Source organism: Triticum urartu, chromosome 5 (genome assembly GCF_003073215.2).
Source record: "Triticum urartu cultivar G1812 chromosome 5, Tu2.1, whole genome shotgun sequence".
Lineage (NCBI taxonomy): Eukaryota > Viridiplantae > Streptophyta > Magnoliopsida > Poales > Poaceae > Triticum > Triticum urartu.
In genome coordinates this window covers 544,128,642-544,200,730 of record NC_053026.1, presented here as the reverse complement: position 1 = coordinate 544,200,730, position 72,089 = coordinate 544,128,642, and the positions used below count along the sequence as shown (strand labels likewise).

At 42.9% G+C, this 72,089-nt stretch overlaps 1 pseudogene; it reads left to right on the top strand.

The window, feature by feature from the left end:
* Nucleotides 1–27,485: 27,485 nt before the first annotated feature.
* LOC125507346 lies at nt 27,486–52,976 on the top strand (annotated as a pseudogene).
* The last annotated feature ends 19,113 nt before the right edge of the window (nt 52,977–72,089 follow it).

Genomic DNA, 72,089 nt, shown 5'->3' with positions numbered 1-72,089 from the left:
GTATTAGTTAGTTTGAATGTGGAAGTACCTTAATTTTTAGGAACGAAATGTTGCTATGTATGACCAAGGGTTTCATACCTTAATCTTTGGATAATTAATTATGTGAACTACTGGATGTGGCGCATAACGAAACGCCTCTACCATTGATACTAGTTCATCATGTCGGTCCAATTAGAGACCAGCCACTACCATATAGAACAGTTAGCATTTCATACTACAACCTGGCACGTACAAAACATCACACAGTGGAAGCACATCCCTAAGCACCTTGCATTGTACAAGGTCTTAGAGGCAAGCCTCTACCATATATAACAGTTACCATGTCACACTACAGCCTATAAAACATCACAAAGTGGAATAATCATAGCTAGTAGAGCATTAGGTACCAGTTAATAATAGTTGCAATCCATCACAAGCAACAGTACCTAGATATGAGTAGATATAGGTACGGTAATACACGACAAGTACTCGCAAACAAAAGCTAACATAACAAGTTCATTTCAGATTGAAACAGTACCCACTGTAGTTCTAAATGAGGTGGATGGTGATCATCATCCTCAAGTCATGGCGACGGGTGTTCGCAACAGTGAGTAGGATGGCCTGTCCTACCCGAAGATTCTTGGCACGAAGGAACTTCTTCCACCCTGCCCTGCTCAAGACAGTGCGACCGTCCGTGTCCACTGCATAGGCACAGCTGGTGATGGAGCCCGTTCTGGTAAGGCGTAGTCCAGTAGCCATGCTTTCTTCGTCCGGGTCGATGCCACAGCTATCAAATAACCTCTTAGGTAATTTCTGAAAACAGTTGACATGATCATATACATTAGTGGAAATAGCAAAACAGTTGACATGATATATGATCATGTCACGTGCAATTATCAACAAAGCATACACTTCAAGACACATATATCATTGGATTCAACACTGAGCATATATATCATCACATCAGTACACTATACGCCAAGCATCAAATTACTACAGTAATTAGGCATATCATTAGATTACTGCGTACACTAAGCATATCATCGCATATTACTACACTACATGCATGTCATAAAATTCTTCACTAAATGAATTCTAAACTAGGCCTCTCATCGCAGTACTACAACATGCATATCATATGAACTACTACACTAACTAAGCATGTATATCATGTAATTACCACACTAAGTAACATACCATGATATGCCGTTTAACATTCGTCCTTGTGAGGCGGGTCATGAATGGCTTCCCTAGGTAGTCTTCACATAGCGGAAGCATGTCCCAGAGGTTGCCGATTTCCTCGTCGCCCGATCTGAGTCCTTGGGCATACAGGTATTCAACAAGTGGGTTCTCATCATCATCAGAATCGTCATCATCTGAATCAGCACCATCTTCCTCCTCATGAACTTCATCCTCACTATCCGGAATCAAATTTAGATAGATAACAGAAATCCTGGGCCTATCTTTTCTGAAGGAGAAGCTGATCAATTCACCCCCACTAAGACGCATGCGGGCGATGAAACGATCCCAATCATCTCCTCCTATCTGGGTTATCTTTCGCCCCTTCTCGACCTGCATAGTGTATGGGCCCCCAAGAGCATCGAAGGTCACGGTGTCTGCGACGAGCTCATTGAATGCCAATCTCACATTGCATGGTACGATCTATGTAAGATAAAAACAAATAACAGACACAATACATTAGTGGAAATAGCAAAAAAACAAAAAGAATGTACTGTCAGAAGGTTCATATAAATTGTTACCTCTGCAAAAACAAAAGAAGGCTGGAAGTAGATGCCGAACAGCGTGGCAGTAGAAAGGCTGGTCCGGCACCGTGAGTTGCAACGTCCACATTGTGCTTCCTCCATTCTACACAGAACGTGTTGAACTCTAAGTTGAGTTGTACATAGTACAATACAAAGATCATACATATAATAAATCATAGTGATAACCTATACTGGCAATGGCCAATCAATCTATTTTCTATCATCTACGTAATAAAGCAATGCCAATGACAATGGCAATGCCCGTCTCATATAAACCTGGGAATAGTTCGGCATCCAAACTAAAACTAGTCCAACCCACAGCACACATCAAAACCAAACAAATCCAGATATGTTCATTTAGAATCTAGACCAAACCGAACTATACATGCTCGTCATCCAACCCAGTCCAAACCGTTTTCAACTTTTGGATTGAATCCAAAGGTTCAAACCGTGGACAAAGCCATACGCGAGGGCACGTCATGAATCTAGATCAAACATGGCGTCAAAGCTCGAGAGAGGCGACGAGCTCCGGCCAGCAACAGCGGCTCTTGGATTTGAAGCAGTAGTAGGTGGTAGTGGTGGCTCAAACTAATTGATTGATTTGGTCTCAAACCATAGAAACCAAATCAAGATCCCATCCAAAAACTAAGTTTCAGTCCAAACCAATCGGCTCAAATCCGCCTCCGTAGGGAGACGCAGTTGGGGAAGGGAAGAAGAGGGGAGATCTCACGTACTTGCCGGAGTTGGCGGCGGCGGCGCACCGGCAGCGAAGAGAGGGGTCGTCGAGAGATGGCGGCGACGGCAGGGGCGCTGGTCGAGAAGGAGAGAAAGAAAGATGTGGAGTGGTCGAGACAGGGAGAAAGAAAAATGTGGTACGTGTGGTGGCTCGGTTGTGTGGATGACAAGGGGACCCACTTGTGAGACCGATAGCAATTAATGGCAAACCGCAGGAGGTGCACGATCGCGTGCACGACCGCCACGTCCCCACGTGGAATGGGGACGGCCGGGTGGGTGTGTCAAGTCAAATCGGCACCCGCGGCTTCTCGGTAACTCCAAGAGGCAGGAGCAGTGCATTTCTTCCCCAAATCGGGTAGAAAACCCTCGTCCTCTCCCCACCCTCTCTTCCTTCCTCACCACCTCACCACCCTCTCCTCCTTCCTCACCACCCTCCTCCCTTCCTACGCCTCCCTCCTCCTGTCTTCGACCGACGATGAAGCGCGGGCGTGAAGATGCGGCAGACGAGCTGGAGGCAACCATCGGAGCACAACAGTTTGCTGCCATGGCTGTAGCCATGGGTGCAGCGGTTGAGTCCGCCGTAGCGGCGGAAGCTGGCGGTGCAGCGACCGTTGTGCTTGCTCCCGCTGCCATCCCAGCCGTCGAGGCACCCGTCGGCGAGCACAAGGTCGGGGAAGATCTGGAGGAGGAGGAGATGAGAAGGCGTAAGCGCAAGGTGCATGACGAAATCGAAGAGCTCATGGAGGAGAACACCATAAAGGAGTTCGACCTAGATAGCAGGAAGGGCAGCGACTTCGACGAGGATGCCATCGACGAGCTATCTTAGGTAGTACTCTGTTTTTTGCTCTGTTTTTTTCATGACATTGGGGTTTTTCTTGTAAACTAGATGAGCATCAATTTCACTTGGGCATGCTAGTTCTACGTATGTAGGATTGTAGGGATCTAGCATAGATCTTCATGTTGGATGTGGATTTTTAAATCTGATTCACATTCTGATTCCATCAGATACTCTGGGTTTTTTTCATGGCATTGGGGTTTGTCTTGTTAACTAGATGAGCATAAGTTTCACAAGAGATACATTAATGAAATAAGTGGGGTAATGAACCCAAATACAAGAAAATGTTCATGGTAGGGATACATTAATGAAAAAGTGGGTTAAACAATGGATATATGGCAGGATTCTCCATTGGCTTCCCAAGGACAGTGACAAAATGCTGCAGTTCCTGATTCATTTTAGTTTATGTAGATGAATTAATTTGCACACATGTTCATATATGATTAGTTTGCACACATGTTCATAGATGATCCATTTGAAAATTCTACACAGATTTCCATTTTGCAAAGGAAGTGATCGCTCCCTTAATAATTATGGGCTGATAGTACATATCCACTGGATACCAAAAAATCAAAACATTTCATCTAGCCAATTTTCCACAGTAATAGATTAGCTGAGTTCTTCTATGTGTACTAATTCACTAATTCACAGGAGGATGACGACGACGTGGACTACAGCATGGACAGCAGGCACAGCAAGAGCCGGTACACCCTAAGGCATCTGATTGCTGGGAAGATCAAGTACCGTTTCTTTGGCAAGATTGGGTGCCCTTTCTGTTGCAAGGTGATCGGTGGCGGCATAGATGGCATGATCCAGCATGCCTTCAGCACTGGCAATGGACATGGTAAGAAGCATAAAGCCACTACTCTGGCTAAACATGCTGCCTACGCACGCTTCCTCGAGATTGTCAAAGTCAATGAGCCCTACAACATGCATTGAAGAAGGGAGAGAAGTGATGTGCTGCTAGAGTGCTGCTGCTGCCCCAGGACCACCATGTCCTGTTATGTTATGTATGTTTGTTTGTTGTTGGAGTCTAAAACTGATGACCTATGGTGTGTCTGAACCTATGTTGAGCGGTGGTTGATCTGCCGTTTATGTTAAGAGTTTGCTGCTACTCTGGTTTAGTGTTCCTAGTTGTTAATACTATTTTGGTGATGCACGTTTAAGCCTTGTACAATGCTAGATGCTTAGGGTGGTGCTTAGAAAAATAAACAGGGTATTTCTGAAGCACCAGTGCCTATTTCTACAGGAGAGACGCCTAGTTATGCGTCTACCCTGTACAAATAAGCACATGTGCTTAAGAAAAGCCTGGTTTATTTCTATAAGCAACTCCACTAAGCACCTTGCATTGTACAAGGCCTTAGCAACTCAAGTATCATACGGTGGTCTATGTTATGGTTGCTGTGTTATTCTGCCGTATGGTGATGCATGCTAGGAACTCTCATAATATGACTATGGTAGTTATAGCTTGGCATGACTATGTTTAGTGTATAACTCAGCATGTTCATGCCATATCTATGAGCAATTACAACTGAACTATGCATTAATTTTTGACAAAATTAAAGCATGCAAATGATTGCCGATTCCACCTATTGCCAAATCAAGCTTTGTACTGATGATGCATTAGATATTGCAATAAGTCGAGGATGCTCATGATTGCCAAAAGTACCTATTTCCACTTTCTGATAAGAACTAAACGTGTATCAAATGATGCTAAAAGTAGAGCATGAGCATGAGAATGTATCAATGCATTAGATATTGCAATAAGTAGAGGATGCTCATGATTGCCAAAAGTACCTATTTCCACTTTCTGATAAGAACAAAACGTGTATCAAATGATGCTAGAAGTAGAGCATGAGCATGTATGAATTGATGATCAATTGATGCTACCTATTTGTGTTTGAATGGGCTCAATAAAGCTGGTGCTGGTTTATGCTCTCTGCGTGACCGTGATGGTAACGAAGACACTTGGTTGGCTATGGTCTTGCTGTCAAATTTAAGTTTCAGTTCTTTAAGACTCTTTGTTTTTGTTGCTTGCTCAGGATCGACTAGCTTTCTTGGGCGTCCACGTGCTCTCTTCCTTTTGGGGGTGTTGGGTGCACCATTATTGGGGGAGTTGGCTGCACCGGTATCCTTCTGGGAGTTGGATGTGTCAGGTTCGTTGGAACCATCGGGATTGTTGACTAATTGTACGTCCTCTTCTGAAGCATCAGGTAGAACTGCTTGCTGGGCATCGTACACCTCCTTCTGTATAAGAGAGAGTGCTGCGTTAGTTCTAATCACGAGACTTATGAAATAAATGATATATTCTTCATGTAGCGCTAACCGTTATGGGGAACTTATATGATTCGAGACGAAGCGCATTGCAATTTGAATGCAGTAAGGCTGTACATATTTTCCACCTGAAAATATCTATCCTTGCCTATATTGGATAACCGACACTGACGTCAGCATAGCTTTCAAGCTAAACAAAGTACAAATTTAAATTAGGCATTCAATTACCTGGTTCAAAATATCGGTCATTTCATCCCCGTTCCATGACAACATGTACTGCAGTGTCCAAACCGCACAGGAAGTCCTGCGATGTTTAGTTAAAGATCAGTAATCTTATTCGTGTACGCACACAATAATTTATGAGGCCATGCGTACCCATCGGTCTGTTGTGCTATGTTCTCATAGCGTTTTTTGGTCCATTTGGCAAAATTGATGTTATTAGCTGCTGATATCAACCCTTTCTTGACAGCTTCGTCAATGCAGAACTGAATCGAGTCCACCTAGGGTACGACGAGTTATACATAGGGTTACGGTACTTTGCGAGCTCATGTTCCATGCGGATCAAAAGAGGCAGCAAGAGAACACTTACAAGAGAATCTTCCTTGGTCTTGTCGCAATGATAATTCATGGAGTTCAGAGTCTGAATTTATTTTTTGTCAAAATTAAACATCATTAGCATCCAATGGTTTTGGTGTACATTGAGTGCGACATGCACCTGCAGTAAAATTTGGGTTGGGTTGAGAACCGAAATTTTTCGTGTATAGTGTGTACGTAAACTATGAAAGTCTGGAAATGTGTACCTTTCGGCGCCCTACAAATTTTCCTGCTACACGAGCTAACCATGAGGCTGCACGTCCAACAGAAACCACCCCCTTCATTTGTAACAGCTTTTTGGTTTCTTGAGGGGATATGATTGAGGTAGTATCATTCTCAATTTGGCTAATGCGAGCATACGCCATAATAACCTGCCAAATTTTCAATCATACAATAATAAGATAGTTGTTGCAGTAATGATGTAGAATAGAGTATAATGGGCTTACATCACCATAAATGTATTTGTCGTCCAAATTTCGCTTCAGATTTTCTGCTGTGAGGGAAATGTCTCCGATTCTAGCTATTTCAACAGGGTCATATGTTCCGCGGATGTAAACGGCTGTCTCTATGTCCTCATCCGTGAACTTGTAATCATTACCAAAGACAGGCTTCATCGGAGTTAATTGTGGTTCCTCATTGTTTTCCGTCACATGTCTTGCACTTGGTGTACTCGAAGTCCCTGCCGTGAATTGGCTAGCCCTAGGAGTTCCTGTCAGGGATGAATTGCACACATTGACTTGATCCTACAATGAACAAAGGTAGTTCATCATTAGTTTGTTAATTTTAGATATTAACGTGTTGGGCCAATTTTGATCACCTGCATGCCTCCTTTCTGTGACACTGATTGTAGGTTCCTTGTAAATTCGTATTTTAAGTCCTGTAACAATGCAAACAATAATGAACATGAAGGAATATATTCATAAAAAATACAAAATGCACAGTATGACATACATGGAGTTCCCTCCTTAAGTCTTTAATTTCGTCCTCGGCCTTCGACAACCTAGGATTAGTGCCAGTTTTAGTCTTCATGTCGATCAAGTCTTCACCTAGAGTCTGGTATTTGACATCAAATCTGTGCTCAATTTCCATTAACTTCCTGCATACCTTCTTTTCATGATCAGCAATGCGTGCATTCATGACTTCAACTACCATTTCAATCTGTGTAAACAAAATAAAACCCCGTTGATAACAATAGCTAAATGAATGAGGTTCCATGACACCTATTTGTGATATTGCAAAAACAAATAGTCTTTGGAGTACATACTTGCTGGCTACTAAATTGCTGTCCTTGTGATGGTGCTCGATACGAATCATGTTGATGCACATGTTCATCTTTTTTTCTTGGAAAATTAATAGAATTCTCGGACGGTCGTTGAGGAGCACAAATTTCCATGACAGCCTATTTTTTCAAAATATAATGAACCATTAGTAGCAAATAAAAAATTGGATATAGAAAGTTCAATTGTAGATAGGTACCAGCCCGTTATGAAGACCTCCTTTCTCATAAGCATCGCTTCTTAAAGTAGCCATCATTTCGTCCCATCGTGCGATCAATGGAGGGGGTCTAGAAGCATACATTAATCGGCCACTACGCACGTGTTCCCAGTACCAATACTACACAATAAATTAGTTCATCACCATACAGATATGCAACAGAACAATAATTAAAGGACATTAAGTAGTGATCTATCACTAACCTGGAGCAGAATTAGATTTCCTTGTAGATTTACGTGATCTCGATTTCTAAACTTGTGAACGGACTTGAAGAAGTGATTAAGTGTGAAACATCCCCAGTTAAATTTCCGAAGGTTTTCAAGATCTGTAACAAGGTTGAGAAATTTTGAGTCCACATAATGTTGTGTTGTTGGTGCTAGAACAGTACCAATTGCATACAGAACGAACCGCCTCAGGAAATCGCCGTCTGGGGCTTTGGAAGCTCGGATCGCCGTTTCAAGGTCAGAAATCAAAATTTGCCCATTGTTTGCATAGGCGGTAAACAATTCTGTGTCGGTTTGCATTTCCAGATGTACCTTGCACGTCCCCTTCTATCGGAATGCCAAATATACCTTGCACGTCCTCTTTTGTTATAGGAATTGGCGTTTTACCGATGGTAATGGATTGCGTGTCCATATCTATGCTCTTGGCTAGTTTAACCAACATTATGCTCCGTGGAGTTACTTCATGCATCTGGGTTAGACCGCCAAGACTGGTTTCTGATATGATGTACTTTTTGTGGTCTTGTGACAACAGTTTCATGGTTTTTCCGAACCTTGTCTGTGAGCATACTAACTACATATGACCATGCTTTTCGGTGAGTTCCTGTTACATGCCATTAAATATTACTGAGTACACATGAATTATGTGTACGAAACGATTGTACACAAACAGTAAATTACTTACCGCATCGGTAATTTCGGAGATGGGCTTTTCTCCATTATTAAGGTTCGTATCTGAAACTGACATTGCTGCCTCGTATGCAATGATAAAATCAGGCTCAATTAATCTGAACAAAATTGGAAAATGTATAACAAAATTAGCAGAGAATTAATTTTAACAAAATTAACTGGGTCATTTAACATATGATCCACTTATGGGTTTAAGCACAGAACCTATTTGGGTGCAAAACCTATGAGGGTTCAACAACTAAAGCATCGGCGGACAACGATTATAAAGAGTTACGATCAACTAATACCTTATCTCGGAGATGGTGCCACCGAGTAGCTGGCGGCGGTTAGTGCGTCGGAAACTATAAGTGCCGGTATAGCGTGGTCGACGGTGCAAAGGAAAAACGGCGGGTTCACGCGAGGAGGAGGCGGCGAGAAGAACACTGACGTCTGAGCCCTCAGATCACGTTGGCGGTGGGCGGCGAGTGCTGGCCGCCGACTCCTGTATTCTGTGGGCGACCGGCGTCTCCGATCTGATCTTCCAGCGGTCATGGGAGGTGCGGACGGCCCGGGTGGTTAGAATGCGGAGCTGTAATCGCGGGATTTAAGGAGGGGTGGGCCGTGTGAGTTATGTGAGATTTGGATAAATGATATAAAGAAATAAGAAAATCTTGTGAACTCGGTGTGGGGTTTACGGGGTTTAGGGTTTAGGGGTTTAGGGTTATTAGGGTTTAGGGGTTTAGGGGTTTAGGGTTATCAGGGGTTAGGGTTATCAGGGTTTAGGGTTGAGTGTTTACATGCAAGCCCGGAAATGCGCGTGTCAGAGAACGTACTTGCATGTATATGTACTAATGATCCCAAACTTTCTTAATGGCATCCATGTTGGGCAAAAATTTGAATGTTTTTACGGTTTAGTGGGGGGGTTTAGGGTTATCAGGGTTTAGGGTTTAAGGGTTTTAGGGTTGACGGAACTATGTTTGTCTTACGGTGGACGTAGCACACACACCGGACATTGGTGGAGCGTTGGTCTACAATGGATTCCCTCCGGTAGCATCGATCCGATCCGTTGAATGGCTCGGCCGACAAACTTCGTGCCACATAGAGCATGCATCCATCCACTGGACCGGATCAATGTTGGGTTGGTTTCATACAGGTGAGGAAAGCAGCTAGTGCTTTCGGGGTGTTGACATGCTAGGCCGGAAATGCGCGTGTCAGAGATCGTACTTGCATATATAATCCCAAACTTTTTTCATGGCATCCCATGACCCCATAGAGAATGCATGCATAATGGTTTCCATGTGGGGCAAAAATTTGAATGTTTTTATGGTTTAGTGGGGGGGTTACGGTTATCAGGGTTTAGGGTTTAAGGGTTTTAGGGTTGACAGAACTATGTTTGTCTTACGGTGGACGTATCACACACACCGGACATTGATGGAGCGTTGGTCTACAATGAATTCCCCCCGGTACCATCGATCCGGTCAGTTGACTGGCTCGGCCGACAAACTTCGTGCCACATAGAGCATGCATCCTTCCACTGGACCGGATCGATGTTTGGTAGGTTTTCATACAGGTGAGGAACCCAGCTAGTGCTTTCGGGGTGTTGACATGCTAGGCCGGAAATACGGGTGTCAGAGATCGTACTTGCGTGTATAATCCCAAAAATCTTTCATGGCATCCCATGACCACATAGAGAATGCATGCATAATGGTTTCCATGTGGGGCAAAAATTTGAATGTTTTTACGGTTTAGTGGGAGGGGGGGTTTAGGGTTATCAGGGTTTAGGGTTTAGGGTTTAAGGGTTTTAGGGTTGACGGAACTATGTTTGTCTTACGGTGGACGTAGCACACACACCGGACATTGATGGAACGTTGGTCTACAATGGAGTCCCTCCTGTAGCATCGATCTGGTCCGTCGACTGGCTCGGCCGATATACTTCGTGCCACGTAGAGCATGCATGCATCCACTGAACCGGATCAATGTTGGGATGGTTTACATGTACATGTACAGGGACCCGAAATGCGCGTGTCAGAGATCGTACTTGCGTGTACATGTACCATCCGTTCCATCCAGTGGCTGGGCCGACAACCTTCGTGCCACATTGTTCACATTGTCCAATTAACACTTTGTATAGATTTTTTTGGTAAAAAATAAACGCAATAATGCAACTAATCTGAACGTAACGTTTGGCATGTATCAAACCAAGTTGCCACTATTCCTCAAAAAAAAAGAACCTAGTTAGCCACTAATTGCACCAAACATATCCTGTAATTACGAACGAAAATGGGTTAACAATTATATCTGGAAATTCTTGGACTGAATTTATGGCTCTTCCTTTTTTAGAGAACAATAAGTTAGAATGGTGGGCGGCGGGTTGGCACGGGCACGGCGATGGCTCGGGCTTGTGTGATATGTGGTTCGACCCGCGGTCAGTGCACATGTTTTCAAAGCCCGGAAAGATCGCGCTCATTAAAAAAAACTTGCATCGAAGCGCATTACTTCAAAATAACTAATTAACCCTACAATCACGGATATATACCTTCCCATCCTACCGCATATCTACCCTATCCTAACCACCCCCATCTACCTTGTTTCTCCTCACATAGCCATCGCCGGGATCGCGCCATCGCTTCTCAAGCAACCACGCCGACGCCGGATTAAAAAGGTCTCCTCCACGGCTTCTCTCATCTTCGATTGCAGTGCTCATTATTTTTTCCATTGATTCGACCAACAAGTAATTTCCAAAGAGATTAGAAAATCCAGCTTTTGCCATAGTTGAGTAGTTCTGGTGTGATTCGAGTACAGGATGTCATGCAAGAGCTTTTTGATTGATAGTTTGTACTAGTTGATCGTACGAACTGATTATGAATATTTTTTCACGGTCATATTGTTTCGAATTAGTTGGATGAGGGTGTAGTTTTCATTCTATGGGTATATGTGTTGCTGTAGGGACCATGGTCTCAGAGGCGCATAACATCCGTGCGGAGTACGACAAGTCTTTGCATGAAGCGCGTCGGGAGATCGACTTGAAGGTGCAAAAGGATCGCGATGAGGTAGATAAGAAACTGAAAAAAGAACGTTCATACGTGGACAGGATGATAAAGGAGGAGCGTGACGAGTTTTCCCATAAGATGGCGAAGATGCGTCTTGAGATTGAAGAAAAGTATAAGAGGGACTGTGAGTACATGGAAAAATTTTTTGTCTTAGGCTACAAGGAAATGCATCAAACGTTGTAGAAGGACCGGAAGCTTGTGGACAGTATTATACAGACAGAGCGAGTCAGGATGGATGCCTATGTGTTGCAGGCACGTGCGGATATGGACAGTAAGCTGCTACAGGAGCGGTCGGACATGGATTATAAGGCCATGCTGGAGAAGGTCCGCTTGGAAGGACATATGTTGGAAGAGCGTGCGATCTCACGGCCACCCCGACAACATGCCTTCAATTATTCTCCCCCTGTAAGTATCTCGCACCGATTCTATATATTAAGGACCTACGTATTCTATGATACAAACATCTTCAATTTGTGGCAACCTTATGTCAGCGATTGTATGTAGGCTAAGCATCATGAGACAGCACAGGCGCCATTCACTCGAGACATTGCAATAGAGTCACCCGTTCAATGCCACATCAGTCCACCCCAACAACATATTGTCAATTCTCCCCTTGTAAGTACCTCGCAATGATGCATACCCAAGATATGGTATGACCTTTCAAAACTTGTGTGTAAACCCACTATCGACGTTTCATATGCAGGATAAGAAACCTGTGATAGCAGAGTCCCCAGTCACACCACATGAAGGATACATTCCACATAACAAGGTGAGAAGGTTTGAGATGGCACAATCCCCAGTCACTCCACATGAAGGATACATTCCACAAAAGCAGGTAACAACGCCGCAATGTTGCTATGCACATAAAAATTATGTTTGCCCCTTTACTCATTGAATGTAATAACTCTGATGTGAGATACTAGGTGCTGGTCATGGAATTTTTTGTTAGTAGGGATGATGAGATGTCACATGTCCTGAGAGCATACTTTGATGAACACCCGGCAGAAGTCAGAATTTTTGAACCCGCCAAAGTGACCTATGATCTCATTATGAGTGAAATGAGAGATACTTTTGGTTGCAAACTGGGAGCAGAACTGTACTACTTCTTACCCGGGTCTGCGTGGAAGCTGCCAGAAGGAATGTTCTTGATTGCAGGACCAGATGATGTACAAAAAATGCTTTCTGATCTGAATGGCAGCAAGACATGTCACCTGTACATTGTATACAATAGAACTACGGGTTATTTTCCCGAGGATGACATTGATTCCGAGGTTCAAATTTTACATGTTACATGCATCTAGTTTATGGCTACGTCTTTTTTGAGTTCTTCCTAATACAATTCCTATGGTTTTCTACAGGAAGTGAGAATCCAAGAAATGGAGGGTCTTGCAAGAGAGTTGGCAGAGAAAGACCAAGAACAACTTAAGTTGTATGGTTACATTGATGTTAAAGAGAAAAATATTGAAGCACATGGGTCGTCGCCAATGACGCAACGCAAGAGGTCACTGGATTTTGGCAGTGCAGAAGACAATATGGAGTAGGCTCAATTGTTTTTCAACCAGTTTAAGCTTCAAACCAGGATTATTTAGTTGCAAACAAACATTTTGTTTTCTGTTTCACACTATGTTCGCAATTATGGTACAATTTATTCATGAGACGGTTCTTTGAACAACAATGCATGTGTTTTATGATCAATCATACAGTTGTTTCTGAGTTGTTTTTGAGATGGCATTGTGTCTAAAGAAGTTTCCATCTATAAAACTTGGCACGTAGTCGCATCAGAATCGCGTATCACGCGAGAGGCGTGCGTCGCACGGGAGCGCGTCGCACGCGAGCTTGTTTTCGGGTAGAAATCATAACATATTTCAGATAGATAAAGTTCACGTCCGCCACCCGCGCATGCAAACCCACGTCGCCGCCATTCCCATGCATGCATGCCTCAGGCGCAGACAACGAGACGGCCCATCCGAATTAGGCCCATCCGAATTAGGCCCATCCGAAGTAGGCCATTAGAACCCTCCCTGCACTCCACCTATTCCCCTCGCACTGTGGCCTCCCTCCCTCCATCGCTAGATCCCCCACTCATCCCCCTCTATCCGCCGCCCCTGGACGCCGTCGGCGACTCCAGCCCCGCCGCCCCCACGCCCCTCGAACGGGATCGGCTGGATCCATCTCCTCAACCACCGCAGGACAGCGCAGGTACCCCAGTTTCTGTTCACGTCTCAATGGTACCCATGCTGATAATGCTAGGTAGATCGACTGAGTGTAGCAATTTTGTGCCACCAATCCACTTTTCTGGAAAATACTTGCTAGAAAACCATCTGAAACTTGTGATGCTTGCTACTGTATAATATAGGACTTTTCAAAGTTCTGTTATGATGGCACTATTGGACACATACAGTAGAGCTGCGTTTTTAGTTGTTATACTTTCAGTTACCATCACTGCTTGGGAAAGGCCGAATTGGATGCATTCAGGTCTGTAGTTGATTGTGTATCATCATAATGTAGGTGCTGTGTTGTGTGATTCTTCATGCTGACAACTTCAGCTTTTTCAGTTATAGTGAAAGGCTTCTGTATAAAAAAAACTACTAAATGATCACAAAAACTTCTAGGCAACATTCTGTATGATCTGACCAAAACTTGAACTAAATAATCACCAAAAGTTGAAGGATTTTGCATCACATCACAACCATAAGTGTTCTGCACCAGCATCATAACAATCACATAACTACATAACAAAAGCAAACTTGTTCATCATTACAAAAGCAAACTTGTTCAACATAACAAAAGCTAACTTGTTCAGCCTTACAAAAGCAAACTTGTTCAACCACATAACTGCAAACTGAGACACATAATACCACAAACAACTCAATATCCCCAGTAGTAGGGGTCATCCCAATGATCCTCCGCCTCTTGCCAGTACTCCAAACCTTCTTTGACGATTTCAATTTTCTTCCATGCCTCGTAGGTGACGTACGCATCTTTCGCTGCGTACTCGATGAGGTTGTTTGGCAGTGGGCTGTCCCCCCATAGTTTGTGGTCCAATTCCTTGTTGATCTTCTGCTTCATTTCCTTGTACGATGGGTGGATGAGGCTGGCTGCAAACTCAGCCAAAGCCTGCCACTTCTTTCCATTGTTTGGAACTCTCCATTTGCGCTGCATGTCGACGTACTTGTCGGGGTTGATCTCCAAACCAGACAATTTCAGCTTCTCCTTGTCACCTCCAATGGAGAAGCCAACAAAGGTGTACAGCTTCTTCTCCTGCAGGAGTGGGCGGAGTTCCTTGGGCCTGCATCAAATTAATCTGGTGCATCACATTCATCTACTTCAAAAACTTCAGAAACTACTAATTAGACATAAAATTCAGAACTAGTATTGCATCTACTCCAGAACGTCAGAACTAGTATTGCATCTACTTCAGAACTTCAGAACTATTGCATCTACTTGAGAAACTTCGGAAACTTCAGAACTATTGCATCTACTTGAGAAACTTCAGAAACTACTAATTAGACAGAAACTTCAGACCTTCAGAACTAGTATTGCATCTACTTCAGAACTTCAGAACTATTACATCTACTTCAGAAACTACTAATTAGACAGAAACTTCAGAACTTCAGAACTAGTATTGCATCTACTTCAGAACTACAGAACTATTGCGTCTACTTCAGAAACTTCAGAAACTTCAGAACTGGATTATTTTACCATTTGGTTACCGCGGTGATGTGGTATACCAGGACGAGATCCTCCCCGCGTAACTGTAGAAGTGCAGCCTTTTGCGGAGGTTCGTCTTCCCTCGTATACTCGACATCAACGCCGATCGACCGAGAAAGCATGCCGCCGAGCCTCCTCCTTATCTCGCGGATCCTCTTGTCGGCTTTGTCTGGATTGCTGGTGCATACGACATCCAGCTTCTCCTTCTTCAGGTGGATATCAACCATGAGCGGCACGGTGTAGTCCTGCTTCTGCCCGGGGACCGGAACATCGTCGTCGACCACCAGCGGCTCCTTGCCAGACGCCTCACCTTGGTGGTGCTTGGCAGACGGAGGGGAGTTGCTCCATGATGCCTCCGCCATTCTCTTGGCAGACGGAGGGGAGTTGCTCCACGATTCCTCCGCCATTGCCCTCCTGGCCAGCAATGGTGGAGACAAAGGGGAGTTGCTTGATGGTGGAGGCAGAGGGAGGAAGATGGAGCGGCAATGGAATGAGGAGGGAGGTAGAGGGAGGCAGATTGAGCGGCAATGGAATAGGAGGGGACTTCCCTACGTCGTGGGGAGTTGCCAGTGGAGGGGAGTCGTGGGGAGTTGCCAGTGGAGGGGAGTCGTGGGGAGTTGCCAGTGGAGGGGAGACGTGGGGAGTTGCCTCGAAAACTGAAAACGTCCTGCCCTTTGGCCCTCGAAAAATCTAGAGGGGAGACGTGGGCCCTTTGGTTTGTCCTGTTTCTGAAGCAAACAAAAAATAACAGCCATATTTTGCTCTCACTGCAACCATATTAAAAGATAAAAAATGGCACCAAAAAGTCACTGCAGCCATCCTAAATGGCACGAAAACAGCACCAAAACAACATCACCAAAACAGCAAAAAATGCATCCATCGATCGTTCTTTATTTTTTCTAACATTCCGTGTTCTGTGCAGTGAGATAGACACAATGCTACAAATGCAGGCTGACAACGCCCATGATTTCATGACCATCAGGACAGACGGCGGCTTCATCCACGCTCCGGTCTCATGAGTCGAGTCAAAAGTAGTGATGCTATGTGTAGTTCTGATACGTTGATTGGCTCATGTTGTAATTAAACTTTAATGAATTGTATGTCTCTTTGGTTTGGACAGTCGTTCAACTTAGATGTAATCGATGCTATTTATTACTAGGACCATGAATTGTGCTATTAATTTCTTGCTTTTCTCTTCCGATCCTTTTGTTGCATACTTATTTATTGCTTATGTATTGTCTGTTGTTTGGCTTGTGCATAGAGATGCCGCCGTATGTCGTGTACAAGGGTAAGGTTCCTGGAGTCTACGACGACTGGGAGGAGTGTCGAAAACAGGTTCACCGTTTCAGCGGTAACAGTTACAAAGGGTACACCACTAGGGCGGAGGCGGAATCTAGATACGCCCGCTATCTAGCGGGAGAGAGGAGGGAGCGTTGGAGGAACCAGATGAAGACCAGTTTCATCGCGATGATGCTCATCGTGATGACCGCTACTCTCTTCTATGTGATGGTAGTTTAGCTGATCAATATCGACTTGTAATGTGAAGACAAACTCGCTACTCGCTGTCTCGAGACTTGTAATGTTCTATCTTTGTTTGGTCTTTTGAATTCGGAGACTAATATGATGAATTCTATTCGAAGAGCTATCTTCTATTGTATTCGAGGAATGTGTTGTTGCTGTGTGGTGCTGTCTATATTCTGTCCAATAATATATTTTGTAACCTGTGAAAATATCAGAAATGTGCATTTTTTCGACCACCTCCAAATCACCTTAGTTTTGGCACACATGATCTCTTCCACAAACAAAACTAGGTTTCCAAGTTTTTGTATTTTTTTTAATTTATAATGCCCTCTAGACTGACTGCTGAAAACATCGGTCTATGCCTCAAGGGGGCATTGTAAAATAATTTTTTTCAAAATTTTCTTGTATACACATGTTTTGCACATGTGGGTGACCATGTACAAGAAAATTTGGGTGATTTGGAGGTGGTGGAAAAATTCACGTTTTTTCAAAAACTCGCTTAAGTTGACCAAATGGTCCCTCCGGGATTGCGGACATTTTTTCGACCACCTCCAAATCACCTCAGTTTTGGCACACATGATCTCTTCCGCAAACAAAACTAGGTTTCCAAGTTTTTGTATTTTTTTGAATTTTTTTTGAATTTATAATGCCCTCTAGACTGACTGCTGAAAACATCGGTCTATGCCTCAAGGGGGCATTGTAAAATAATTTTTTTCAAAATTTTCTTGCATACACATGTTTTGCACATGTGGGTGACCATGTACAAGAAAATTTGGGTGATTTGGAGGTGGTGGAAAAATTCACATTTTTTCAAAAACTGGGTTAAGTTAGACCAAATGGTCCCTCCGGGAATGCGGGCATTTTTTCGACCACCTCCAAATCACCTCATCTTTGGCACACATGATCTCTTCCATAAACAAAACTAGGTTTCCAAGTTTTTGTATTTTTTTGAATTTTTTTGAATTTATAATGCCCTCTAGACTGACTGCTGAAAACATCGGTCTATGCCTCAAGGGGACCTGCATGCAAGAGTCAGGGACATGCACGCAAGAGTCGGGGACCTGCATGTGAATACTGATTCATCAAGGCCTTGACAGCTACTGGCACAGCGGCTGCCGCCCGATTTGCATGCAACGAAGATGAACGTGCATGGAGGTTTTTCAAAGATTTCCAAGCACACCCCAGTGGGCCCCGCTTATTTAAAAAATACGTCAGTCATTATTGCTCTGTAAATGAAGAATATGCATGATGATTATGAATATGCATGACAACCATAGTAAGGGTGAACAATCATAGTGCCCAATTTGTCGAAATACATCATCATTCTTGAAGTTGGACATCAAATGATACGCACAGAAAATGGAAACGAAAGATGTCGAACTAATACAGTAACATGGCAGTACAACCGCACTTCACTAAATTACTGTCACGATGAAATAGAATGTAAAGACCATGTCACACAAAGCTGAATGGCACACGACTTTCTCTGGCTCATCGTCGGTTCATGTTGTATGTAGATATCACAGTTCAGCCTCGAGATCCTACACAAAAGAATACAATAAATCACATGGACATCAATTATGAGTAAAACACATGCAAAGAAAATATGAACATATTTCATACCTCTAGCAATTTAGCGCATTTACGTCGATTGTGACCTAGTTTCTTCCAATAGCCACAGATATTCTGTGATCTTGACTTCTTTGTCTTTGCCTGCAGCCTTTTCTTCGGTGCACCTCGTCCTGGCACATGCACGGGATCCAGAACCTTATCAACTTTCTGCGAGTGTGGCATCAACGGGCCAAACCTAATGCTGTTATGCTGAGCATTAGTTGATTCCTTGCTGTCAGCTTGCTCAAAATTTGATTGCTTGCCATGATGTTGTGCTTGCAAAAGCATCTTTAGACGGTGATAGTCCTCATCAGAGTGGCATGCTTGGAAACTTGCGGCGTGACTACAATTCCGCAACTCGCGGTACCTCTGCAGGCTTACCGAATAGTCATACATCTGGTTTTTTCTGGTAGGTGCGTATGCACATTTTGCATTCATAGTCCACCTAGTGGGAACGCAACAACCGGGCAGAATTGTTTGTTTTAAAATCCCCAATATGTAAAAAATGTGGGAACATGGTGTGCCTGCGCATTCCAGCTTACGGCAAGAACAACTCACCCTGTGCAAAAGACCTCCTTGTTCTTCAATGCGTACTCCAAACTTTTTATCCATTCTTTCCTGCTTGGAAACAACATAAGTGGAATCTTCTGATCCATCTAGTATCTCTCTAATCTGACATTTGCTGACACCATCTATGCTCCATAAGACCATCTTAAAGACACTAGGTGTGAAAACTGTTGCGGCGTGTTTCTCAAGCGGCGAAGCATTTTCCTCTGTAAATGGAACGGACTGCAAGGCTTCGACGTCATGGAGAGCTTCGTTAATCCGTCGCGACGCAAGGCAATGCTCATAGTGCTCTAGCATTTCAAACAACGACATCTTACCCTCAAGATGCGTATGTAGCACAGAGTTCAAGCTCTCACTCCTCTGATTGCTGCTCAATCCTAGGAAACAACGCCCCTCAAGATATGGAGCACACCACAACTTTCTCATCTGATACATCTGATGCAGCCAAGGCTCCTCACTGGTTACTTTATTCCGTTGTAAGAATTGTATCCATTTTATCTCTTGCTCTTCAATGGAAGAAGTATCATAAATGAAAGATCTGAATTCCTCCTTTACGTCGTCATCATGCAGATGGCGTACAATGTTCTGCTGAATGTGCCATATACATAGTCTATGGTTTGAGTCTGGCCAGACCACCCTTATTGCTCTCTGCATTGCAAGGTCCCCATCTGTGATCACAAATATCGGATGCTTCTGTGCCATGCAATCAGAAAAGGTCCGCAACATCCACTCGTATGCCTGGCTTGTTTCATGAGAAATTATACCACAGCCAAATATAACAGTGCTGCGGTGGTGATTCAACCTGACAAAAGGCACGAATGGCAGATTGTATTTGTTGGTTCTGTATGTGCTATCGAAAACAATGACGTCTCCGAAAGCCTCGTAGTCAAGTCGCGATTGACTATCAGCCCAGAACAGTCCCTTCAGATGGCCATGCTCGTCTACCATGTACTTGAAGAAAAAATCCACATCTCGCTCTCGCCTCGCCATCATGTGCATGATCACCGTTTTAGCATCACCGGCACTGATTGCCTCCTGCTTATTAGCATGGCCGAAATTATAAACGTCCCTCTTTATGCATCCAACCTTATCAAATCCACCGTATTGAAAGCACAAAATATCCATAATATGGTATTTGCGGATCCCACATTTTTCCATGTCCGCAATGTCCGCTTTCTGCTCATCGCTAATTCGTCTGTGCGAACGCAGTAGACAAGAAAGATCCCGTGGGGCTAGAGGATGGCTATGCTCATCGATGAAATCCTTGACAAACCACCGACCGGTTTCCTCCTGTCTCGTAATGACCAATTTAGCATTACACCCAACATGAGTTAAACTTTGTGGCCTCCTTTTTCTATCTTCCATCTTTCTTTTCATGTCCTTATCTTCGCGAAACCCTTGACGACTATGCACAATTTTCCTTAAATTATGTATTTGTTGGATCCATCCCACTCAACGTAGCTTTTCCTCACACTAAAACCTTTTTCAAGAGCATATTTGTTGTAGAATTCATAACCTTCAGCCTCACTATCAAACATCTTGCTGACAACATTTACATACTCGAACATACTCTCATCACTTGCATACGCCGTGTCTTCCTGCATGTGATATGTGAGGGAAACCAATCATCAACATCTTTCTGTTTATCAATGTTGCAGGTGTAAAATAGCTCATAGGCAAAGACAAGTGCATGGAAAAGACTTTGCTGGTTTGACATGTGAGGGAAACCAATCATCAACGTCCAACAAGTAGTATCTCATCTTCCTTTAAACAATATTTCATGCGCTATGCAAACCTAAAGTGATGATGACTTTAATAAACTAAATTAAGTGAACTATGGAACCAGTGTCTCATCTTCCTTTAGTATATCTCATCTCAAACGTCAACATCTTACTTAAACAAACCTGATGCGATTAGCTCAAGAGAAACTATGCCACGATGAAGCTTTCCATTCGTTGTTCTAGTCCGTACCCGGATCTTGTGGGGTTGAGGTTGTACTGCATGCACGGTGGAGGGGCGCAACGGCCAAGAGAACGAGCAAAACGCCAAGCCGAATTCATACCTTAAGGATGGTACGCGCGAAGAGATGGGATCGCCCGCCGCGGTCGCCGCCGATTCAGCCGGCGTAGATCCGGCCTTCTTCTTCTTCGGTGACGGCGTGGGGGGCTGGGGTTGGTTGGGTGGAGGACGAGGACGATGAATTTATTCCTCTCGCCGGGCAGGTCGAGGACGGAGAAGGTCAGGAGCGGCGAGCGGCGACGAATAGATCGGAGGAGGATTCTGAACTGGATCGAGTAGACATGGATCGGTCCTCAGGTGATCGGTTCAAGAAAAGATATTTCCCCCTGGACCATTATGCCCTTATCGCAATTAAGATATTAAATTTAATCAATTAAAATTCCCCGCAAGATCTGACGGCTAATAAAAGTCAGACGTGATCAGACATGTAAGTACTGCTAAGTACTCCGAGTACTAACCCAATCACCGTAAAACAGGTCTCCCTTTTATTATCTATCTTGTTTATCGAATCCAAACGCATTAGCAACAACAGCTTGGCTCCAAGAAGAAAAATGCAGAGCATAGGGGCAGCAGCGTGCAACTGAGGGTATGGTCACCATTTTTTTGTAGGGATGCATGTACATGCTGCAGCCAAAGAAATACCATGGAGCTTTTGCAAAAACAAACTATGAACTTTTCTGGAGCTTTTTGTTGGACTGAAGCATTTAAGAAAACACTTGATGGCATCAAGAAAACAAGTGACTACAACATCTAGCAATAAAAGCGATGGTATAGAAAAAATGAACTGATGTTTCCTGTCATTCCAACAAACCTCCAGCATATATATTTTTAACTGAATAGTTACATTATATATTTATATATATATAAATAGAGAGAGAGAGAGAGATTAGTATAAAGTCACATTGATGTTACTGATTTAAACGTGTTTGGATCTATATTTGGCATTCATTCATTACAATTGACTGATAGTATCTCATAGCTACACTGGAGTCTGGCCTGACTGATCCCCACGTTTTCTCAGCATACTTCACGTACACACGCTTCATACGCACAATGGTCTTGCCTGAACTTACTTCCCTCTTTTCTGCCTAATTCGCTACTTACTCATGCATAATAAGGTAATGGGTTGTCATGTGCTGTCACATAATGTAATTGCTTTAAAAAGTTGGAACTACTTTTGGTAACTCATTAAGTGCAATAAACAGCATGGTGTCTCCATGATTTTGCACTTCTCGCGCCTGTCAAAAAAATAAACCAAAGTATTCACATACAAAACGGTTTCACCTGAGTCGGTTCCTCTCTTTTTCCCGCATATTTTACACATGCGATTGTCTCGCAGAACTCACTTCTCTCTTTCCCGCGTAATTCTCATGCATAACGGTATCATCCAGCTTGCTCCCCCATTTCCCATGTACTTCACTCACACACGCTTTCTATGCACAGTGGTCTTGCCCGAACTTACTTCTCTCTTTTCTGCCTAATTCGCTACTTACTCGTGCATAATATGGTATTCAAAAATGATAAATTACCCACACAAGCAAATATTCATCATCATTATCATAAAGTATTTATTAGTGAAATGGGTTGTCATGAGCTGTCACATGATGTAATTTCTTTAAACAGTTGGAATTGTTTTGGTAACTCATTAAGAGCAATAAATAGTATGGTGTCTCCAAGTTTTTGCATTTCTCGCGCCTGTCAAAAAAATAAACCAAAGTATTCACATACAAAAAGGTTTCATCTGGGTCGGTTGCTCTCTTTTCCCGTGTATTTCAAACGCACAATGGTTTCGCAGAACTCACTTCTCTCTTACCCGCGTAATTCCCACGCATAAGGGTATCATCCAGCTTGCTCCCCCATTTCCCATGTACTTCACCTACACAAGGGTTCTCTTCCAAACTCACTTCTCGGTTTCCGGCATACTTCACGTACACAACGGTCTCAGTCCCATCTGTACTCGCTTCTCTTTTTACCGTCTCTTGCTTAGTAAGAATTTGATATTTATCCGCACAAAAGATGAATCTTTACCAATGATATGGAAGCAATGAAAACTGGAATGGCCAGGTTTTGAGCAGCAAAAATATTACTTTTTGACAAAATAGGAAGACTGTTCCAAAAATACAAATCGCACCAAGACCGTCGTAGGAAAATTACCCTAGACCTAGAAATTCTGCTGGGTCCCTCCCATCTCACAGCCTTCTAATTCTATCGCGTCCCTCCCACAGCCGATCGAGCAGTCTTCTATATATTTCTGTTGAGTATCGTGATTATTAGGAAAGACGAGATAGATTAGGATTTGTTCTTGCTTGTCTTGTACTCCAAGTAGATCATTGTACTCCTATATATATGCCCACGAGGCTCAAGCAATACAACGAACGAAACAACTATTCCATCAAATCCCTCTCTCCCTTCTAACATCGGCGCCTCCTTGCGCCCGCGACTCCACGGCGACATCCTCGACACCGGCTCCCCGACTCGACATCGACCATGACATTCTTCGCGCGGCTACCTCGACCATGGCTCCACCACCCACACTCTCAGCTACATTGACAAACGGCACAAAGGGCTACCACCTTGCTTGAGCAACCTCATCGGTTGTCACTCCAGCCACGACTCCGTGATGCGTCGACCGTTACGACTGTGGGGGGGTGTCCCTCGGCTTGCCTTCGGATTCTTCTCCAGTCTCACCGTCTGCGTCGCTACCATAGTGACTGTGGGGGGATGTTGAGTATCATGATTATTAGGAAAGACGAGATAGACTAGGATTTGTTCTGGCTTGTCTTGTACTCCAAGTATTTCATTGTACTCCTATATATATACTCACGAGGCTCAAGCAATACAACAAACGAAACAACTATTCCATCAAATCCCTCTCTCCCTTCTAACAATTTCTATACATCCACCAAAAAATACAGCAGAATAGGAAAACACTAAACTTCGCGACTCGCCGGAGCTCCGCCGCCGCTACTCCCTTCTCCGGACCGACCAACGCCCTCGATTCCATTGCCCTGAGCCGTTTATTGCTGGTTCTCCACCTCCCAGTCCCAGAGTTCTGACGAGGAGGTCGTCGAGGAGGAAGGTGCACTACTAGAGAAAAGCTTACTACTGGCGCTGGTTTTTTACATACCAGTGGCGCGGGCACCCACGCTACTGCTAGGGCGCTACAGCTATTATTTAATAGTAGCGCGTTTCTAAGCAAGCGCTGTAGCTAAAATACTCATTAGTAGCGGCGACTTCTCCACCAACGCTACTACTATCATCACATAGTAGTAGCACCTTATTTTCTCCCCACGCTACAACTAGGCAAATAGAAATAAAAAAATAAAAAAGCAGTCAGGTGCAATATTCAAGGAAATCAAGACAAGTCCAGTGCAAATAAACTAAGTTCACAGAACCATCTCACAAACCTTAACGACAGTACCACATTTAATATAACCACACAATCTCACAAACTCATATAGTAGTCAACAATGCATGGATAGATCATAGTTGATAAGTCTACTAGGTAGTCATACTAGCATATATATGGTTCAACAGCCACACGCATGCATATGAAGTTCTAGATGATGTCGATGACGACCATCATCCTCAAGCCTGGGCGGTGGGTGTTCCTGATAGTAATTAGGATTGCCTGTCCAACATGAAGATTCTTGCCGACGAGGAAGTTCTTCCACCAAACCGAGTTGAGGTGTGTGCGACCGTCCGTGTCCACGCCGTACGCACAAGTGGTGACGGAGCCCCTTGCGTTAAGGCGTATTCCAGCAGAGCCTTCTTCATCAGGCTTGATACCACAACTCTTAGATAGGCTCTTTGGCAATTTCTGAATAAGAAAAACATATCAATTAATAAGTAGCCTCACACATTCTACACTAAGTATAACAATAAAGCATATAATATTCACTAAGCACATAAGATTCACTAAGCACATAAGATTCACTAAGCATATATATCATCGGACTCTACACTAAGTATAACAATAAAGCATATAAGATTCAGTAAGCATATAAGATTCACTAAGCATATAAGATTGACTAAGCATATATATCATCGGACTCTACACTAAGTATAACAATAAAGCATATAAGATTCACTAAGCACATATATCATCGGACTCTACACTAAGTATAACAATAAAGCATATAAGATTCACTAAGAATATAAGATTCACTAAGCATATAAGATTGACTAAGCATATATATCATCAGACTCTACACTAAGTATAACAATAAAGCATATAAGATTCACTAAGCATATGTATCATCGGACTCTAAACTAAGTATAACAATAAAGCATATCATCAAATTACTCTAAAAACTACAGTAAATGCAACATACCATGATATGCCGATCAACCATGATACTTGTCAGGCAGGTCACGAATGGCACCCCGACGAAGTCAGCACGTGGCGGAATGATGTCCCATAGGTTGCACACCTCCTCCTCGCTCAACTTCATTCTTTGAGATACGATGGCATCACCGAGTGGGTCGTCATCATCCTCATCATCCTCATAATCTTCTACTTTGTTGACATAAATCACGGCCAGCTTGGGTCTTTCAGCTCTAAAGGAGAAGCTGATCAACTCACCACCGGTGATAGCATGTGGTCGATGAAACGGACTCATCCATCTCCTCCCACCCGCGTCATCTTTCGTCCTTTCTCGATCCCCATAGTGTAGGGACCCCTAGAAGCCTCAAAGGTCACAGAGTCTTCAGTCAGATTGTTGAATTCTGACCTCACATTGCATGGGATGATCTGTGTACAAAAAGCAAAATGATATATACACGATGCTTTAATGCCAATAACACTAAAAACAAATTAGTAGTTACTAGTTTCATATAATTTATTACCGCCGCATGAAGAAAACTAGACTCGAACTAGATGCCAAACAGCGTGCCAGTTGCAAGGCTACTGGCGCACCTTGACTTGCAAGTCGACATGGTGGTGGTGGTGGCGCCATTTACCTAAAGCAATATGATTAAAGGATTAACGATCCAAAAAGTAAACATAAAGTTTTCATAGCTAGAGTTCACATGGAAAGCAAAATAACAACTAAAAAGTAAACATAAAGTTCAGTCCAGGGGAACACTTTATCTATTCCCACATCCAAAAGCTGAACCATCTTAGAGTCTTCCAGAACACAATAAGTAAACATCCATTCCAGCTTTGGCATCAGATGCACAATAATTAAAACTATAAAAGGCAAACACCCCCCTTTTCGATCAGATACAACTCTCTATCTATCTGTGTTTTCTTTTTCTGAAATTTACCAAAAATGGGCTCACTAACAGCATCATAAGAACTTAGCAATTTGAGCATCACCACATACAGATACTATCTTCAACCTGAAAGAGAGTATCGAATCAAGCATTGATTTTTCCATGAAACCACATAACAGTGAGGGCTTCTTGGTCATATCTTTATGTGCATCAACAAAGAAGCTAGTGGCAGTAGCCAAGAATTGAAACCCTCAACTGTTGCTGTCATATCAGAGCTAAAAAAATGCTCACGATTCTACGGTCGAGCACTATGGTTGTTCTAGCAAAGGAATGACAAGTAGTTACAAGTACTACATCAATGATCCTAAATGTCGGAAACAATAGTCACGACATGGACGCCCCCTCTCTAAACCCCAGAACACTAGGCACCGGCGCCGCCACCACTCCTCCAGGGGTAGCGGCCAAGAATTGAAACCCAAGTTTCAATTATATGTGCTAAAAGCCTCTACTTCTCTACCTACTTCTCTCTACTCTATCCTAAGTTTCGGTGAGCAACAAAAAGCCTATACTTCTCTCACCTAAACCCTCTCTCTATTCTCTCCCCAATCACGCGAGGAGCATGTCGCATCGAAGTGTGGAGCCACCGTCCAATCCCTAAATCCCAAAACATGGCGAGCCACCGCGGCAAATCAATTGGAGCCTAGCTAGTGTGGTGCGTGCAGGGAGGAGGAGATCGAGGGGGACTTATGGGGTTGGAGCGTCGGAGTAGGCGAGAGGCCACCGCGTGTGGTGGCGGCACACGGCACCGTCGACGGGGGTGAGGCGGCCGAGGACGAACCCTAACCGCGGCGGCGTCGTCGGGCGGAGGGGATCGATTGTGAGAGTGTGAGGGGGTGCGGGGGCGCTCGGGCCGGTTTTCTTTTGCTCTAGTAGTAGCGCTATTTAGAGGCCGGCGCTACTGCTAAGCCCACCAGCTGTAGCGCCCGTTCAAAACAAATGCTACAGCTAAGTGGGCTACTGCTTTTGCCCTGCAGCCCATGTAACAGTAGCGCGGCCAAAGCAAATAAATGCTGCTGTTATATATTAGTAGTAGTGTGTTTTCCGCCCAGCGCTACTGCTAAATACTAGTAGCGTGGGGTCATAAACAGGCGCTACTGGTAAACTTCTATCTATAAGCATTTTCCTAGTAGTCCTGGTGGCGGAGGTGGTTGCGGGCGGCGGAGAGATGGGGGGCGAGCCGGGGGTATCTCGCGTGCCGCGGGCAGCGCTCGCTGCGTTCTTGACGTGCTCGCTCTGTAAGGGATACTTCCGCGACGCTAACGCCTTCGCCGAGTACGGGCACACATGTGAGTTCTCTCTTCTACCCCGCTCCGTCGGTCGCCTCAACGGGTTCATTTCATCCTCCCCCCATTCGTGTCTGCACTGCGCGTGCTGTCTCCCCGCGGCCTTCCTACGCCGCCGCCCCGTCTTCTTTGCGACCTCGCGTCACGCTGCCGTCCCGTCTGCCGTCACCGTCGCGTCGCGCTACGTTTGCTTTCTCTCCCTGTCACGTCTGTCTGTCTCTCGGTCGGTGCTTGCCTGGTTGGCGTTTGATGCGACCTCGTGATCTGATCCAGAAGAGCGCCGGAGGCGATGCTGTCATTGCTGAGCCTTATGATTGATTGCCTGGGCTGTGATCTCGCCGTGGCGGCCAAGCCTTTTGATTGCGTGCGCCACCGCTGCGGTCTGGCCGTTGCGGCCGAGACGTTTCCTCTCCGGTAGGGCGCGCCGGAGCTACTCCGGAGAAACCCCGTGCCGCAGCCACCGAGCGAGGCCGTGGTTCCAGGTGAACGTTCGCTAACAGGTAGGGGCAGGCGGCCGAGGCGAAATCGCGATCGTTGAAATCAGTCGATCTTTCTCCACTAAGCAGATAGACGGGACGGGACGCGGCCATCCTCCTCCGCCTCCACCAAGCGAATGTCCTTGGCGATGGGCTCGCGCAAGCACACGATGATGCACGACGCACCGCTGTCGCCGATGTCATCGTACGTAGTCATAGACCAGCTCCACTGCCAGCTCGTAGTTGGCCACATACAACACGGCGCTGGGCCAGAGTTGGACACGCACGTCGCCGTCTGCGGAGATGGGGTTTAGAGTTACAGGAGAGGGGAAACAAGTACGCGAGCAAACATCAGTCTAACCTGGCCCGTTGGCTATGCTCTCGGTCTGCGGCAGTTTCTTCGCTCGTGCTCTCACGGAGAAGCCCATCCGGAGCCGATGCCATGCTCTCGTGCTCTCGGTCTAACGTCGCCACCTCTCTTCTTTGGAAGTTTAGAGTGGACAACGCATCCGACCTTTGACGTTTCCAGGCGTCTTCCATGTCCCGACAACACGGTGGCCAAGAATTTGGTTACCGAGGAGGTCATTTTTCTCGTGGGTGACTGGGAAATGCGGTTACCATGGTTACCGCAAAATTCCGAGTAAATTTCGGACGAAATTTTATTTCAAATTTAATTCAAATTTGTGGGACCAAAAATAAAAAAAATGATTTTTTGATAGCATGCCTGCTATATATATAACATATCAAGCAAGTTTACACAGCACATATAGCAACAAACTATACTCCAGAGACCAACAACACATCTAGGAACATAATGACCAACATAAACATAGTTCAGACTTTAGAAACTAGACTTAATATTAAAAGTTCACATGAAGCTACACATAGCAGTCCCACAACAAAAAAAATTCAGTCCATAGTCCATATTTCAGTCCCACAACAAAATAAATTCAGTCCATAGTCCATATTACAGTCCCACAACAAAATAAATTCAGTCCACAGTCCATATTGCAGCCCCACAACATCAATTCAGTGCATTACATAGCATCGACCAACAAAACTGGTCATTCGATTCCTTTTAGACTTGCAAGTCTCCTTCCTCAACCCTTACAGAGAATCAAGCTGCAAGTGAACAAATTAAATGCCAAGTTGTTAGCAAGAAGATTTGTCTATAGTATTTGTTCTCAAAATAGAATAAATTGAAGCATGTCATTAGATGGCAGCAAGTGAACAAAATTTTGGGTGGCAGCAATCCAACGAACAAAGTCAGCACTTCATTATTACCGTCTTCTTCCTCCTCTTCCTAGTAGACTTCTGCAAAGGTTCATTGTTGTTGGGAAGCATCACATCATTATTAGCTACAAAAATTACTAGTTAGCACTTGAACCACATAAATAAATTCATATAGTGTTGATATAAACTAAAGGGCAATCACCTTCTTCCTCATCTTCCTCCTCTTCCTCTTTCACCCATTCCTCCTCTTCTTCCTCTTCCTCCTCTTCCTCCTCTTCCATCCTACTTGCCCTAGATCTCTTTCTTTGTCCCATCCCACCTCTATGACAACCGGATTGAAGGCATCACCATCATAGTCATTGTTCTGATCCATTGAAGGCATGGAGTCATCCGTTGTCCCCAACCAACCCATGATTTCATTACCACAGTCATAGAGTGAGGTATTCATCAACAGTGCGCAAGGAACAACCTCGTTCTCTTTAGGCTCACCAAGAATCAAGCGGATTCGAAGCCCAAGGTTGTAGTGGCAAAAAACCATCTTGTGCAGCCGTTCCAAACCAAGACGGTTCCTCACTAGTGTATGCACCAAAGCATATTTGCTGCAATTTCATTCACAACCGCTTGAAGAGGTGCATTGAGAGACAATCTGAATAGCAGACTTCTGAAGCAATGGTGTACTATCTCCAAATGTTTCCCACCACTGAATTGGGGACACTTGGCTGGTTGCATTACAAGGGTACATGCCTTCAAAAGCCCCCCTTGTATTGGTATACATGTCAATTTCAGGAATCATTTTAATGAATTCCGAAGGACTAGCCAACTTCCTAAGTGCTGCATTGAGTGACCTATTGTGTGATAGACTTGTTCCAAAGTTTTACTTGTAGTGTCCTTCTGGGTCAAGAACACCGGCTTTAGAATGGAAAGATAGCACGGCAGCAAGAATTAGACGGTGACAATACTATGACAGCTACAATACTAGCAAGAACTATTACCATGGTAGCAAGGAAAGATAGCAGGGCACAAAAACTTCATGGCAGCGACAATATAAGTATGATAGCAATAAGAATAATTAGCATGTTATGTAGAACTATATGGCAGCAACAATACTATGGCAGCAGGAATAACAAAACTATGGAGCAAGAACTATTACCGCGGCAGCAAGCAAAAATAGCAGGGCATCAAGAACTTTGTGGCAGCGACAATATAAGTACGATAGAAATAAGAATAATTAGCATGTTGTATAGCACTATATGGCAGCGAGAATACTACGATAGCAGGAATAGCAGTACTATGGCAGCAAGAATAACATCAGTATGGCAGCAAGAACTATTACCTGCCCGGTCCTGCTAGATGCCGCTTGATTCGGGTTGCACCCCCACCAAGTTTAACAGCCCCACAATGAGAACAAGACCATGCATTTCCTTCCAACGATTTTGCATGACACCATATATTTGTTACATCATTTGCATTACCTTAAATAAAAATACAGAAGCAATGTAATGATTTTGCATGTAATTTGGATAACATTTGATTCAAAGCAAAATGAGTACACACTGGACAGGAAATTAGAGATAAAATATACCAAATATAACTGGTCAACTGAAGAACATCTCGAAATCTGAAGAAATAACCTTTCTTTGGTGTTGGAATTGGCAATGGAACCTCCGGGCCTCTGCTTATGCCACCATAACGAGCCCCGCCGGTGGCATATCCGCTCCGATTGATGTCATCTGTGAATCATGTGGATTGTCCTCTTCCTGACGAACGGTCGGCGGGGATGGTCGCACTGCCATTGCCATGACCTCTGCCTCTGGATCTGCTCAGTTGGCCATGAAGGAACACATCCCCTCTTCCCTGACCGACGGTGATAGACGCACGACCCGTGCCACGAACACCGGCCATGATGGGGAGCGCCCCAGGAGGCCGTGGAGGGGGGAAAAGCACGGCCGCGGTGGAGCTGGACGGGAGCCAAGGGGTGGATTGGGTGCCGCCGCCGCCGCCAAGTTTTTGTGGGAAACGATTTGGGGAAAAAGATATGAGAGAGACTGGCGTTTTCGGCTTCTAGGGTTCGCGTTTGGGTGTGTGAGTAGCGAGACGCATCGTGGCAGCCGTGGCTTCTCGGGCTCTAGCTGGGCCGGACAAAAAATTCAATAAAGGCCGAATTTATTTGCACGGGAGGCCCATTTACCGGAGGGCAGCGAGAAACGCGGTTACCGCTCGATAACCGGTTTTCTCAAGCGGTACCCAAAACCGTGATGGTGGCCGCACATTGGACATCCCCGTGGTGGCCGCCAGGGCCATCCTCTTGGAAGGACTTTATTCGGTCCCATTTTCTTTTTGGTGCTAGGAGAAAAAGTTGTAAAGCATTGGCACCTATTGCAGGGTGAATGGAACTGTATGGTGTCGATGCACTCTAGTAGCTTCATAGGTAATGGTTGGGGAGGTTGTAGATGGTGGCATGAAATGTTATGTCTGTTTGAACAGGCATTCTGCACTGCGCTGGCCGTGGTCATCTTTTTACGAAATCAACGGCATTGCATTTCATTTCATGTATGAAGAAGAAGACACATTACAAAGACCAGACTGAGAGCAGACAAACCCAGAGCAGCACACAAAAACATCACACCAGCACCACAACAACACAACACTCTACAAGAGATGGAACCAAGCTCCAAATCATGAAGACTCACCCGGGAATCTGTGTCAGTTGTTGGTACTCCTTGTTGGACTAGTTGGTTTTACTTTATTCATAAAGCGGCGCGAAAGCCTATTTCGAGAAGACTCGATCGGGGGGTCCATCATTATCTACTGGATTCCTTGAGCATTCGCCATCTGGTTGCCACCCAACCACACCCGTCAAAGAAAGGGAGGGGTGTCGTAGGGGAATGAGGTAATTCGAGAAGGATCACACTCACTAACCCAGCTTCAAAGCAAACATCAAACTGCCCACCAAAATATCGAGAACTCGGATCGCATCTGGCAAACACCAACAACATCGGCTATGGCCTACCAATGGTCACTCGAACCAGTGGTCACTCCTAAGATGATGCCCCAAGAGGAGCATCGCATCGACGTCGTCATCTTCTAGGATCAAAGTTTCCCCCAAAGTTGTTGTCCCGAACGAAGAAGCAAGCACGCTGCCTTGATGCCGCCTTTAATGAGAGAATGCTCCACGGGCATCGCAATTGTCTACCCCGGCCACAACCGAAAGCAAGACCTTAGCCTAGCATAGTGCCACTGCCTCCGGCCCGAGCCAATACCGGTCAGACCACCACCAACACCCCCTGCCCAAGCCCAACAGTCGTCGGCCCCTCGCGCCCGACGACCGCCACCGCCACCATCAAATCTAGGTGTCGGGGCTCAAATCCATCGCACCTCCGCTTACCATTGCCGACCAGAGCGGAGCCCGAGTGGTGTGCTCTTATAGTTATTTGTATTAGGTAAGTATTCCAGTTCTATGTTTTTGCTATAGCCGCGCTTCACATTCTTAAATAAAATGTGGCTGCCCCACTTTTTTCTTTCACAAAGTGACTGCACCACATGCTGTAGAGGCCAAGAGGATGATTATTGTTAAATAAAATGTGGTTGCACCACTTGATTGATAAGAATCAATCTAGATGCTACTGCTGCACCACTACTTGCCCTCTCAATCTGGATGCAAGCCAAAGATCTAGTCATGTTGCATTGTTGCTAGTAGCTAATTTACTCCTAATATTGTTTTCATTTGCCAAGCACGTCAAATTCGGTTCTTTAAAATCTTTGCATGAAACTTGCATGCCTGCCTGTGGAGTTCCTTGATACGTCCATTTTGCATCATGCTTTTATATAGATATTTATTGCATTATGGGTTGTTATTACACATTATGTCACAATACTTATGCCTATTCTCTCTTATTTTACAAGGTTTACATAAAGAGGGAGGATGCCGGAAGCTGGGATTCTGGGCTAGAAAAGGAGCAAATATTAGAGACCTATTTTGCACAGCTCCAAAAGTCATGAAAGTCCATGGAAGATGTTTTCCAAATATATAAAAAATACTGAGAGTAAGAACTTCACCAGGGGGGCCACACCCTGCCCACAAGGGTGGGGGGCACGCCCTACCCCCCTGGGCGCGCCCCCTACCTCATGGGCCCCCTGGTGGCCGTCCGGTGACCATCTTCTGATATATGAAGTCTTTTGATGGGAAAAAATAAGAAGCCATCTTCTCGGACGAAACTCAGCCGCCACGAGGTGGAACCTTGGCGGAACCAATCTAGGGCTCTGGCGGAGCTATTCTGCCGGCGAAACTTCCCTCCCGAAGGGGGAAATCATCACCATCGTCATCACCAACGCTCCTCTCATTGGGAGAGAGCAATCTCCATCAACATATTCATCGGCACCATCTCCTCTCAAAACCCTAGTTCATCTCTTGTATACAATTCTTATCTCCAAGTCCGGGATTGGTGCTAGTAGGTTGCTAGTAGTGTTAATTACTCCTTGTAGTTGATGCTAGTTGGTTTAATTGGTGGAAGATCATATGTTTAGATCCTATATGCATATTAATACCCCTCTGATTATGAACATGTTTATGCTTTGTGAGTAGTTACGTTTGTTCCTGAGGACATGGGAGAAGTCTTGCTATTGGTAGTCATGTGAATTTGGTATTTGTTCGATATTTTGATGAGATGTATGTTGTCTCTCCTCTAGTGGTGTTATGTGAACGTTGACTACATGACACTTCACCATTATTTGGGCCTAGAGGAAGGCATTGGGAAGTAATAAGTAGATGATGGGTTGCTAGAGTGACAGAAGCTTAAACCCTAGTTTATGCGTTGTTTCGTAAGGGGCTGATTTGGATCCATATGTTTCATGCTATGGTTAGGTTTACCTTAATACTTTTTTTGTAGTTGCGGATGCTTGCAATAGAGGTTAATCATAAGTGGGATGCTTGTCCAAGTAAGGGCAGTACCCAAGCACCGGTCCACCCACATACTAGATTATCAAAGTACCGAACGCGAATCATATGAGCGTGATGAAAACTAGCTTGACGATATTCCCATGTGTCCTCGGGAGCGATTTTCTCTATATAAGAGTTTGTCCAGGCTTATCCTTTGCTACAAAAATGATTGCTCCACCTTTCTGCACTTTATTTACTTTTGTTACTTGTTGCTTGTTACAAATTATCCTATCACAAAACTATCTGTTACCACTTATTTCAGTACTTGCAGAGAATACCTTGCTAGAAACCGCTTATCATTTCCTTCTGCTCCTTGTTGGGTTCGACACTCTTACTTATCGAAAGGACTACGATAGATCCCCTATACTTGTGGGTCATCAAGACTCTTTTCTGGCGCCGTTGCCAAGGAGTGAAGCGCCTTTGGTAGGTGGAATTTGGTAAGGAAAATTTTATATAGTGTGCTGAAATTTACTGTCACTTGATATGATGGAAAGTAATCCTCTGAGGGGCTTGTTCGGGGTATCTTCACCCCGAACAGTAGAGCAAAGAGTTGCTCCTCGACCTACTGAAAATGAAAATGACTGCTTTGAAATTCCGTCGGGTATGATAGAAAAACTGCTAGCTAATCCTTTTTTAGGAGATGGAACAAAACATCCTAATGAGCATCTGATATATGTGGATGAAGTTTGTGGATTATTTAAGCTTGCAGGTGTACCCGGAGATGTTGGTAAGAAGAAGGTCTTCCCTTTATCTTTGAAGGGAGATGCATCGACATGGTATAGGCTATGTGATGATATTGAAATTGGAATTTCATCAAAAGTATTACCCTATGCATCTTGTTCATCGTGATCGCAATTATATATATAATTTCTGGCCTCGCAAAGGAGAAAGCATCGCTCAAGCTTGGGGGAGGCTTAATTCAATGTTATATTCATGCCCCAATCATGAGCTCTCAAGAGAAATGATTATTCAAAATTGTTATGCTCGGCTTTCTAATAACAATCGCACCATGCTTGATACTTCTTGTGCTGTCTCTTTTATGATGAAGACTATTGAATTCAAATGGGATTTATTGGAAAGAATTAAACACAACTCTAAAGATTGGGACCTCGACAATGGTATGGAGTCAGGTATGACACCTAGTTTTGATTGTGTTAAATCTTTTATGGATACCGATATTTGCCGTAAATTTAGCACTAAATATGGACTTGACTCTGAGATAGTAGCTTCTTTCTATGAATCTTTTGCTATTTATGTTGATCTCCCCAAGGAGAAGTGGTTTAAATATCATCCTCCCATAGAAGTGAAAGTAGCTGCACCTATTAAAGTTGGAGAAAAGATTGTCACTTAGAATGATCCTATTGTTTCTACTGCATATGTTGAGAAACCACCTTTCCTTGTTAGGATAAAGGTTCATGCTAAAGCTTCAACTGTAGTTCGTAAAAGCAATATTAAAACATATACACCTCCTGAGCAAGTTAAAGTTGAACCTAATATTGCTATTGTTAAAGATCTCTTGTCCGATATTATTGATGGGCATGTTATTTATTTCTGTGATGAAACTGTTAGAATTGCTAAACCCTGTGCTAAAGATAAACCTAGACCTATGGTAGGCATGCCTGTTATTTCTGTTAAAATAGGAGATCATTGTTATCATGGCTTATGTGATATGGGTGCTAGTGCTAGTGCAATACCTCATTCCTTATACAAAGAAATTATGCATGAGATTGCACCTGCTGAAATAGAAGATATTGATGTCACAATTAAACTTGCCAATAGAGATACTATTTCACCAGTGGGAATTGTTAGAGATGTTGAAGTCTTGTGTGGGAAAACTAAATATCCTGCTAATTTTCTTGTTCTTGGTTCCCCACAAGATAGTTTTTTTCCCATTATATTTGGTAGAACCTTCTTGAACACTGTTAATGCTACCATAGATTGCAAAAGGGATGTTGTTACTATCGGTTTAGTTGATATGACTCATGAATTTAATTTCTCTAAATTTAGTAGACAACACCGTGAAGAACAATTACCTAGTAAGGATGAAATTATTGGTCTTGCTTCTATTGCTGTAGCTCCTAGTGATCCCTTAGAACATTATTTGCTAGACCATGAAAATGACATGTTTATGAACGAAAGAAGGGAAATAGATGAAGTATTCTTTAAACTGGAACCTATTCTGAAAAACAATTTACCTGTTGAAATCATAGGGGATCCTCCTCGACCCAAGGGTGATCCCGTGTTTGAGCTTAATCCGTTACCGGATACTCTTAAATATGCTTATCTTGATGAGAAAAGGATATATCCTATTATTATTAGTGCTAACCTTTCAGAGCATGAGGAAGAGAGATTATTGAAAACTCTGAAGAAGCACCATGTTGTTATTTGGTATACTCTTGATGATCTTAAGGGCATTAGTCCCACTCTATGTCAACATAAAATTAATTTGGAAGAAGATGCTAAACCAATTCGTGATCATCAATGACGGCTGAATCCTAAAATGAAAGAAGTGGTAAGAAAGGAAATACTAAAGCTCTTTCAGGCAGGTATAATCTATCCCGCTGCTGATAGTCAGCGGGTAAGTCCTGTCCATTGTGTCCCTAAGAAGGGAGGTATTACTGTTGTTCCTAATGATAAAGATGAATTGATTCCTCAAAGAATTATTACAGGTTATAGGATGGTAATTTATTTCCGCAAATTAAATAAGGCAACTAAAAAGGATCGTTACCCCTTACCTTTTATCGATCAAATGCTAGAAAGATTATCCAAACATACACATTTTTGCTTTCTAGATGGTTATTCTGGTTTCTCTCAAATACCTGTGTCAGCCAAAGATCAATCAAAGACTACTTTTACATGCCCTTTTGGTACTTTTTCTTATAGATGTATGCCTTTTGGTTTATGTAATGCACCTGGTACCTTTGAAAGATGCATGATGGCTATATTCTCTAACTTTTGTGAAAATATTTGTGAGGTTTTCATGGACGATTTCTCCGTCTATGGATCTTCTTTTGATGATTGCTTGAGCAATCTTGATCGAGTTTTGCAGAGATGTGAAGAAACTAATCTTGTCTTGAATTGGGAGAAGTGCCACTTTATGGTTAATGAAGGTATTGTCTTGGGGCACAAAAGTTTCTGAAAGAGGTATTGAAGTTGATAAAGCCAAGGTTGATGCTATTGAAAAGATGCCATGTCCCAAGGACATCAAAGGTATAACAAGTTTCCTTGGTATTACCGGATTTTATAGGAGGTTCATTAAGGACTTCTCAAAAATTTCTCGGCCTCTGACTAATTTATTACAAAAAGATATACCATTTGTTTTTGACTAGTAAGCGTGCATGTGTAATGCACGTCGCAATCAAACCATGTCAAATTCATGCGAGTATACAATTTTGAATTCATACTATAGGATGACCCTTTCTCTATAAACAAAAGAATACCTACAAACCCATACATTATATTTTCATGATGCCAATCATGCCACCAAGAAATCAGAAGAAAATGTCACAAATCAACTGGCTGAACTTCTCCACAGAGAATGTAAAGGCATAGCCTATTGAGTCTATTGTATAGTAAAAATGGAATCAAATACCCTATGAAGATTTCAGAGTTTTTACTGTCTTGGGTGAAAATCAAAGGAACATATAAACATTGTCCAAGCATACATGGTGTCAATGCAAAGTTGGAACAAAGGTACACAAAAAAACAGCAGTCTTGGCATAACTAAATTAGTTTTCTTCTTGGATTTGGGCTGCTTGTTATCTTCAGAATTTGAAGGTTTGATGGCTGTGGTAAAACCACCCATGGGAGTCATAACGGGCACCGCCTGCGAGTAGGAAGAGTCAAATTTTTTTGCCCCATTCTTAGTTTATCTCAGCTTCTCATCGAGTGAAACTACAATTCAGACAAACAATATCTATTGTGTATATAGTTGCAGAACATCTGGAAGCTAAAAACAGATCAATAAAGCGTTAGATTCATGGTAAGGAAATGGAGAGAGGGAATATAAAAAGAATCCACACAAAATTTAGGATGACCAAATCCACTCAAAGACCTTCGTAACTAAGATGAATATACCAAAGACGCATAAGTAAGTTTAATGGCTAAAATGATGAAAATGCGTACTGTCCTGGCACTTTTAGTTATTCAAGTGCAAAGCCAACAGTAAGCATGATCTGATGAAAGACAGAAAGATTCAAAGTTATCAGTTCTATAAAATGTGCTGAATATATATATATCTAGATGCACCTTGTTAGAGGAAAAGCAACTACATAAAATCTCGGTAAGTTTAAAAGAGATACGTCGCAAAGATCTGTAGAAAGATCTTACCGGTTCTTGGAAAGGAATCAATTGCAGTAGCAGTTGCGTAAGAGATTATGCACTGATCTCTTCAGAAGATTTCTTGCTTATTCACATTTCTTGAGTTCAGCCTAAAACACATCAGGATTTAACAATCTGGTCGGTTGTATATAATTTTCTGTGTGATGTTTTAACAAAATGTTGAAGCTCAGCAATATTGTTTCGTGGTTCAGTAGGTCAGTGTAAAATAATTATGTGGCCGTCAAGTCTCTATCCCGGGTTATTTACAATGTCGACGATGAAAGCTTGCATTCTCCGGTTCACCAAAGTTTCTAATTTACTACTTTTTACTCAAAGACATGTTATCTATAGATCTCTCTTAATCTAGTTTTTACTCAAATACATGTCATCTACAGATATCTCTTAATCATATGGCTGAGATTAACATAATTGCAGAAATCAACATCAACTCAAATTTTAGTCTGCATTGGATAGCACCAAACAATTTCTAGTAAGATGATATTTGAAGAACAAAGGGTATATATGACTTCCATTTGTCTAGGAATAATGTAGGTAAACCTATACAGAGAACACACGTATATACATCCGGACCTGGTAATCTCTAACTGCTCATGACTTGAAACTAGCGGCAGAGTATACAAGGTAGAATTCCCATATATGGATGAACTTCTCATCATAGCCCAGTTTCAAAACTTGACTGCAAGAAAAGGGAAGTGATAAGAAATTAATACTAAATAACCAACTGAGTGGACACATACATATATAATCGTCACAACAGTATTCTTCCGATAGGGAGTGTCAAGTGATACTCTTTGTTGGCCATGAGTTAAACATGACAAGTGATACTTACTCTTACCCCCACGGCCCCACCTGCACCTGCTTCGCGTTGTTGCTCGTCCATTGTGTCCATGCAGCCACTGCCACTGCGCGCTACACATGCATTGTAGTTTGCCGATGTGTCGCTGCTCCCACCCGTCGTCGCCTCCCTGACTGACCCCATAAGCCACAACCATTCATATCCTGCACCTTGTTATCTTATTTTTTAGCAAAAGTGCAATTCACACACTTGAAAAATCGTGCAATTTATTCACAACTTTTACTTCAGAAAATATTTTAAAATAAATGGTGCCTCAGCTTATGCCAAAAGTGAAATATTTGGAAATATAACTTCATAGACATAGTGATAATATAAAAACTACACCCCAAATAACTTTTGAAACACATAATTGTACCAGAAAAACTTCATGCCCTTCTTCCACCCCGGCTTCACATGGATAGTCGGGATCTCCTCCATTGGGATCATCTTTCTACACATGTAGTCGCCATGAGCAAGTAGCCTTTAGTGTTTATTTTAGCACCTGAAATCACTTTATTGTTCTATTGAAGACATGCACCCAAAACAGAAACTAAACAATCCAAAATGACCGAGCAGGCTAAAAATTGAAGCTGGCTGAAGTATTTGATTAAACCAACAAAGATGTTGCACTGCTAATATTCTATCTTCAGAATATATCATGAATAATGGTGGTTGTAATTGCATGTACTAAAGAAATCAAACATACCCAACTGGCCTTGCAGAGGAGGGCCTGGGTAGGGGAGCCCACTTCCATGGAAAACACACACTTGGTCATCAAATCGATTGTGTTCGCACGCCTGTTGGATCAAGCAAGCCGACAGCTGCAGTTTCCATATGTGCATGTGCTCCTCCAAGAAAAAATCCAACCAGCTAGCTGTTTTTTATGGGCGTAGAGGAGAAGAGGGCGCCAGATCTTGAACCTGCTACCACCATCACCGTCAGACTGCTATCTACGCGTCACCCCTTGACTGTTGTGGCATGTGAGTCGGCGGCAGGGAAACCCTAGCGCCCTGATCCAACTCTGAGCGCCAGGTGGCCGCCGGAGCCCGCTCATCGGCAAGCATCTCCTCGGACGCCGCCAGGCCTCTCCTTCTCCTGTCCTTTCCTCATCTACCAAAGATGCGCCGCTGCCCCGGCTTGACCCATAACCATCGGTTGGGACCCGCCACTGCCCGCGACCGGTGCATCCTGGGTGACCCGCTGCTGCTTGTGACCGTCACATCGACGCATCCGTGGCGACCCATCGTGCGATGAAGCCGGCAGCCACCGCCCAACAGCTCGCTCGTGTGGAGCGGACGAGTTGTTTCCCATATATATTGTGCCTTTTTTCTGTCGCCTAACAAATGCGGGTGTGGGTGCGGATGGCAGAGTTTTCGTCTGCCCTCGCAAACTGCTAACCATACTTTTGATGACGGTGAGTTGTTATTTGGATAGCTAGATCTAAATGGATAGGCATAATCATGAGGCTCTAACTATCCTGTGTAGTTATGTGTTTGTTAGCAGGGTGCGTTTAGGGAAGAAAATGTTTGCTTGTTTAATAGTAGTAGAGATGATGATTGTGTAGAAGCATTTGAAATACTCAAGAAAGCATTGATCTCTGCACCAATTGTTTAGCCACCTGATTGGAATTTACCCTTTGAAATTATGTGTGATGCTAGTGATTATGATGTAGGTGCTGTTCTAGGACAAAGAGTTGATAAAAATTAAATGTTATTCAATATGCTAGTAAAACTCTAGACAATGCTCAAAGAAATTATGCTACCACTGAAAAAGAATTCTTAGCAGTTGTATTTGCTTGTGATAAGTTCAGACTGTATATTGTCGATTCTAAAGTAACTATTCACACTGATCATGCTGCTATTAAATATCTCATGGAAAATAAAGATGCTAAACCTAGATTTATTAGATGGGTTCTCTAGCTACAAGAGTTTGACTTACATATTGTTGATAGAAAGGGAGCTGAGAACCCCATTGCAGACAACTTGTCTAGCTTAGAAAATGTGCTTGATGACCCACTTCCTATTGATGATAGCTTTCCTGATGAGCAATTAAATGTCATAAATGCTTCTCATACTGCTCCATGGTATGCTGATTATGCTAATTACATTGTTGCTAAGTCTATACCACCTAGTTTCACATACCAGCAAAAGAAAAATTCTTCTATGATTTGAGGCATTACTTTTGGGGTGACCCACATCTTTATAAAGGAGTAGATGGTGTTATTAGACGTTGTGTACCTGAGCATGAACAGGAACATATCCTACGCAAAGTGTCACTCCGAAGATTATGGAGGACACCATGTTGGAGATAGAACTGCACATAAGGTATTGCAATCTGGTTTTTATTGGCCTACTCTCTTCACGGATGCCCGTAAGTTTGTCTTATCTTGTGATGAATGTCAAAGAATTGGTAATATTAGTAGACGTCAAGAAATTCCTATGAAGTATTCTCTCGTTATTGAACCTTTTAATGTTTGGGGCTTTGACTATATGGGACCCTTTCCTTCCTCTAATGGATATAAACATATTTTAGTTGTTGTTGATTACGTTACTAAGTGGGTAGAAGCTATTCCAACTAGTAGTGCTGATCATAACACTTCTATTAAAATGCTTAAATAGTTGTTTTTCCAAGATTTGGAGTCCCTAGATATTTAATGACTGATGGTGGTTCACATTTTATTCTTGGTGCTTTCCGTAAAATGCTTGCTAAATATGATGTTAATCATAGAATTGCATCTCCTTATCATCCTCAGTCTAGTGGTCAAGTAGAATTGAGTAATAGAGAGCTCAAATTAAGTTTGCAAAAGACTGTTAATAGATCTAGAAAAAATTGGTCAAAGAAACTTGATGATGCATTATGGGCCTATAGAACTGCATATAAAAATCCTATCGGTATGTCTCCGTATAAAATGGTTTATGGAAAAGCATGTCACTTACCTCTCGAACTAGAACACAAGGCATATTGGGCTATTAAAGAACTCAATTATGATTTCAAACTTGTCGGTGAGAAGAGGTTATTTGATATTAGCTCACTTGATGAATGGAGAACCCAAGCCTATGAAAATGCCAATTTGTTTAAAGAAAAAGTTAAAAGATGGCATGACAAAAGGATACAAAAGCATGAGTTTAATGTAGGTGATTATGTATTGCTATACAACTCTCGTTTAAGATTTTTTGCAGGAAAACCTCTCTCTAAATGGTAAGGTCCTTACGTTATCGAAGAGTTATATCGTTCCGATGCCATAAAAATAAACAACTTCGAAGGGACAAATTCGAAGGTGGTGAACAATCAAAGAATCAAACATTATATCTCAGGTAATCCCATAAATGTTGAAACCAATGTTATTGAAACCGTAACCCCGGAGGAATACATAAGGGACACTTTTCGGAACGTCTCAGACTCCGAAAAGGAATAGGTATGTGGTACGGTAAGTAAACGGACTCCAAAACAGTTTTTAAGGCAATATTTCTCCATTTTGGAATATTTAGAAAAATAGAAAAATAAGAAGCAGTCCGGGAAGGACACGAGGGCTCCACGAGGGTGGAGGGCGCGCCCTACCCTACTGGGCGTGCCCCCCTACCTCGTGGGCACCTCGTGTGCTCTCCGGGCTCCGTTTTCATACATGACACGTATTTTGGACGGTAAAAATTCATTATACACTACTAGGAAAAGGGCTATAGATATGATTGACACTAATGGCGCACCAGGGAGGCAGTGCGCCACTACTATATACTAATGGCGCACCAGTTGGTGATGCGCCATTAGTGTGGAAGACACTAATGGCGCACCAGAAAACAGGTGCGCCACTAGTGATAATTTTTTTTTTCATTTTTACATACATACTAATGGCGCATCCTACCGAAGTGCGCCATTACTAGTTCAAACTAGTAATGGCGCACCAGACAGGGAGTGCGCCAGTATTGAATTTTTTTTTATTCTTTTTTTTTGCAAAACTACTAATGGCGCACCGCCTCACAGTGCGCCATTACTAGTTTAAACTACTAATGGCGCACCCTGTAGAAGTAAGCCATTAGTATATATTTTGATATCATGAATAATTTTAAATATCATGGGCACTTTTTGATATCATGAATATTTTTAAATTTCATGGGCACTTTTTGAATTCATGAATATTTTTTCAAATTGGATGATATTTTTTCATATTCAATATGATAAAATATTGAATATTCATGAGGACACTCGATCTCAATCCCCCTCCATCTCGATCTCGATTCCCCCTCCATCTCGATCTCGATCCCACCCGCACCTCCTCTCCCCTCTTCATTTTTAAAAAAATAATAAAAAAAAGTGTAGACTACAATTGTTGTTAAACAACAATTATTACTGTTTTTATAAAAAAATATTACTGTTTCATATTCATATTCATTTTCTAAAAAATTGCAACAAAAAAAATTACTTATGGTGCACCTCTGGCTGGTGCGCCATTGCTATATATATAAAAAAAGATTACTAATGGCGCACCTCTGCCCGGTGCGCCATTAATATGTAAAAAAAGATTACTAATGGCGCATCGACCGATGGTGCGCCATTAGTAAGATTCCCCCTAGCTAATTCCCTCCCTCTCGCCAAATCCCCTTCATCCCTCTCCCTCGCCCCCCTAGCTAATTCCCCCCGCTGCCCTGACCCACACCGCCGCCGATGACCCCCCGCACCCTCCCCCGCTCCACGCCGCCGCCGACCCCCTGCACCCTCCCCCGGCCCGCTCCAACGCGGCCGCCGACACCCCGAACCCTCCCCCGCTTTTTGATAATATTTTCATATAACAAATTTGATGATATTTTCAAATAACAAATTTGATGATATTTTCAATTAAAAATAAAAAACAAATTTGATGATATTAAAAAAATCAAATTTGATGATATTTGATGATATATTTTGTTCTAGACCTCATGAAAATAACAAATTTGATAAAAAACAAATTATTAGATGCAACAAGAAATAATGAAAAAAGAAATTACTAATGGCGCACCAGAGGAGGGTGCGCCATTGCTATCAGAAAAAAAAAGTTACTAATGGCGCACCAGAGAATGGTGCGCCATTGCTATGAGTGTTTTTATGGTGCACCCCTCGATGGTGCGCCATTACTAACATTCCCCCCTCTATAGCTGGATACCCGGCCCTTCGCGCGATACCTCCTTCCCTCTCCCTCGCCAGATCCCCTTCCATCCCTCGCCACACCCGCTCTGGCTCCCCCGCGCCGCCGCCCCCGCTCCCCCGCGCCGCCGCCCCCGCGCCCTCGACCCGCGAAGCACGTGGCCGCCGGCCTCCCCACGACCAACCGAGGCGCCCAGGAGGACCACTGTCGTCTTCCTCTTCGACTACGAGGCCCGGACGAGCTCGGACGCCCTTGAACCACCCCTTCGACGCCGCCGCCGACCCCGACCCCTCCGGCGACTGGCCACGCCCACCCAGGTACCTCTCCTCCTTCCTCCCTCTCCACCCTTCCTCCCCATTCCCTCCCTCCCTAGTTCTTCTTGCTATATGGATCAGAACATATGGAGCATTACTATTGCTATATGGAGCATTACTATTGTTCTTCTCTGAACCATTACCATTCCCTCCCTCCCTAGTTCTTCCTCCCCATTAATTTGCAGGATCGGAACAAGTTTGTAACAGGAATGCTCTACAATGTTGATTAGGTGCATTACTATTGCTATATGTGGCAGCAATTTACTATTGCTATATGCTCTAGTTTGTATCAATGTGATTGTAGTTTTTCTTGTCATCAAGTTTAGTTGATGTTTATTTAAATATAGCTTATATGATCAGCCACTCTATGTATGATTGTGGCTTGAAGGTTCTGGAAGAACGTTTTTCCTTCAAATTCTATCTGGTGGCATTGTCCTAGACTCCCTAGTTGTGTTGTTAATTGTGCTTCTATTAAAAGAATTGGGAGTTACTCACTGTACTAGAACTCTGTAGGTTGTATTTTGGTTAACTAATACTGACGTTATGAGAATGTAAGCACCTATTATTGCTACTGATATCATTGGCTCATTGCTGCCTTTGTGCAATGCAGAACTGTTAAGAGTGATTTGGAGGATTCAAGATTCTGTGAAGCTCTTTTGACATTTAAAACTCAGAACTGAAGGTACTTAATAAACTCAAAAGCATTGATGATAACTCTTGTTGCCTAGAAACAGAGGTAGTTTACATATTGCATTGCTGGTGTTTGTTTATGTTCAGAGTTTAAGCATGTGTAGTGTAGTGTAGTGTAGTGAGCTTGTTCTAGTGTAGTGAGGTCTGAACCATTGCACGATGTAGTGTAGTGTAGTGAGCTCTAAACCATGTTTAGTGTTGAGTACTTCAAGTTTACTGAACCTATTCATTTTTGTGGACTTAGTGAACATGATAAGACAAGCCAGATGCTCTATTTTTAATTAACAGTAATCCATGATCAGCAATAGTTTCTTTCACTAATTTTCAGTTAACAGCAATCCATGATTTTTTTTCAGCTAAAACTATTCATGATTTTTTGTTGGGTGACCTATTAGATCTGGAATGGAAGCTCACATAAGTTGAGCTGATTTTTGTCCATATGAAAGCATAGGACCATATGGTTTGTGGCCTTTTCATCCATATGAAAGTAGAGGCACATTGTGGTGCTAGTTTGCTGGGTTTTGTCTCTGACCATCAAGTCATGATGATTTTGCAGGTACCCTGAGAGGCCCTTGAGTTTGTCGGAATGTCGATTAACTTCTGTTCCGGAAAATTCGGGTACTCCATATGTCTTATTTTCAGCAAAGGTCATGCTGAAATTTTCTGTGAATTTTAGCATGACTTTGCTAAAAATCGGACATATGGGGTACTTGCTACTAATGCATGGGCCAGGGTATCTTAGTACTTAATTAAGTAGGATCAACTGCCCCGCCATTCTTGCTGCATTAAACCATAGGTGGCAATAGAGCCAAGTGATTAGGCCCAACTTAGAATTCTCGTTAGCATCGATAAACCCTAGATGATAAACCCAACATAGGTGGCAATAGAGCCAAGTGATTAGGCCCAACCTAGGGTGCCTCGGCATCGATAAACCCTAAATGATGAAAACTTAACTTGGCTTCTATAGGGTGCCTCGGCGTCGACAAAACCTAAATGATGAAAGCTTAGGCTTTTAGGGTGCCTCGACGTCGACAAACCCTAAATGATAAAACCTTGGCTTTTAGGGTGCCTCGGTGTCGATAAGAACCTAAATGATGAAAGCTTAGGCTTTTAGGGTGCCTCGGCGTCGAAAAACTCTAAACGATAAAAGCTTAGCTTTTAGGATGCCTTGGTGTCGACAAACCCTAAATGATGTAGTTTTGAATTATGAACGTAGGATATGTCATCATCATCATCGGACGACGAAAGTCTCCCGGCGGAGTGCGACTGGTGCCATGACGATCGAGGTCTGTGCGACATGCCTCACCTGGACGATGATCGGCGCTTCAGCATTAAGCTCGAGGAGACCTTCGAAGTTGAAACGGTACACAACGATGACAAGTGTTATTTTCATAATTAAGCATGACTTCAACTATTTCAATGTGTAATTTTCATCTTTTACGATTCGAGTATAGCTTATCCCATGCCATGCAAGACGCTATGTCTTGGAGAGGATGGATTTTGAAGACCATGAAATTTCTGAAACAAAGAAAATTCACCTAAGGACTCATCACGATGTGGACTTTGAAGTAAATCTATATAATTCTGAGAGCGTAACCCATTTTGGTTGCAAAAATTTGAAGCATTTTGCAAGATGTATGGTTTTGATGAGGGTATGCTTATCACCAAGGATCTTGGTAATCCTGACATCAACCAAGACAATATGGACATTTGGGTCCTTGTTGATACGCCTCCAGTTCTACCGCTATGTGAGTTTCTCAAACATAGTTATTAGCTAATTTATATTGTTTATTTAAAAATAGTTGACAGCTTATTTCCATTGACAGCTTATTTTTATTGTTCAAAGAATGTGCGGGAGATGGTAGACAAAACCTACTACACCGATGGCTTCGAATTAACAACTTACCAGGAGAAAAATCATTTGGTCGGATTTTGTACTGACATTGAGAATTACAATATCTACAATCAAACTCCTCAACATTATGGTAAATACATGCCACTAGTGCATGTGTTCAACTATGGTAACTACCATGGAGATACCCTGGTAAGATTTTTACTATTACGACATCCGTGCATCTTTTGCATACTTCTAAAACTAGTACATCATTGCTAACTATGAAGTTATTACTATGTTTTTCAACAGATAATCCCAGAGAATTGTGTGCCTCATATGATGTATCTGAAAGGTGGTGTTAATGTTTTGAACATACAGCCAGGTCGTCCTACGAATCTCAACTGTCCATACGAGATTTCTAAAAGAAGTGGAGACAAGAAAATCAAAGGATGGAAAAAATGTATGGGCAGTCATAAGGAGCTTCTTGGAAGCAAAAGGAAGTGTAGCGCAAGAATTGGAGACAGGATCTTCTCCATTCTCCATAATGGAGAGTCAGGGTCTATATTGTTTTATGCTATTTTAGCTTAAATAGGGTATTTAGGTCCTGCCTAATACTGATGATCATGTGCTAAGAACAATTAAGTAGGGTTGGTTCGATGACTATCAAGATGATGATCGTATGACTTGTTATGAATAACGAGTAGAAGTTGTATGATGATGATTAGTAGGACTTGTTAGGATTAGTATTACTTCCGACAAACTCGATACTCGTGGTCTCGAGACTTGTAATGTTTTATCTTTGTTCGGTCTTTTGAATTCGGAGACTAATATGATGAATTGTATTCGGAGACTAATCTTCTATTGTATTCGATGAATCTGTTGTTGCTGTGTGCTACTGTCTATATTCTGTCAAATAATATATTTTGTAACATGTGCAAAAATCAGAAATGTAAAAAAAATAAAACCTAATATTCATACTAATGGCGCATCACTATAGAGTGCGCCATTAGTATGCCAAGTATACTAATGGCGCATCCATCCGCAGTGCGCCATTAGTGTGCCAAAGCACATGGTTAAATATGGCCCCTGGGAGGCACACTAATGGCGCATGGTGTTATATACTAATGGCGCACCAGTGGTGCGCCATTAGTAAAAATTACTAGTGGCGTGCTACTAATGGCGCACCAGTGATGCGCCATTAGTAGGCCTTTTCCTAGTAGTGATATAATCTCCCGAGGGTCTTAACTCCCGTATCACGCAAAAATCTCCTATTTTTGTTTCGGGCTGTTTTCCTGACAGATCCAGGTCATCATGTCGTCTTCAAGCGCCCCCAAGGACTAGTTCTTTTAGAAGGTCATCAACCCCTACCTCGCAGAAGTGCTGCAACACCCTCAAATCATTGAGATGCGTGAGGGGTTGTTGCACATCCGCGATGCTGAGGGACCAAGGAAGACCGGAAGCACGGAGGCAAGGCTCGAGGCATTGGAGCAAGAAGTTTTCTAGTGTCAGGAGATGGTGGAGCGTGGACTCGATTCCAATCACATCATGATCACGGAGTTCACCAACAACCACAAGCTGGACGTCAAGGACATTGGGGAGGGGATCTTCAAGCTTCATGAGAAAAACGAGCACCTCCAAGCCCAGATCTATGACCTGCAAAATCAAAACTGTGAGTATGAATATAGATTCAAGAGGATGAGTTTGGCTGCAGATTTGAGGTTTCAGGAGACTCGGTCATCCTTCTATGATAGTGAGCCTATGCCTTGGAAGAAGGATGACAAGCCTACGCCATCAACAAAGTCACCACCGTCTCCACCAACAAAGAAGAATTGAGTATCTAGTATGGGCACTCCACTTGGCAACTGCCAAGCTTGGGGAGTGCCCCGGTATCGTATCACCATCACTTTTATCTTTACCGTTTTTCTTAGTTTGATCCCTTTTGGTAATATCTTGATCTAGTAGAATAAAAGTTTTTAGTATGATCTAGTTGTGAGTTTTGCTTTAGGATCCTTCTATGTAATCGAGTCCATGAGCTATATATAATAAAGATTAGTGTTGAGTCAAGGGCTTGATTCTTTTGCCATCATCTTAAGTGAATAAAAGAAAAGAAAAAGAAATAAAAAGAAACAAAGAGATCATATGGATCTCATGGAGAGTAATGAGCTCACATAGAAAAAGTATGATGGATAAAAGTTGTTGAGATATGACAAACATAGTTTTGGTCATCGTTGAAATTAATAGGAAGTAATAAAGAAAGAGAGGTCTTCACATATAGATATACTATCTTGGACATATTTTATGATTGTGAGCACTCATTAAAATATGACATGATAAAGAGTTGATGTTGGACAATGAAGACAACGTAATGGGTTATGTGTTCTTACATCTGAGATACATTATATTGTCATGGATCATCCAACATGGTTGAGCTTGCCTTTCCCTCTCATGCTAGCCAAATTCATCGCACCAAGTAGAGATACTACTTGTGCTTCCAAATACCCTTAAACCAGTCTTGCCATGAGAGTCCACCACACCTACCTATGGATTGAGTAAGATCCTCCAAGTAAGTTGTCATCGGTGCAAGCAATAAAAAATTGCTCTCTAAATATGTATGAATTATTAGTGTGGGAGAAAATAAGCTTTATACGATCGTGTGATATGGAAGAAATAAAAATGACAAACTGCATAATAAAGGTCCATATCACAAATGGCAATATAAAGTGACGTTCTTTCGCATTAAGATTTTGTGCATCCAACAATAAAAGCGCATGACAACCTCTGCTTCCCTCTGCGAAGGGCCTATCTTTTACTTTTATCCCCAACCCTGCATAAGAGTCATGGTGATCTTCACCCTTCCTTTTTACATTTAATCGTTTGGCAAGCACGGTATGTTGGAAAGATCCCGGTATATATGGCTAATTGGATGTGAGCTTTCATTAACTATTATCGTTGACATTACCCTTGAGGTAAAACGTTGGGAGGCAAAACTATAAGCCCCTATCTTTCTCTGTGTCCGATTAAAACTCCATACCCATAAGTATTGTGCGAGTGACAGCAATTGTGAAAGACTATGATAGTTGAGTATGTGGACTTGCTGAAAAGCTCTTATACATTGACTCTTTCTTATGTTATGATAAATTGCAATTGCTCCAATGACTGGGATTATAGTTTGTTAGTTTTCAATGAAGTTTACGATTCATACTTGAAATTGTGGTTGAATTATTACACTAAAATAAGAAAGCATATGACAAGAATTATATAAGTTGTTGTTCTAAGAATGATCATGATGCCCTCATGTCCGTATTTTATTTTTTATCGACACCTCTATCTCTAAACATGTGGACATATTTTTCGATTTCGGCTTTTCGCTTGAGGACAAGCGAGGGCTAAGCTTGGGGGAGTTGATACGTCCATTTTGCATCATGATTTTATATCGATATTTATTGCATTATGGGTTGTTATTACACATTATGTCACAATACTATGCCAATTCTCTCTTATTTTACAAGGTTTACATAAATAGGGAGGATGCCAGCAGTTGGGATTCTGGGCTGGAAAAGGAGCAAATATTAGAGACCTATTCTGCACAGCTCCAAAAGTCCTAAAACTCCACGGAAGACGTTTTCCAAATATATAAAAATACTAACAGCAAGAACTTCACCAGGGGGGCCACACCCTGCCCACGAGGGTGGGGGCGCGCCCTACCCCCCTTGGTGCCCCCCCACCTAGTGGGCCCCCTGGTGGCCCTCCGGTGACCATCTTCTGCTATATGAAGTCTTTCGATGGGAAAAAAATAAGAAGCCATCTTCTCGAACGAAACTCCGCCGCCACGAGGCGGAACCAATCTAGGGCTCTAGCGGAGTTGTTCTGCCGGGGAAACTTCTCTCCCGGAGGGGGAAATCATCACCATAGTCATTGCCAACCCTCCTCTCATCGGGAGAGGGCAATCTCCATCAACATCTTCATCAGCACCATCTCCTCTCAAAACCCTAGTTCATCTCTTGTATCCAATTCTTATCTCCAAGTCCGGGATTGGTGCTAGTAGGTAGCTAGTAGTGTTAATTACTCCTTGTAGTTGATGCTAGTTGGTTTAATTGGTGGAAGATCATATGTTTAGATCCACAGACTAGATTATCAAAGTACCGAACGTGAATCATATGAGCGTGATGAAAACTAGCTTGACGATATTCCCATGTGTCCTCGGGAGCGCTTTTCTCTATATAAGAGTTTGTCCAGGCTTGTCCTTTGCTACAAAAAGGATTGGTCCACCTTGCTGCACTTTATTTACTTTTGTTACTTGTTGCTCGTTACAAATTATCCTATCAAAAAACCATCTGTTACCACTTATTTCAGTACTTGCAGAGAATACCTTGCTGGAAACCGCTTATCATTTCCTTCTGCTCATTGTTGGGTTCGACACTCTTACTTATCGAAAGGACTACGATAGATCCCCTATACTTGTGGGTCATCATTCCTCTTTTTGACTGTCTTTTCGTAAGTAGTTTGCAGGGATTGTATCATGAAGAAAATAGATGAGGAGGGGATCGAATCCTGCCCCATTTGCAACGCTGCTCTTGGGATTGCTCCTCAAGAGAAACTCAGGTAAGTAATTATTAAAATAACAAGGTTATCTATATAGTTATCTACAGCATAGTTTTTCAGCTTGTCAGTTCTCAATTTCTTTAATTCTATGTATAAGTACTACAGCGGAGTTATGCAATACAAGTGTAAACTCTCACTAATACCCAGACGAAACTTGTTTTTTTTTGTGAACCAAAAGCTTAGAATGTATCTATAGAAGAATCTATCTATGTATACATACATTCTTGTTTTGTGCAAAAAAAGCTTAGAATTCCAGCCACTTATTATTTTTTTCCTGTGATGTCGACTCAGGTACTCTACTATATGCTGCTACCTAACATGATTGATTGTTTACTTGTTTGAAGGGATGATCCAAAAATTCAGGCTATCAGGGACCATGCGTTTCCACCTGAGACAGAAGTTGATTTTTCTAAGGGTCCAACTACTACACTACCATCGAAGATAAAAGAGAGGTCCATTTCTTCCTTGGTTGAAACCCCAAAGATGGCAACACAACCTACTCTGACAGGGCAAAGAGCTGCAAGAAGGAAATTCATATCCCATTTGTTTTTTGTCGATAAATTGCCAAATAAATCTGAAGAACATAATCAGTAGATTGAAATGGCCTCAGCACCAAAATCAACCAAGGTGACAACATCTCCAAACAAAAAGAAGCTACTACTAAAGTATTATCAGCACATAGTTTCATATGCAAGTTTGATGCCAATTGTCTTGCAACATTTGCTTATTCTGACTACACTTCCATCCCAAACAGAATAGTGCAAATATTTCTGAAGATGGAAAGAATCACGAGAGGATTGACAAGGAAGAGCTTCATAAGCCCTTATGGAGCTTAGTCGTGGCAAGTGCGAAGAAGTCACAAAATTAAGTTGTCTCAGGGAAAGTCAAAAAAAGAAAACAATCACAGACGATAGTCTGAGGGAAAGCACAGAAGCAGACTCGAATGATGGAATAACTAACCCAGTCTGGTTTTCACTAGTGACATCACCGAACTAGTAAGATTGCAGCATATTCAATATTTGTATTAATTCTGATGGACCGTGTTTTTTGTGTCCTCACATCTGAAGGAAAATTGTTTTGCAGGGCAGAAGCCAAACGGCTACCTCAGCTAGAAAAGAAATTCTACAGAATTATGTGAGGGCCCATTAATCTTCAAGTTTCTTTGTCAACAATGATAGAGGCCTCTCATATTTACTTAGTGTCCTCTTATTTGTAGCATAGATTGCTGAAGGTTTTTTCCCAGCTTTAGAATTTTAAATCGCCTTTTCATGTTATGTTTTCTACTAGTAGCAACTTCCCTCTATGGTATCAGCAAGAGCTATTTCCTTCATTTCAAAATATGAAGGTGAAGTGTCTAGAATAACAATTTTTTATATGTCTTTGTGCTTTGATTTTAATTGTTGTCTGGGGCCTCTTGGCAAGGTGGTTGCTTCCAAGCATTAGAATTAGATCATCAACAAATCTCCAGTTTGCTGCATTCTAGATTTTATTATACTGAAATAATGAAGGGGCCACCACCCCAACTGATTTCCTGTTAAAGGAACCACCACCTTGCTGCATTTGTAGATTTGGATGGTGGCATATATAGTAGGATTTATTTGCACCAATTAGTATCATTTTTCTTGTTGTCCCGCATGTGAACCGAGAAAGTTTGTTTGCATATGGACAATGTTGAATGTGCTATTTGGCCTGACCCCTTGTATGTATGCTTGTATGAAATGCAGGTGGATATCTTATGCCATGGCAAGCCGGTCTGCCCCTCGACGACACTACACGGCCTACTCAAGCAGTGGCTGAGCCGCAAGCCGAAGAACAAGGTCCAGATGGTGGTGGGTGCTCCGGCGAATGAGTTCGTGATGGAGCTGTGCTACTGGCGGTGCCTGGCGTCCAAGTACATTTGCTGCACGAAGAAAACAACCCTCCTCCCATGCCATTGCAGCCCCTAGCTAGGCTGGCACCCAGGTCGCTTTTGCTGCTAGCCCCTCCGTCTTCGTGGTCTGCTCATGCTCGTCATCCATCAGTCGGCCTAGCTACGATATATATTCATATCTTTGGACCATGTAAAGAGAGAGGGAGCGATAGAAAGTGGTTAGTGTCTTAGGGATGGTAGTAGACTTGCAAGACTAAAACCTGAAACGTTACCATGACCACATTTTTGGTCTACAATTATGACAAGAAATTGCAGACAAGATTGTTCCTGTTTTTGTGATAATTTTGTTTTCGCCCTAGCAAATCAATGTGTTATAGAGCTCTGGGCTAGAGCTCCGCCTTACAGACACTGAGATCAGAAGCTTCTTTGGATCACGTTGTGCCAAGAGACGGCCGGTCTAGAGGAGGTGAAGCTAGGTAAGCATTTTTTCTGAAAGCCCTATATAAGCGGCTTGGTCAGTTTTATCGGATGTCTGACGGTCTCTAGTGAGGTGATTTTTATGCTGGACCAAGCCAAGGACAAGCGCATGCTCTTGGACGATGAGTGGCAATTTAGGGCGATGCTCATGGTTAAATTTCTCGAGATCGCTACGCTGCAACGTGTGCGATAGCCGAAACGTCTTACCCGATGTGGGTGACGTGTACGTGTTAATATAGCAGAGGCGCACCTCCCTATACAATGCATACAAGTTGTTGGAGATTACATCTTGGAGAGGAAGAAAGAGATAAGAGGTTAGACTAGATAAAGATAAACTCTAACGACCTAATCTAATCTCAACAGGACCCCTAACAACCTAGAGGCGCGCATAATAATAACAATATGGTGCGGCTGATAATGTATGTTTGACACCCTCCCTTAATCACAAGTTCATCAAGTTGAGATTATGTTTAAAATTCTCAAAGCTTCTCCCAGGCAAAGCCTTTGTAAATCAATCTGCAAGCTGATCTTTTGAATGAACAAAGCGAATGTCAAGTTGCTTTTGAGCAACTCTTTCTCAAACTAAGTGAAAATCTATTTCAATATGCTTTGTCCTTGCTTGAAAAACTGGATTGGAAGACAGATAAGTTGCACCAAGGTTATCACACCACAGACATGGAGCTTGTGTGTTCTTCACACCCAGTTCTTTCAACATGGATTGAACCCATATAATTTCAGCTGTAGCATTTGCCAGTGCCTTATACTCTACCTCTGTGCTAGACCTAGAAACTGTAGCCTATTTTCGTGCACACCATGAGATCAGGTTGGGTCCAAAAAAGACAGCAAAACCACCAGTTGAGCACCTATCATCCAGGCATCCTACCTAATCAGAATCAGAGAAGGCACTGACAAGATTAGAGGATGATTTGCTGAAATCTAGGCCAAAGCTCAAGGTCCCTTTGACATATCTTGCTATGCGTTTTACAGCAGTAAAATGAACATTAGTGGGTGCATGAAGAAACTGGCATACTTTGTTAACAGCAAAAGATATATCAGGTTTGGTCAGAGTGAGATATTGAAGTGCTCCTACCAAACTCATGTATTTTGTGTTGTCTTCTTGATTCAAGGGGTTACCTTCTTTGACAAACAATTTTTCTGAGTTAGATAATGGAGTGGGTGTAGGTTTACAACCTCGCAGGCCAACTTTTTTTACTAGATCAGTTGCATACTTTTCTTGAGAGAGATGAAGTACATTTGTATGTTCTTCACCTCAATTACAAGAAAATAGTGCAAGTCACCAAGGTCCTTTAGAGAAAAATCTGCACTCAAATCTTTCAGCAGTTCTATGATTGCTTCGTTGGATGAGCTTGTCACAATGATATCATCAACATATATTAAAACAAATATGCATGTGTTGGACTTGTTGTAAGTGAACAAAGAGGTGTCAGATTTGGATGGAATAAAACCAAGTGCTTGCATTTTGTGACAGAGACAAGAGTACCATGCTCTTGGTGCTTTCTTCAACCCATATAGTGCTTTGTCAAGTTTACACACATGAGAGGGAGAACTTTTTCTTTCAAACTGAGGAGGTTGCTTCATGTACACTTCTCTTCCAAAACACCATGAAGAAACGCGTTCTGTACATCTAGCTTTCTTAGACTCTAGCCCCTAGAAACAACAATAGACAAAACAAGACGGATGGTGGCAGCTTTAACAACTGGACTAAACATGTCCTTATAGTCTGTGCCATACCGGTGTTTAAATCCCTTTGCAACAAGCCTAGCCTTGTACTGGTAAATAGTTCCATCAGATTTTCTCTTGATCCTAAATACCCACTTGCAGTCAATTAAGTTTTTACCTTGCTGTGGAGGAACTAAGTTCCATGTGTTGTTTTTCCTTAGCCATGTATTCTTCATTCATTACTTTCTTCCATTTTTCATCACCAAGTGCTTCTTCTAGAGTATGAGGTTCACCTAGCTCACCTGTAGAACAAACCATACCATATTTAGTTATATGTTTGTAATCAACAGGTTGTATTACTCCCTTTTGTAATCGTGTACGCCATGGATAACTAGCTAGATTTTCAGCAGCAGAGGATCCCGCGGGCTGAATAGGAGTTTATGCTGAAGCTGATGCCGAGGAAGATCCATGAGCTAGAGCAGCAGTTTCTGCCCCGCTCGAATCTTCTATGGCAGAGGGCAGCAGTTGTGTTCGTGCAGAATCCGCAGAATATCCAGCTGGTGGGGCAAGCTCATCATGTCCACATGATGGCGTATTAGCATCGGGTCGAGCGTCGGCCGCGTGCGTGGGCACATGCACATCGACGCTGGATCCCGCACCATCTCATGGTCCCACACTGGTCGAGCGAGTCGGGTGACGGCGCTTGAAGCACACCGGTTGGTTGGTGAAGCGCATGCTGCCCAAGCCAACCACGAGATGATGCGTAGCAAGTGGTGATTCGCACGAAGGTGGCATCGCGCCGCAGCCCGTGGAGGATGACCGCGTGGCGCGCACCGGGTCCGAGGCGGGCGTGCGTGCGCCCGGCGCCCCTGGCGTGTCTGCTGCCACTGATCCCGAGGAGGATCTGGTGCACTGCAGTCGGACGGATCCCTTCGGATCACATCAAATATGGCTCTGGTGGAGGGGTTTCTCACCGTTTTCTTCTCTGTTCTCACCGCTTTCTTCTTTGTTTTCACTTGTAACACCACAAGGCTCATGCACATCATCAGTATTGATCATCATGATTGTTTCCCCCTTGATCAACACCAGAGATATGAGGAGGCAAAAAGAAGGATCTTGATAACCCACAAGTATAGGGGATCGCAACAGTTTTCGAGGGTAGAGTATTCAACCCAAATTTATTGATTCGACACAAGGTGAGCCAAAGAATATTCTCAAGTATTAGCAGCTGAGTTGTCAATTCAACCACACCTGAAAACTTAATATCTGCAGCAAAGTGTTTAGAAGCAAAGTAATATGATAGTAGTGGTAACGGTAGCAAAAGGTAATGATAGCAAAAGTAATGTTTTGGTATTTTGTAGTGATTGTAACAATAGCAACGGAAAAGTAAATAAGCGAAGAACAATGTATGGAAAGCTCTTAGGCAATGGATCAGTGATAGAGAATTATGCCGGATGCGATTCATCATGTAACAGTCATAACTTAGGGTGACACAGAACTAGCTCCAATTCATCAATGTAATGTAGGCATGTATTCCGAATATAGTCATACGTGCTTATGGAAAAGAACTTGCATGACATCTTTTGTCCTACCCTCCCGTGGCAGCGGGGTCCTAGTGGAAACTAAGGGATATTAAGGCCTCCTATTAATAGAGTACCGGACCAAAGCATGAACACATATTGAATACATGAACTCCTCAAACTACGGTCATCACCGGTAAGTATCCCGATAATTGTTACTTCGGGGTTAATGGATCATAACACATAATAGGTGACTATAGACATGCAACATAGGATCAAGAACTCTCAAATATTGATGAAAACATAATAGGTTCAGATCTGAAATCGTGGCACTCGGGCCCTAGTGACAAGCATTAAGCATAGCAAAGTCATAGCAACATCAATCTCAGAACATAGTGGATACTAGGGATCAAACCCTAACAAAACTAACTCGATTACATGATAAATCTCATCCAACCCATCATCGTCCAGCAAGCCTACGATGGAATTACTCACGCATGGCGGTGAGCATCATGAAATTGGTGATGGAGGATGGTTGATGATGACGATGGCGACGGATTCCCCTCTCCGGAGCCCTGAACGGACTCCAGATCAGCCCTCCCGAGAGGTTTTAGGGCTTGGCGGCGGCTCCGTATCGTAAAACACAATGAATCCTTCTCTCTGATTTTTTTGTCCCCAAAAGCTAATATATAGAGTTGGAGTCGAGGTCAGAGGAGCTCTAGGGGGCCCATGAGGTAGGGGGCGTGCCCCAGGGGGGCAAGCGCGGCCCCCACCCTCGTGGCTAGGGTGTGGGCCCCGTGGTCTTCATCTATATTAAGGATTTTTTATTATTTCCGAAAATATGTTCCGTGAAGTTTCAGGTCATTCCGAGAACTTTTGTTTCTGCACATAAATACCACCATGGTAATTCTGCTGAAAACAGCGTCAGTCCGGGTTAGTTCCATTCAAATCATGCAAGTTAGAGTCTGAAACAAGGTCAAAAGTGTTTGGAAAAGTAGATACGATGGAGACGTATCAACTCCCCCAAGCTTAAACCTTTGCTTGTCCTCAAGAAATTCAGTTGACAAACTGAAAGTGATAAAGAAAAACTTTTACAAACTCTGTTTGCTCTTGTTGTTGGTAAATATGTAAAGCCAGCATTCAAGTTTTCAGCAAAGATTATGAACTAACCATATTCACAATAACGCATAGGTCTCATGTTTACTCATATCAATGGCATAATCAACTAGTGAGCAATAATAATGAATCTCGGATGACAACTGTTTCTCAAAACAATCATAATATGATCTAACAAGATGGTATCTCACTAGCCCTTTATGAGACCGCAAAACATAATTGCAAAGCACCTTAAAGATCAAGGACTGACTAGACATTGCTATTCATGGTAAAAGTGATCCAGTCAAGTCATACTCAATGTAAACTAACAGTAATGAATGCAGATGACAGCGATTCTCTCCAACTGGTGCTTTTTAAAAAGAGAATGATGACTCAACATGAAAGTAAATAGATAGGCCCTTCGCAGAGGGAAGCAGGGATTTGTAGAGGTGCCAGAGCTCGGTTTTGAAATAGTGGTGAATAATATTTTGAGCGCTATACTTTCATTGTCAACATAACAACCAAGAGATGGCAATATCTTCCATGATACACACATTATAGGCGGTTCCCAAACAGAATCGTAAAGTTTATACTCCCCCTCCACCAACAAGCATCAGTCCATGGCTTGCTCGAAACAATGAGTGCCTCCAACTAACAAGAGTCCTAGGGGGAGTTTTGTTTGCAATTATTTTGATTTAGTTTGCATAAAGCATGGGACTGGGCATCCCGGTGACCAGCCATTTTCTCGTGAGTGAGGAGCGGAGTCCACTCCTCTTGAGAATAACACGCCTAACATGGAAGATATGGACAGCCCTAGTTGATACATGAGCTATTCGAGCATACAAAATAGGATATTTATTTGAAGGTTTAGAGTTTGGCACATACAAATTTACTTGGAACGGCAGGTAGATACCGTATATAGGTAGGTATGGTGGAGTCATATAGAATAACTTTGGGGTTTATGGAGTTGGATGCACAAGCACTATTCTCGCTTAGTACAGGTGAAGGCTACCAAAAGACTGGGAAGCGACCAGCTAGAGAGCGACAACAGTCATGAACATGCATTAAAATTTAATCAACACCGAATGCAAGCATGAGTAGGATATAATCCACCATGAACATAAATATCGTGAAGGCTATGTTGATTTTATTTCAACTACATGCGTGAACATGTGCCAAGTCAAGTCACTTAAATCATTCAGAGGAGGATACCACCCTATCATACCACATCACAACCATTTTAATAGCCTGTTGGCATGCAAGGTAAACCATTATACGCTCCTAGCTAATCAAGAATGGCACAAGAAATTATGATCTCTAGTTGTCATTGCAAACATGTTTATTCATAATAGGCTGAATCAGGAACGATGAACTAATCATATTTACAAAAACAAGAGAGGTCGTGTTCATACCAGCTTTTCTCATCTCAGTTAGTCCATCATATATCGTCATAATTGCCTTTCACTTGCACGACCGAATGATGTGAATAATAATAACAGTGCACGTGCATTGGACTAAGCTGGAATCTGGAAGCATTCAATAAACAGGAGAAGACAAGGCAAAATGGGCTCTTTTGTCAGATCAACAATAATGCATATAAGAGCTACTTCAACAATTTAATCATGGTATTCTCCTATCGCCCCCCAAAGAAAAGAAAAGAAATAAAACTATTTACATGGGAAAGCTCCCAACAAGTAAAAGAAGAACAGGAAATCTTTTGGGGTTTTCTTTTTAATTACTACTACCAGCATGGAAGGTAAACTAATTAAAAACTACAACTAATTTTTTTGTTTTTTCTTAAGGTTTATTAAACACACAAGAAGAAAGCATAAAAAGGAAAATAAACTAGTATGGATGATACAATGAAAAAGTATGAGCACCGATATCTAGCAATGAGTGTGTGAACATTAATATAATGTCGCTGGGTAATACGTACTTCCCCAAGCTTAGGCTTTTGGCCTAAGTTGGTCTATGGCCACGGCTGGCCTAGAGGATATCCATAATAATAGTTGGGGTCGTACTGAGATGCAGCGGCTATCGCCTCCTGAGCTGCAGTCTGGCGACGAGCGGCCTCCGCCCTCCTCTCGTACTCATCTACCTCCTCTCTGGTAATAACATTTCTCCCTTTTGCCTGATAATCGAAGAAGGCAGGAGCAGGGAGAGTAATACGAACAGCACGGCGTCTGTCAAAGATTAAGAGATACTGGAGAGGTGATTCGTTCCTCTCGACAAACTGGTGGTGAACCATAGACTCATAATCCAAATAAGCAGGAGGCAACTCAATATCATCTTCACGTATGGCTATACCAAGAAAATTAGCTATGCGGGTTGCATAAATTCCACCAAAGAAATCTCCATTAAATCTATTAAGGTGCAACCTACGTGCAACAATGCCTCCCAAATTATAAGATTTATATCCTAACACAGCACTCCTAAGAATACTGAGGTCAGGGACACACATGTGACATGGCTCATCTTTACCATTAATGCATCTACCTATGAAGACAGCAAAATAATGTATAGCAGGAAAGTGAATGCTCCCTATGGTAGCTTGTGTTATATCTCTAGATTCCCCCACAGTTATACTAGCAAGAAAATCTCTAAATTCAGATTTGCGAGGTTCCCTGACACTACCCCATTGTGGAAGTTTGCAAGCAGTGGTAAAATCCTCTAAGTCCATAGTATAAGAATTTTCATAAAGATCAAACAAGACAGTTGGAGAATTACGTGAAGATGAAAATTCAAACCTCCTCACAAAGGAACTAGTGAGATAGTGATACTAGCGGCACTTTTCTTCCTCGAAGCTCACAAGATCAGCGTTACGCAAATAAGCGTTAAATTCTTCCTTAATTCCCGCTTGATCCATAAAGCTTTCCGAAGGCCATTCACAAGGACGCACTGGAGCGTCTCTTGGTGGTTCTTCATCAGCATCACACATTGCAAACCTGGGTCCTTGCTTCCTTGAAGAACCACCTTGGTTCATTTTGTTAAGCATATTTCTTCCTCTGAAAAATTTCTGAAATTTTTAGTAACTTCAAAGAAAAGTGAACCAAGCTCTACAAAATTGATAGCAACAACTCCTACAAGTGCCTAGAGCCTATATCATGCATTAGAACTACTTTTGACCATATAAATTTGACATGCAAGCTCAAGAACAGGGTCACCTAGGCAGCACAAATTTGCAATGAATAAAGCACTGGAACAAAAACTAATTGGACCAATGGAGGAGTCACATACCAAGGAGCAATCTCCCCAAGCAATTTTGTGAGAGGTGCTTTGAGCAAGGAGATCGAAAATCGCAGCAAAATGAGCTAGAACTCGTGCTTGAGCTGGATATTCATGTTTGTGGGAGGAAGAAGTGTGTGGGTGCAGGAATAAGTGGAGGAGGGCCACCGTGGGCCCACGAGGCAGGGGGGCACGCCCTCCACCCTCGTGGCCAGGTAGATGCCCCCCGTGTTGTGTTCTCAGCGCCAAATATTCTCAAATATTCCAGAAAAAATCATATTTAAATTTCAGGGCATTTGGAGAACTTTTATTTTAGGGGTATTTTTATATTGCACGGATAATTGAGGTAACAGACGAAAATACTTATTCTTATTTTATTTAATATAAATAACAGAAAGTAAAAGGAAGGTACAAAGAGTTGTGCCTTCTAGTTTCATCCATCTCATGCTCATCAAAAGGAATCCACTAACAAGGTTGATCAAGTCTTGTTAACGAACTCATTCCGAATAACATGGAACCGGAGAAATTTTGAATAACACTATGTTACCTCAACGGGGATATGCACATCCCCAATAATAAGAATACAATATTTCTTGTTGACAGTGGGAAGAGGAAATTCAAAACCTCTAAATATAATCGATGGAATTTTTCCAATAGAGTTGATACTATGAACTTGAGGTTGTTTCCTCGGAAAGCGTACCATATGCTCATTACCATTAACATGAAAAGTGGCATTGCCTTTAGTGCAATCAATAACAGCCCCTGCAGTATTCAAAAAGGGTGTTCCAAGAATAATAGACATACTATCGTCCTCAGGAATATCAAGAATAACAAAGTCCGTTAAAATATTAACGTTTGCAACTACAACAGCCACATCCTCGCAAATACCGACAGGTATAGCAGTTGATTTATCAGTCATTTGCAAAGATATTTCAGTAGGTGTCAACTTATTCAGATCAAGTCTACGATATAAAGAGAGAGGCATAACACTAACACCGGCTCCAAGATCACATAAAGCAGTTTTAACATAGTTTCTTTTAATGGAGCATGGTATAGTGGGTACTCCTGGATCTCCTAGTTTCTTAGGTATTCCGCCCTTAAAAGTATAATTAGCAAGCACGGTGGAAATTTCAGCTTCCGGTATCTTTCTCTTATTTGTAACAATTTCTTTCATGTACTTAGCATAAGGATTCATTTTAAGCATATTAGTTAATCGCATACGCAAAAAGATAGGTCTAATCATTTCAGCAAAGCGCTCAAAATCCTCATCATCCTTTTTCTTGGATGGTTTGGGAGGAAAAGGCATGGGTTTCTGAACCAATGGTTCTCTTTTTTACCATGTTTCCTAGCAACAAAGTCTTTCTTATCATAATGTTGATTCTTTGATTGTGGGTTATCAAGATCAACAGCAAGTTCAATTTCTATATCATTATCATTACTAGGTTGAGCATCATCATGAACATTATTATTATCACTAGTTTCAAGTTCATTACCAGATTGTGTTTCAGCATCAGAAATAGAAATATCATTTGGATTCGCAGGTGTTTCATCAATAGGTCCACTAGAAGCATGCAAAGTCCTGTCAATTTTCTTTTTCTTCCTTTTAGAAGGACTAGGTGCATCTATATTATTATTCTGAGAATCTTGCTTAATTCTCTTAGGATGGCCTTCAGGATACAAAGGTTCCTGAGTCATTTTACCACCTCCATTAGCCACTCTAATAGCATAATCATTATTCCTACTATTCAATTCATTGAGCAAACCATTTTGAGTTTTAAGTACTTGTTCTACTTGAGTGGTAACCATAGAAGCATGTTTACTAATAATTTTAAGTTCACCTTTGACATTAGCCATATAATCACCCAAGTGTTCAAGCATGTTTGAATTGTATTTCCATTGTCTACCAAAATAAGCATTGAAGCCTTCTTGCTTAACCATAAATTTATCAAACTCATCTAAACATGGGCTAGCAAACTTAGTAAACGGGATTTCAGCTTTATCATATCTATAGAGACAATTTCCTTTACTACCTGTGTCTGGTTATCAATACCATGAGTTTCTTCAATAGATAATGGATTAAAATCATATGTTTCTTCAATAGGCGGTAAATTAAGACCGTGTATTTCTTCAATAGGAGGTGAATTCTTAACATCTTCAGCTTTAATACCTTTTTCTTTCATAGATTTCTTTGCCTCTTGCATATCTTCAGGACTGAGAAATAGAACACCTCTCTTCTTTGGAGTTAGTTTAGGAATAGGCTTAGGTAGTGTCCAATTATTTTCATTTGTCAACATATTATTCAATAGAATTTCGGCTTCAACCGGTGTTCTGTCCCTGAAAACAGAACCAGCACAACTATCCAGGTAATCTCTAGAAGCATCGGTTAGTCCATTATAAAAGATATCAAGTATTTCATTTTTCTTAAGAGGATGATCAGGCAAAGCATTAAGTAACTTGAGAAGCCTCCCCCAAGCTTGTGGGAGATTCTCTTCTTCAATTTGCACAAAATTATATATATCCCTTAAGGCGGATTGTTTCTTATGAGCAGGGAAATATTTAGCAAAGAAGTAATAAATCATACCCTGGAGACTACGCACACAACCAGGATCCAGAGAATTAAACCATATCTTAGCATCACCCTTTAATGAGAACGGAAATATTTTAAGGATATAAAAGTAACGAGTTCTCTCATCATTAGTGAACAGGGTGGCTATATCATTTAATTTAGTAAGATGAGCCACAACATTTTCAAATTCATAGCCATGAAAAGGATCAGATTCAACCAAAGTAATTATATCAGGATCAACAGAGAATTCATAATCCTTATCAGTAACACAGATAGGTGAAGTAGAAAAAGCAGGGCCAGGTTTCATTCTAGCAGTAAGAGATTGCTGCTTCCATTTAGCTAATAACCTCTTGAGTTCGTATCTATCTTTGCAAGCAAAAATAGCTAAAGCAGGTTCTTTTTCAAAAACATAACCCTCAGGAATAATAGGTGATTCATATTCATTAGAGGGAGAGTCTTCATCATCACTTTCATCAATATTATCAGATTCAATATTTTCATTCTCTCTAACCCTAGCAAGTTGTTCATCAAGAAATACACCAAGTGGCACAGTAGTATCGAGCATAGAAGTAGTTCCATCATAAGTATCATGCATAGCAGAAGTGGCATCATCAATAACATGCGACATATCAGAACGAATAGCAGAAGCAGGTTTAGGTGTCGCAAGCTTACTCAAAATAGAAGGTGATTCAAATGCAGAGCTAGATGGAAGTTCCTTACCTCCCCTTGTAGTTGAGGTATAAATCTTGGTTTTTGGATCTCTCAAGTTCTTCATAATGATAAGCAGATATAAATCCCAAGTGACTCAAAGAATACAGCTATGCTCCCCGGCAACGGCGCCAGAAAATAGTCTTGATAAACCACAAGTATAGGGGATCGCAACAGTTTTTGAGGGTAGAGTATTCAACCCAAATTTATTGATTCGACACAAGGGGAGCCAAAGAATATTCTCAAGTATTAGCAACTGAGTTGTCAATTCACCCACACCTAGAAACTTAATATCTGGAACAAAGTGTTTAGTAGCAAAGTAATATGATAGTAGTGATAACGGCAGCAAGAGGTAATGATAGCAAAAGTAATGTTTTTGGTATTTTGTAGTGATTGTAACAATAGCAACGGAAAAGTAAATAAGCGAAGAACAATATATGGAAAGCTCGTAGGCAATGGATCAGTGATAGATAATTATGCCGGATGTGGTTCATCATGTAACAGTCATAACCTAGGGTGACACAGAACTAGCTCCAATTCATCAATGTAGTGTAGGCATGTATTCCGGATATAGTCATATGTGCTTATGGAAAAGAACTTGCATGATATCTTTTGTCCTACTCTCCCGTGGCAGCGGGGTCCTAGCGGAAACTAAGGGATATTAACACATAATAGAGTACCGGACCAAAGCATTAACACGTAGTGAATACATGAACTCCTCAAACTGCGATCATCATCGATAAGTATCCCGATTATTGTCACTTCGGGGTTAACGGATTATAACACATAATAGCTGACTATAGACTTGCAAGATAGGATCAAGAACTCTCATATATTGATGAAAACATAATAGGTTCATATCTGAAATCATGGCACTCGGGCCCTAGTGACAATCATTAAGCATAGCAAAGTCATAGCAACATCTATCTCAGAACATAGTGAATACTAGGGATCAAACCCTAACAAAACTAACTCGATTACATGATAAATCTCATCCAACCCATCGCCGTCCAGCAAGCCTATGATGGAATTACTCATGAACGGCGGTGAGCATCATGAAATTGGTGATGGAGGATGGTTGATGATGACGATGGCGACGGATTCCCCTCTCCGGAGCCCCGAACGGACTCCAGATCAGCCCTCCCGAGAGGTTTTAGGGCTTGGCGGCGGCTCCGTATCGTAAAACGCGATGAATCGTTCTCTCTGATTTTTTCTCCCCGAAAGTAAATATATAGAGTTGGAGTCGAGGTCGGAGGAGCTCCAGGGGGCCCACGAGGTAGGGGGCGTGCCCCCCACCTTCGTGGCTAGGGTGTGGGCCCCATGGTCTTCATCTTTTGCAAGGATTTTTTATTATTTCCGAAAATATGTTCCGTGAAGTTTTAGGTCATTCCGAGAACTTTTGTTTCTGCACATAAATAACACCATGGTAATTGCTGAAACAACGTCAGTCCGGGTTAGTTCCATTCAAATCATGCAAGTTAGAGTCCAAAACAAGGGCAAAAGTGTTTGGAAAAAACTAGATACGACGGAGACGTATTAGATCTCTTGGCGAAGATGGGCACCGGCGTTGGGATGAAGATCAGTAAAGGGAAATTCAGTTTCATCCAAGACAACATCCCATGAAATATAAACACGGCCAGTGGCAACATCTAGGCACTTGACACCTTTATGTTGGGCGCTATATCCTAGAAAACACATTGTTTTGAGCGAAACATGAGCTTGCGGTTGTTGTATGGGCGAAGATTGGGCCAACATGCATACCCGAAGACACGAAGAGATTTGTAGTCGGGTTTAGTGTGGAGAAGTCTTTCTGTTAGATTTTCATTATTATTGACGCGACTAGGAAGCATGTTTATGATATGAACGGCGGTGAGAAAGGCCTCATCCCAAAACTTGAGGGGCATGGATGCGCAACCTAGGAAGGCTAACCCAACCTCAACTATGTGCATGTGCTTGCGTTCAGCAAAGACATTCTATTGATGAGCATGAGGGCATGACACATGATGTGATATGCCAAGGGTTTGGAAGAAGGAGTTTAATTTTTCGTACTCCCCTCCCCAATCAGATTGTACTACAATGATCTCACTATCAAATTTTCGTTCAATGAGAGCTTGAAAGTTTTGAAAACCTTGAAAGACATCGCATCTTTTCTTAAGAAGATAGATCCAAGAAAATTTGTTTTAGTCATCTGTGAAGCTCACATAATAAGTATGTCTATCAACAGAACGAGGGGCAGGGCCCCAAACATCACAGAAGATTAATTGCAAGGGTTTGGTAGAAACACTAGTAGATATGGGATAAGGTGTGGTTTTCTAGCGAACCGAATGTTTTATTTTGGTAAGATTTGATTCATAGGATCACCGCACTATCAAGAGGGGTCAAGGTGAGAAAAGTCGTGTGGGAACACCTTCAACATATACAACAGCCCTCCTACACCTACCATCTAAACTGTGTCTCACATTCCGCCATGTTCGATCTCTCGGTGTGCCAAAAGGGGTAAAGTCTAATGTTGCTTGTCACCCCGTGCGCACGGTGTCCTGGACCCCTGTGCACATGGTCCGGTGATCATTAAACCTTATGGACACCGCGTGCACACAAGGTCCTGGACAGCCTGTGCGCACAGGGCTAGACCACCCATTCACATGGGGTACTTGTTTCTTCACTGGACACCTTGCGCGCACAGAGCTAACTTAAACATGTGCACAGAGTCCATTAGAAGGAAACGCTCACAAGAGAGGGAGCACTATATAAAGAGGTGTTCTTCAACCTCCAACCCTAACCCTTTAGCCTTTTGAGCAACCATCATTTTCAACACCCTATTTTTCTCAATCCCTCCAGCCAAACTTGTTGATACTTTGGGGATTGAGGGAGAAAGGCCCTATCTACACTTTCACCAAACCTATTCGTATTCCCCGCAAAAAAATTCACCATTGACTTGTTAGTCTTGGACCTTGAGCTCCAAGGTGGTTATGGTTCTTCCAGAAGATTTATTGCTTGTGGTGTGCTTAGGAGACGTATGTAAAGGTTTCAAATTTGGATGGAATAAAACCAAGTGCTTGCATTTTAGTGATAGAGACGAGAGTACCATGCTAAGTGCTTGCTTCAACCCATATAGTGCTTTGTCAAGTTTACACACATGAGAGGGAGAACTTTTGCTTTCAAACCGAGGAGGTTGGTTCATGTACACTTCCTCTTCCAGAACACCGTGAAGAAACGCGTTCTGTACATCTAGCTGTCTGAGACTCCAGCCCCTAGAAACAGTAATAAACAAAACAAGACGGATGGTGGCAGCTTTAACAAATGGACTAAAAGTATCCTCATAGTCTGTGTCATACCGTTGTTTAAATCCCTTTGCAACAAGTCTAGCCTCGTAGCGCTAAATAGTTCCATCAGATTTTCTCTTGATCGTAAATACCCACTCATAGTCAATTAAATTTCTACCTTGCTGTGGAGGAACTAAGTGCCATGTGTTGTTTTTCCTTAGGGCCATGTATTCTTCATTCATTGCTTTCTTCCATTTTTCAACACCAAGTGCTTCTTCTAGAGTATGAGGTTCACCTGGATCACCTGTAGAACAAACCATACCATAATTCATAATATATTTGTAATCAACATGTTGTATTACTCCATTTTGTAATCGTGTACGCCGTGGAGAAGTAGCTAGATTTTCACCCGCAGAGGATCCCGTGGGCTGAACAGGAGTTTCTGCTGAAGCTGATCCCAAGGAAGATCCACGAGTTGCAGCAGCAGTTTCTGCCCCGCTTGAATCTTCTGTGGCACAGGGCAGCAGTTGTGCTCGTGCAGAATCCGCAGAATATCCTGCTGGAGCAGCAAACTCATCATGGCCACATGATGGCGTGTTAGCATTGGGTCGAGCATCGGCCGGGCGCGTGGGCACGCGTGCATTGACGCTGGGTCCCACACCAGCTCATGGCCCCACACTGGTCGAGCGAGTCGGGTGACGGCTCTTGTAGCACACCGGTTGGTTGGTGAAGCACGCGCCGCCCAAGCGAACCATGAGATGATGCATAGCACGTGGTGATTGGCGTGAAGGTGGCATCACGCCGCAGCCCGTGGAGGACGACCGCGTGGCGCGCACCGGTTCGGAGGCGGGTGTGCGTGCGGCCGGCGCCCCTGGCGCATCTGCTGACGCTGATCCCGAGAAGGATCTGGTGCACTGCAGTCGGACGGATCCCGAGGATGATTTGTCTCCATATTCGAATCACATCAAATATGGATCTGGTGGAGGTTTTTTTCATGGTTTTCTTCTCTGTTTTCACCGCTTTCTTCTCTGTTTCACCTATAACAAGACAAGGCTCATGCACATCATCAGTATTGATCATTGTCGGTGTCAAAACCGGCGGATCTCGGGTAGGGGGTCCCGAACTGTGCATCTAGGAGGATGGTAACAGGAGGCGGGGGACACGATGTTTACCCAGGTTCGGGCCCTCTTGATGGAGGTAATACCCTACGTCCTACTTGATTGTTCTTGATAATATGAGTAGTACAAGAGTTGATCTACCACGAGATCGAAGATGCTAAACCCTAGTAGCTAGCCTATGGTATGATTGTGTGTTGTTGGTCCTACGGACTAAACCCTCCGGTTTATATAGACATCGGAGGGGGCTAGGGTTACACAGAGTCGGTTACAAGGAAGGAGATCTACATATCCGTACCGCCAAGCTTGACTTCCACGCCAAGGAGAGTCCCATCCAGACACGGGACGAAGTCTTCAATCTTGTATCTTCATACTCCAACAGTCCGGCCAAAGGATATAGTCCGGCTGTCCGGATACCCCCTAATCCAGGATTCCCTCAGTTGCCCCCAAACCAGGCTTCAATGACGATGAGTTAGGCGCACAGATTGTCTTCGGCATTGCAAGGCGGGTTCTTCTTCAAACTCTGAGTACCTGTTAAATAGTGTCCGGCTTCTCGTAAATGTTGCGCTTCTTAGCTTCTGTGCCCAATAATGGCCATCTTCCACGTGTCAAGCGAATGTGAGGAGCCAGGGTGTTTTTACATTTACCACCCCATCTATGTGAATGAATTGTCTATTAAAGAGACGAGGATCCTCAGATCCAAACCACACCATCCTTCCTCAGCGAGCATTCATCGGAGCCCGCGGAAAAATCGGCGAGCGCAGCTCCTCCTCTAGCTCCCGCAGCCCCAAGCCTGGAGACTGGGAGAAGTGTTCCTTCCCGCACAGCCAATTAGTGAAGCTACAGACCCAGGGATTCCTCCCTCCCGCGTATATGGTCCCGGTTCGAGCCGGGCTCGCCACCTATAATGGCGGGGAGCAAGCGGAGAGCTTTCCCAACCCCTCTAAGGGAGAGCGGGTATGCCTTGCCCCTTATTTGTTAAGGGGAGTCGGGTTTCCAATCCATCCATTTCTCCGAGGGCTCCTGGAGTTCTACGGCCTCCAGTTGCACAACCTCACCCCTGCCTCCATACTGCACATCGCTGGTTACGTAGCCCTTTGCGAGCTGTTTCTGGGTTGTGAAGCTCATTTCACGCTGTGGAAGAAGTTGTTCTGCCTTGTGCCCCGTACACAGAGGGGATCCATATATCAAGTGGGCAGAGCCAAAGTATGGCGCATCGCTGGGACCAGATACCTATCTGGTACCCCGAAGAAGACGTCCGAGGACTGGCCTTCGAAATCGTTTTATATGGAGGATGTTCCTCTCCAAGATCCTATCCGGATTGGTCTTCCTGAGTTCGACAACGCCCCTTTGAAGAAAGGCCTAAGCTGGCGCCCACGGAGCTCACAGGAGGAAGATGATAGAGACATATTTTATCTGATGGGCCGGATAAAGTTGTTGGCCAAATCAGGACTGACCATAACCGAGGTTATGGAAATATGCATTATGCGGGGGGTGCGGCCACTTCAATATCGAGGCCACCCCATGTGGCACTACAATGGGGAAGATGATGCCACTTGCTGCGGGCGCAAGGGACCGGACTTAGTTGTTGTTCTAGCAAAAATTCTGTCTGATTTGTATAAGGGGGAAGAAGAGGAGTTCCTCCGCATCAAGCCATGGGATGGATTCTCCATGAACAACCCTCGAAGCTGGGTGAGCTTCCGCTCTTTTTACTTCCATCCTACCCTTGTTTTTGTGATAAATATTTACCTTGCCGTTTCATCGCAGGAACTGCGTAAGGCAGTAGGGGAGATCAATAGCCCACCTCCACAACCGGAGGATCCTGAACGGGTCCTCGACACCGGCCTCAAAGAGGATCCAGACATATTCGTGGAGCTGATTGATAGGATTTTCTATCAGCTAAGCTGTGATGATGCCATGGTGGCCATTATAGCCGACTACCCTGGGCTACTCCCAGCCTCGCAGGTAAATGAGACCGGAGTCCCAACCTTTGAAAAGGATTTCCTTTTATGCACTTCACCTACCGTATACAAACGGTGTTTTATAGGGAAGGCCCTCGGGACACCATGCCGAGCCCGCGGCGACTCGCCAACAAGGGGTTTCAAAGCCGGACAGGCTAAAAAGGAAGGCGGTCCGGAAGGAGACGCCGGCGCAGAGGTATGATGCAACACCTCACTCTGTGGTTGCCGTCTTTAAAAAAATAATAACACCATGTTTCCTAGAAGGAAGAACGCTAGCCGGACAATATCTGGAGAGGTCGCCGATCACGCCTCTACCAGTCGGGCTCCAGGGTCGGACACAGAGGCGTAAGCTAACACGAAGCACATGCCGGATACTCCTTCTACAAAGGATGCGGATAAGATATCCGCTACAAATTCCAAAGTGGAGAGCGCCATGAATCACAGGCGTCGCCGAGCCATACTCCATGACGCTTGTTTCTCCCGAGAGGCGTTTGATGCATTCAACTCAGGAGATGCATACATCTGTGCTGCTCAAAATGGTCTAGCCAGAGCCACGGACCAGTATGTAAAGGATGTACAGGTAAGAAAATTTGATGAGTATATATATCAGTAGCCCCTGAGACTTGAAA